Raw genomic sequence first — 65,793 nt, 5'->3', positions numbered from 1 at the left:
TCAGACAGTGGAAGGAGGATGTTGAGGCCCCTCTTTCTATGGACAAAGACCTGGCCCAAGAGATACAACTTAATGCTGAGACACATTGAGTAACCTGGATAATTTGAGTCAATTCAATTGCTGGGCACCTCCGTGCATGCCAGACATTGTGTGGCAGGGGACCGGTGAGCAGTGAGGCTTGGAGGAGACAAACCATGAAGGACCATGAAGGACAGGAGAGGCCATGCTGAGGATTAGCTTTACTTTATCCTCAGGGCACGAAGGAGTCAGGAAGAATTTTAAAAAGAGAAGTACATGACTAGATTTATGTTTTAAGAGCTAATCCCGACTGCTGGGCATAAAATCAATTGGAGGAAGAGAATAGGCTGTGATGGGACACAGAGGGAAGCTGATATAGAAGTGAAAGAGGAGCAACGAAGTGGCCTAGAGGAGGTTAATAGAGTTGCTACCACGAGAGAGGATTGACACACATGAGAGATACTTAGGAGGTGAGTTTGGCAGCACTTGGGAAGAATTGCATATGGCGGACCAGTTCACAGGCTATGCCCAGGCTGTGGCTGGGGGGTTGGTGGATGTTGGGGTCATTCACTGAGATAAGTAAACTGACCAAGTAGGTTCTCTCCTTCTCTGCGCCTTCCTTTCTTCTGTAGTTCCTTCCAACTTCATAGTCTAGATTTCTGCTTCCCAGAAAGAAAACTTCTCTGCAAGAAGGCGGAGGCCAGAAAGGGGGAAGGGAAGTTAACACTAACAGGCCCTGATGGAGGTCAGCCTCTGAGCATCTTGCCAGGTGGGTCTCGGTCAGAGCTGGGCAGAAACCACCCCTGAGAACCACCCTGTGTGCTCCCCAGGAGAAGCGAGGTCCACTCTTCCACACGCAGCCCAAGCCCCAGGGCCACTCAGCCCCCTTAGAAGTGACTGAAGGGAAGATGAAGACGCAACTGTTTGCAAGATGTATTTAGGTCAAACTCCTACAGGGAAGAATTGAGCAAAATAATAATTTAGAAAAAGGACAGAGGCCAAAACCACTATTCTCTTCTTATAGAGCCCATCCTAGGAATTCCACACATGCTAGATCTTAGAAGGTCTCCAGTCCTGGCTCCCACAGCTCCCAGCTGAAGCTGATCCATAAGGAGGAGCCGGAGCCGCACTACAGGGGGAGGACACGCAGAAGCTGGGTGCTCCATAGCCCTGGGCTGTCACCCCTCTCAGATGCAATCACTCCTAGATAGTGAAGGACCAGGTGCCAGCGTGTCACCATATACATGCATCAGGGACAGTGCCGTGAAGGGTAGGACCTTGGGCATCTTCCCTGAGACCTGGTGCCCGATTTGAGCATTTGATGGAGGTGGCATGTAGGGAGGACAGACAAACTGATTCTGTTCCATCCATGGCCAGCATGACCATAGTTGCCACTCTGGAGAAATTTTCTGAGATCCAGTGGCTCCTTTCTTCTTAAGGTGTCCAGAGCAAGTATAAATTTCTGTTAAAAATGCAAGCAGACAAAAAGGAAAAACCATTGATTTTTACTGTGAACCTCCATTCTGCTGGGGTGGTGGAAGCTCAACCTTCCAGTTTGGGGTTCTCACCCTCTCCTGGGGTGTATGGCTATGTCCCAGAGCACTTGGGTACTGCCAAGACTTTAGAGAAGGTCCCCAGTCACCACAGGTGTCCCTGAGGTATCTATCATCTGTGTGTCCACATCCTTTAATTCACATATGTCCCCACTGAAAAGACCCTTGTCTCTTCAGGGCCATCTGCCATCCTGACCACCTCTAAGTCAGGCCTAAGAACCCAGGAGTCATTCAGGTGCTTCAGTGTCCTGTAGGGGCGCTTACTGTGGCCCTGGCTACCTGGACCCATCATACAGATGTCCCCTCTGGACGCTCACCCAGGATGTGGGGTACAGCTACCTCTTGGGGACACACCAACACCCTGCTGTCTCCATTTTCCCTCTCTCACTCTTCACCTCCTCCCCCACCTCCCAACTAACTACCTGCAGGGAGAAAGCCCTCCCTCTATAAATAGTGCTGGTTTCCAAGGTGTCTAACACTAGCACCAGGTATTTTGCCTTCACCCTGTCACACTCCTCCTCTGAGGCCATGAGCCCAGGCCTCACTGTCTTCCAAGAGAAGGGAAGGGAGAAAAGAGGAAAACATTTGAAAAAAAATTAGTTATAATTTCCAAAACATTATTTTTTCACAGTCTTCTCCCTAATAAGTTTTGAGTCCCTGCAGAGAAGGGGAAAACAGGGCTCTGCCCAGACTGAGTCTCTCTGGTCAGTGGCTGTCCCACTCACACTGCCTGGCTCTTCAGTGAGACTTTCCTGGGACTTTTTGGGACAGAAAGAGGAGCCTGGACACTGGGCAGAATTCTGTCCTCCTTCCCCAGCTGGGTGCCTGCCCCTCCTCTCCTCCCTTGCTCCCTCCAGCCTTACTGAGGGTTCACATTCCTCCCCAAGTCAGTCTCTGCACTGGCCCCGCCCCCTGGCCATTTGCTGGATACTGGGGACCTTTGGTTTCAGCCACTCAGCTAGAGGTGCCCCCACTTGATGGCATGTGACACCTGCTGTCTCCAGGCAGAGGGTCGGTTCTTTTAGAAATTCCCAGTCTGGCATGGAGGGCTTAAAAATTATCCTCTATGCCCTTCTCTTTCTAGATATTTTCCTGGTGATCAGGAACTAATCTGGTCCACAGCCTCTAACACACTCCGTCCTGCTGATGGCCCTGGATCTGCTGGTGGCATTTACAGTGTTCTATAACCAGTGCACCTTCCAGGATTGCGCTTAGTAGGGGAGATAGAGGCGGAAACTGCCTCTTCAGTACCCAGTGATGAATGTGAAGCAGGCACACGCCATCATTGCACTTTGCACTGACCGCATGACGGTTTCCTTACTCCGACAGCACGGAATTTCCATGGGGAAACACATATGCTGACTCATCCACCCAGGATACTGTCTTGTAGCTGTGGGAGTGACCATTTCCTTCCACATCTTCCTTCCTCCCCTCCTCCTTTCCTGGGGAAAACTGCCCCTCCCGCATCCTATGTGCTCCCTAGAGAGCTGCCTTCCCAGGAACCCACGGCCACCCCCAATGCCCGGTGGCCGCCTGCTGGGGTGCACACATGCCCCAGGCTGGGCCAATCAGATCCTGTCTCCTTAGAATTTGACTTTGAGTGATGGCACAAGGAAGAGTAGGCAGGTGGAGCCAAGTCACCTGAAAGTAATATCCTAAAAGAGAAAGCCCACAGATTCCTGCCCCTGTGAGCTTTAGAGCCACCATTTCCATCCTTCCCAACGTCTGGGAATGTCAACTCATTCTGTTGTGAGTAGGACGCGAGTGTCTCCAGAGAGCATAGCAATTCAGCCACTTGGAGCCATCAACCTGTTCCAAGGCTACTTGGCTGGCTTAAACTAGCCCCTGACAGACCCTAGCAGCCTGTAGATGAGCTCAAGTGAATTTCCTCATTACTACGGTAAAGCCCCACCATGGGAGGAGCCAGAGCTTCATTACCATGACATGAGACCCATGTGCTAGCATGACCATGACGGACTAACCACGCATGCATAAGGGAGACTATGCCCCTACCCGACGACACATCTTTTTCTTTCTCTGCTACCCCATAAAAACCCCTGTGCCACTTTCCCTGGGGGGACACTGCTTTGGAGAAGTTCACCAGTGCTATCCTCACTCACTGCAAATGATTGGAACTCCTACTGCCTAAGACCTGCGTTCTGGTGGAGAGTCATGTGTTAGTCACCAGGCGAATGAGCCCTGATCTTTTGGGTAACCCTATGAGCGCCCAGTGTTTTCCAAATACATGCCACTTTTTGCTTAAGCCGGTCAGAGTCAGTCTCTGTGGCCTGTAACTAGGGGACCCTTGCTCGTATCCTCTGGTTTCCACCTATCGGGTGCCCTCTGGTTTCCAATTTCTCTGATGGCCAAGTAGCAGCAGGGTGAGTCACGGGTTGCCAAGAAATCCTCTAGGATACTGGCCTGTGGGTGTGTGGGAAACGACTGACACAGGCAGGCTGCAGGCTGGTGCTCAGGCCCTGGGGGAACAACTTACCTTCGGGGTGATGGAGTCTGTTAGTCCAGGGCTTCTCAAGCCTGGCATGTCTCTGCGTGCGAATCCATTCTGACTTTCCCAGTCTCCGCTCTGTCCAGCTTACTGTCTACTCAGAGGCCCGGTGTACCAGCGTGGGGCCCTTAAGTACAACTATACAGGAAGAGCTAGAATCCTGAAGACACCAAAGCTGGCTGCAAGACCTGCTTCTACTGAGAAGGAGCAGCTTGGAGCAGTAGTGAAATTTTGGCAACCTGTTTTCCAACTTTGGAATCTGCGTGATTATATTACAGTAGGGATTTTCAACCCTAGATACGCATTAAAATAATCTGGGATTTAAAAAGAAAGTTGATGCTATGTGTATGGGGCCAATGAAGTCAGAACCTCTGGGGGGTAAAGCAACATGCAGCCAGGACTGAGAATCGCTACGTTAGAGCTTCCCACCAATTGAACACGTGCGAGCTCTGATTCCATAGAATTTGCAGGAAAAGGCATGGGCTATGTCCTGGCCCCTGGGAGAAATTTGCTGGCTCCCATCTCTGACTTTCTCTTTTCAATGTGCTTGCTCTTGCTTGGGGTCCTCTGCTGCTGTCCTGAACCTTTGCTTCTGATTTCTGCCTTTTCTAAATGAAGCTCTGCTAAGGTGGTTTGGCTGACTTACTGGTCAGCTGGTTTCAGACCTTGGTTCCATATGTGGTTCCCCAGGTCATCTTCATCCCTTCCAGGTGTCTGTGCCAGGCTCCTAGGACCCCACGTGGATATTATTCCCTGAACCCTGCTTGTCCACCAGAAGAATTTGGAAATTTGAGACGTGGACAAGCTGAAGGGTTACCAGAAGCGGTGAGTTACGTAAGAGCAGAGGCAGAAGATTATAAACAGCAAATTGCCTATTATGACATTTCCTGCGAGGCAACCCTGGAGCAGAGTGTACGTTCTGTAAGATGGAACTCAAAGGAGAGTTTGTAGTACATTTAGTCCTGGAAGAGAAAAGCAAAGCTGGTATGGATCGAAGAGGCTGTGGACTGAGACTGCTGGGGTTCGAATCTCAGCTCCCGCATTTGCTATGACCCTTGGTGTAACCCATCAACGCCTGAACTTCCTAACCTGTACGATAAGGATGCCAATGCTAGGTTTATCGTGAGATGAAACGAGATAATGCGCACAAAGGCAGAGTACGTAGTTAGGTATTCAGTAAGGGTCAACTACTTAGTGGCTTTTGACTCACTCCTGAACTTGGCTTCTCTGCCATAGCGCAAGCCAGGTCTGTCTCCTCCCCCTTCAGACACCTCATTGTCATGTTAGTCCGGGCTTCCTTTTGGGCCACCTCCCACTGACTTTCCTGGGGGTCCCACCATGCGTTTCCTGAACCCCGGGAGCCAGTGCCACCCATTCCACTACGCTCTGCGCCAGAGCTGGCACCTCGCTTACTGTGGATGTCAAGGGGCGGGTTTATCAAGAGTTCCTTTTTTTTTTTTTAAGTAAAAGGCGAAAGATTTATTTGTTTTGAAGAGTATCAAGAGTTCCTGTGCAGAGTAACAGCAGAGCCGCACCTTCCTGGACCTCTCTCTTTAAAGCGCGGGTTATTAGATGTTTCTGAGTCTTAAGGAGACAAGCACAGAGGGTTGGAAGCATTTTTCCCCCAAGCTCTCACCTGAGCCCAGGAGGCCTTTGCCCCACCCATGAGGCTCAGCAGCCGCTCCCAGGACAAAGAGTGATACCCCTGTCCCTCCTTGACCGTGTCACTAACCACTAACGCAGCTCAGGGGCCGGGCTGGCCAGGCAGTTTTGCAATCGTTTCCATTCGGGCTCAACCAGTCACCAGGAATCAGCTTAGAAAACTGAAATTCCTCTATGTTCAGCCCAGAGCCTCGCCCTCACCCCCCCCCCTCATTTTCTGTTGGCTGGAACCCGGGTTTCGTTTCCAGAAAGTGCTCTAATGCCACACCCGGACAGGCTGCACTCTGATTCGTTTCCTTGGTGCCGAGGGGGATCTTTAACGTCTCTGCAGTTACCAAAACTTACCCACTTAGGCAACAGTTGCCACCACTGAGTGCACGTTGGTCCCCTGCGGGACAGCGCCGGAGTGGGGTCCCTTACGGACACGGGGAGTGGGACCCGGAGGCCCCTCCCGCACTCCCGGGCTGCCCCGGCAGGCCCCGCCCTCGGTGCCTTTTGCACTGGGTCGGATGGTGAGAAGTTAACTTTCCTCTCCCGGAGCAGCTTCACTTCATCTTTGGCGTTCCCTGTCCTGCTTCCCCGGGACCCCAGGGTCCATGAACTCTGCCGCCACCAGCCGCGCGCTCCCCGGCCGCTCGGTGAGTGCTGCGGGGAGACAGGGCGAGAAGGCGTGCGGGAGGCAGAGGGGGCGTGGGGGGTCCCAGCTGGGGTCCCGCTGCCCTGGTGGCCCCTTAGCGCCAAGGCAGCCCGCATGCTTTAGATCGGCGTCCAGATTCTCACACTGAGGAGGCAGCTCCCTCCCCACCTGTCCCCTCGGGTCACCAACACGACAGACGGAATGTGCCCTGAGCAGTCACCTAGGAATAGATGACAATGGAACGGAAGAGTTGGAAGGCTGGTTGTTCTGAGAGCTCCGGTGGGGAGACGATCCTGTTTGCTTCATCTTGACTCAGGAGTTGGTCTCTGCTGAATCAGGAAGGCAAATATTTGTCTTCCGGTTTCCCAGCATTGAGATTTCTCTTGCCAGAAGCCCTTTCTGAAAGGAAGCAAAGGGAGAGAGAGAGAGAGAGAGAGAGAGAGAGAGAGAGAGAAGTAGAGAGAGAGAAGTGACTTTGGCTAGACAACCAGCATGCTCTGGGTTTTTTTGAAGTTTATTTTGCTCCTCACAAGCCAATGAAACAGGCACTTCTGTTCCCATTTTACAGATGAGGAAACTGAGGCCCCCGGGGAAGTAAAGTCACAGTAACCCATCCGGAGGTCTCTCTAGCTAGACCTTCAGCCCTGGCCCCAGCACCCTCTCCAGCCTACTTTGGCCACATAAAAACAACAGGGGGTACTGAATGGCACCCTCTGTTCTTGCTACTACCCACTGCAGGGGTAAAAGGTCCCTTGCATTTAGGCCCAGCCCCGGTGTCTGGGGACTGAGGCTGCCCACGACCCGACTGGGCTCTCCGGGGGTTCCCTGGACCCGGGTTGCCCGCTCCAGCTCTGCCTGCTTCTGCTCAGCCTGCGGGCACCGTCCCAGCAGTTCCTCTGAGAGCGTGGGAGGGACCAGAGGGGAACTCACTCGCCTCACCTCCTCTCAGAATTCTTTCTGCCAATCCACGTCACAGCACCAGAAAACAACAACAACAAACAAACAAACAGAATTCTTTCTGCCACCACCGCTTAGAAACCAAAAAAAAAAAAAATCTTGGGAAATAAATTGAGACCCCGGAGTGTGATAGGTGTTCTGTCAGAGGTGGGGCAGCCACACCAGAGTGCCCTGGCCTGATCACCCCTGTGGAGCCCTCGCTCTTCCAAGTGGAAACAGCCACAGCAGCCTCAGCAGCAGTGGGTGGGGACGGAGAGGAGGAGGAGAATGCCCCAAATTGTGGGGAGCTGGTGCCCTGGTCCCCTTTGTCCTAAGGGACCCTCTAGCATGCTGCATTCTCTTCTCAGCTGGAAGCAGCCCACCCAAAAGCCCAAGCTGCAGTCACAGTTTACCTTTTGAATATTTTTTTTTTTTTTATGGAGGAAGGAGCCCCTAGAGTCACAGTGCTTAAAAAGTGCCCATGGGTGTCGTAATGCTGCCCTGATCTGGAAATGTTCTCTGAAGCTGGGCTGAAGTAAAGGATACTTAGGCGTGGAGGTGGGTGTTAGAGTGGTGACTTCAACATCTTTTCCAGAACTGTCTCTGTGAGAAGGCCAGAATACTCTCAGGGCTGTGCCAGAGTATAGACCCTGCCCTCTGTTGTCTGGCCAGGCCCAGGACTGCACTGGGCACATCACAAAGAGTGGCCTCATCTTCATATCGGTGGATGCTCATATTGGAGAGTGGATCTTCATATTGGAGATGATGCTGCCATGTTTTTCTCACCGATGACCAGGTGCACAAATGTCAGCCATAAGCATATGTTTAAAGCCCTTTGAAAACGTGGAAATAGGAAAGCTTATAGTAACTATAAGAGCTAACATATACTGGACAATGACCCTGTGCCAGGCACTGAATTGTGTGCTTCATGCTCCAATTTAATTTTCTCAACCATCGATGAGGTAGGTGCTATTGATGTTTCCTTTATATAGATTAGTAAGTTGAGATTTGGAAATATTAGGGATGTGTATATTGGAGGGAAAGTCTACAATTGAAAGTTAATTTTGGAGGCCAGGCGCAGTGGCTCACGCCTGTAATCCTAGCACTCTGGGAGGCCGAGGCGGGTGGATTGCTCAAGGTCAGGAGTTCCAGACCAGCCTGAGCAAGAGTGAGACCCCGTCTCTCCTAAAAATAGAAAGAAATTAATTGGCCAACTAAAAAATACATGGAAAAAATTAGCCGGGCATGGTGGCACATGCCTGTAGTCCCAGCTACTCAGGAGGCTGAGGCAGAAGGATCACTCGAGCCCAGGAGTTTGAGGTTGCTGTGATCTAGGCTGACGCCATGGCACTCACTCTAGCCTGGGCAACAGAGTGAGACTCTGTCTCAAAAAAAACCCACAAAAACACAAAGAAAGTTAATTTTGGTTAAACTGGGAGGAATGCAAGGGACCATTGACCCTAGAGCATTCTGTGTGCACTGCACTCATTTACATTATCCTGTTACATTCATTCACTCACCCATTTATTCAGACTACACCGAGCACACAGGCTGCTCTAGAAGCCAGGATGAGTAAGAAGAGTAAGGCACAATCCCTGCATCCTGGGAGCTGACAACCCAGCAGACAAGATGGATTAGGAAACTGTCCGTTATTATAAACATGCTGTGAGGAGGCCCTTGGCAGATGGAAATACAGGTCCGTGTGAGAAGCCTACCCATTTTCTGACTTTCGGGTTGGCCCCCATCTGCTCCCCAACAATGCTGCTTCTCTGCCAAGGCTCCGGGCAAGTCACCCACACCCTTCGCATGGCCCTAGACTTCGCCTGGAGGCCCTGCTGCAGATCATAACAGAGGAAATCACTGGTCTTTTGAGTCTGGACCTGAATCCCCAGCTGGCCAACAAATATCCCAACCCCCTGTCCCTTGCCTCTGGAAGGCTGTCCGTCTGTCCAGTTGAAATTAGGAAATCCACTTGATTCCTCTTGAAATGCCCAGCAGTGTCTTCTGTTCCCAGCAGGGGGCTGATGGCATGCTCAGCTCCCACGCTGATGGCCAAGACGAGAAGAAGGATGGGCAGCCCGAGAGTTCCAGCAGCAGCCTGACCTATGGCGTCTTGGATGTCCCTCCGTGGTATCTCTGCATCTTCTTGGGGATCCAGGTAATGCCTCCCAGCAAGCGCGGGTCCCCAGAGGCTCTGCCTCGAAAGCCACCTCAACACACAGCCAGGTCAGATTAGTCAACACCAACAACGTCAGCGGCTGCAGTGTCGTCTTCCATGGTGTTGCCCCTCCAGGGAACTCAAAGCTCCTCCAGTCTCTCCCCAGGGGATTGGGGATAGGGGCAGAGAATTAGAGGAGGGGCTTTCCCTCATGTTGAGCTGACTGGTCAAATCAAGGACACCGATGGGGCCATTGTTCTCTCAGGCTGGGTCGCTGGGCTGTTTAAAGGTCCAGTTCACTTGGGTGAGGCCAGGAAGGTACCGGCCACCTCTGTTTCCTCAGGGCAAGCCCTGGCAGCTCTGTAGCTGCTCTTCCTGATTCAGCTTCCACCAAAATGCCTGGCGTTCTGTACGGTCAAGAGATTTATTTGATAATGAGCAGGAGTCAGCCCTGTCTGGTATGTTTGGTTATCCAAACTTAATGTATCATGCTGGGCATGATATGAGATGGAAAATAAAACACTGGGTGGATTCTTGGCCTGGAGAATATTGTGGCCTGTATGGAACTAGCTGGTGGCAGGTAGAAGAAGCATTTATTAGAAGGACTGTCGGAACAATGGCAAGGGTCATCCAAGTGCCCCTACGATACACAGGCATTTCCTCTCTGAAAACCCTCCCATATCATCTTCCCCAAGGGGCAGCCAACCCCTAAGTGACCACAGTTTGTCTGTTGAACCTGCTGAGTTAAGCAAAGAACAACATGTGAGGGACTTTGTCTCTTAGTGAGAGTTCAAGGTCTCCCCTGCCCCCTACACCCATCCCAGCCCCCCTTACCCCACTGCCAAAGAGCAGAGCTGATCACATGGGCAGATTATTCCAGGACGTTCACTGAGGGGATTAACCATGAGTGGTTGAATGGTCCCTTTGAGACACTGCTCCACGTGGTCACAGGAGCTGCTACCGCCCCCTTAAAGAAGACCTGGCCATTCCTCTCTCTTGCTTTTCTGCAATTTTCACTCTTATGGCTGGAGAGACGTGGGGCTGTCCCTCCCAGGTGTACTGGCCCAAGTGTCTTCCAGCGGCCCAGGCCTGTGGGCAAGACTCTCTCTTGCTCTCTTTCTCTGGCATGGGGATGGGGTGTGATCCTCTGTCCTACTGGGATATACATTTTGAGATTCAGCTTTGCCTGGGGGTGGGCAGGGGTTGGAAAAGCAAGCCTGTGCAGTGCATGGATACTTTTTTTAGGTTTAATTTTCTTAAGAAAAATCACCCTTTCCAGTGTTTAATTTTGCTCACACTGGGATTTGGGATCAAAGTCCCAACTAGATAAGGGCATAATTTGCCTTGCTTTGCTTGCTCAATGTTGTGGGCAGAGGCAGGATCAGGTATTCTGGGTCTTGTGGCCGAATTCCATCATAATGGCCCCTAATGGTGATTCTTCTCTGAGCAACCCCTTATGGCCAGCAAGTTTTTTGTTTTCTTTTCTTTTTTTTTTTTTTTTTTTTGAGATAGAGTCTCGCTTTGTTGCCCAGGCTAGAGTGAGTGCCATGGCATCAGCCTAGCTCACAGCAACCTCAAACTCCTGGGCTCGAGTGATCCTTCTGCCTCAGCCTCCCGGGTAGCTGGGACTACAGGCATGCGCCACCATGCCCGGCTAATTTTTTTATATATATATCAGTTGGCCAATTAATTTCTTTCTATTTATAGTAGAGACGGGGTCTCGCTCTTGCTCAGGCTGGTTTTGAACTCCTGACCTTGAGCAATCCGCCCGCCTCGGCCTCCCAAGAGCTAGGATTACAGGCGTGAGCCACAGCGCCCGGCCAAGTTTTTTGTTTTCTTTCTTCTTTCTTTCCCTTCCTCCTAGCCTCCCTCTCCCAACAACCCCCCACCAAATTCTTTCATTTTTTTATTGTCTTTGTGGACCGAGCAGCTAACTTTTGTGAAACAAGGCAAAGTAAGCCTGCCTGTCCCGGCTTGATTTACGCCATATTTGTACAGGATCAGGTGGAGAAACTGTACGGTAGCCGGCAACGGCGCATTTGCCGCTCCTGATGGTGATGTTAGAATCAGAGTGATTCTATCCGCACCAGAAACTCGAGGCCCTGTGGAAACGCTGGCAGAGGCATGACCCGAGGTGTCAGAGAACAGGTTGGATTGGAGCAAAGGAGAGAAGCAGGTGGCTTCACGCATCTTTGTTCTCAGAATGTTTGGCTCAGTGGCCAGATTTGCATGAGGACTGGAGCCACATACTGGCCAGTGGGGTTAGCTCAGACAAAACTGGCCACAGCCCATGAATATCCTCCAGACCCGGCCAGCCTTTCAGCTCTGGGGCTAGAGTGTGTGATATGGTAGCCCATTCCTGTATTCATTACTTGCTCCTGTATTGATTGATCAATCAATCTATCTGTGATCTATATCGAATTTATCCCCTTTGTAGCCAAGGCTGCCTGCCAGGATTCAGCCCTGCCCTGAACTCGGGGTCTAATTCTTTCCTGTCCAGGGAAACTCAAACAGCTTTTGGCCAATCGCTCCAAGCTGGTGCTCAGGCCTTCCTTGTCAGTGGTCCGCTCTCAGAGAGTGCCTCGTTTGATGACAAGCCTCCTGCCTTGTTCTTTCTCTTAAAGCTCCACCTTGGGTCCTGTTATACCTTCCTGTGCTTGTGTCCCTAGCTTGGTTTCTTCCCCAGAACATCAGTTTCCGGCACCAGGGCCCCCCCCCCTCGAGATCAGGCTTTCTGTCTGGGTCCCTACTTGTCACTGCCAGGCCTTCCTAGTCCCCCTGCCTGCCTGGGTCTCTGCCTGGGTCTCTGTCGCTCATGGTCAGGTGCTTCCGAGGGCAGAGACAGAACTCTCGCCCCTGCCGGTGGGATGTGCCCTGCTAAGGTTGGGTTCACTCTCGGTTGTGCAGCCGCAGTGTCACACCCGGCCACTCTTGCTCTCTGCCCACAGCACTTCCTCACCGCCCTGGGGGGAATCGTGGCGGTGCCGCTGATCCTGGCCAAGGACCTATGCCTGCAAAACGACCCCCTGACCCAGAGCTACCTCATCAGCACCATCTTCTTCGTCTCTGGCATATGCACTCTCCTGCAAGTGTGTTTAGGGGTCAGGTAGGTAAAACTTCTCCCCGTGGGTTCTGACTGTCACCTGCCAGGGTGTCAGCAGGGCTTGCTTGGCTGGCAGCGGGAGAGATGGTTAGGAAGCTGGGGTGGCGTGATCGAGAGAGCACAGGGACAGGAGTCAGAGCCTGGGTTCAAGTGCCAGCTCCATTACTTATTATCTACGTGAGCTAGGATTCTTGATGGAAAGTGGCGCAAATCCAGATTAGCTTAAGCAAAAATGTATTCTTTATTAATTTATAAGATCAAACCAAGAGAAAGGTAGGACTGTGTCCATGCCTCGGGAGCATGATGAACCAGGGCTCCAGCGCTTCTGGGACTCTCTCCAGCTCTGCTCTCCACTCAGCCTGCCCCTGATATTCACGACCCTTGGCAAGAGTGCAAATAGAGACCCACCTGCTCCACCTCTAAACATTGGAAAGTGATAGACCAACCTGACAAACTCTGACATGAAACATATCCTCATCATCCTACCCAGAAGGCCAAGTGTGACTTTAGAATTCCCTGCCCCCCCCCCAGTTCTGCTCTGGAATGCGGCACCCCTGGGGAAGGCCAGCCCCAGCCTGCAGCCTCCTCCCTTCGCTCCTCACTTTAAGCTTTGCTCCCAATCACAAATGGTCTCACACGAGTGGATGTGGACACCCCAGCCTGCACATCCAAGTTCCATTTCCCACCCCTATGGCAATGTACTCCCCACACAGCTGCCCCACGCTGCTGGCCCGTTGCCATCCTTCAGGCCTGGGGTGTGCACACGCCTGCTCATTGTCTGCCCTCAGCAGGGTGGATCTGCACAAGATGCCCAAGTAGGCTCTGGAAGAAACTCAGGGCCATTTGGGCAGAGAATTTTAAAGACTCAAAGGGGAGGGGGACATACACTTCAGGTGAACACATCCCCTTGGCCCTGCAGACCCCTCCCCGAGGAGCCAGAGTGGACCCTCTAAGGCACAGGGCTAAGCACAGGGGGCTCTCTTCTCCTGGTTGTAGGGCGGGACCGTCTCTTCATTACTTGGCCAGTGTAGACAGGCTTCCAGCACGTGTGTATTAGTCAATGTTCTCCAGAGAAGGAGATTTATTTTTAATTTTTAATTTGAGCCTGGTAGAGCTACAGATTTCCCCCTCCATTCCCAGAGTTTGTGTTCTAGTAGTTTTGGGAGCTTGCTGGGTATGTTTTATTTTATTTATTTATTTATTTTATTTTAGCATATTATGGGGATACAAGTGTTAAGGTTACATATATTGCCCATGCCCCCCTCCCCCCTCAAGTAAGAGCTTCAAGCGTGTCCATCCCCCAAACGCTGTACATGTAAGAGGAGATTTATCATAGGACTCACATGGTTATGGAGGCCAAGAAGTCCCATGATCTGCTGCCTGCAAGTTGGAGAAGCAGGAGAGCTGGTGGTGTAATTCAGATTGAGTCCAAAGGCCTGAATATAAGGTGGGGTGGGGGCTGGGAGGCCAATGGTATAAGTCCCTGTTGAGTCCAAAGGCCTGAGAATCAGGAGCACCAATGTCTGAGGGCAGGAGAAGATGGACATCCCAGCTCAGGGAGAGAGAGACAATGAGAAAATTTGCCCTTCCTCTGCCTTTTTGTTCTATTTGAGTCCTCAGTGGATTGGATAATGCCCACCAGTGATCTTCTTTCCTCAGTCCACTAATTCAGACGATAATCTCTTCCAGAGACACCCTCACAGATAGATACACTATGTAATGTTTTACCAGCTATCTGGGCATCCCTTAGCCCAGTCACGTTGACACATAAAATCAACCGTTGCAATATGACTACAGGCAGGGTGAAGGTTTACCAGCCAAAAGCAAGTGAGTGCTGTCTTGGCTAGGCACTCATTGTAAAATTCCAGGGAAGAGCTCTGATTGGCCCAGCTTAAACCAAGTGTCAAATATGGCAACTCCCATTCAGGAAAATTTCCCAGTGAAACAGAGAAGATGAGTTCTGCTCTGGTAGAAAAGACCCAGACATTCACTGGTTCAGACATTCACTGAATCAGATACACGGTTTGGGACCTGTAAAAATAAAGCTAATGAGTATATGTGCCCCTGATCCCTTACAGTGTGTCACTGAGATAATAAATGGGTGTAATTAGTGGAATCACTTTTTTTTTTCAACCATCAAGTCCTTTGTGTTCATATGTGGGCTGCTAAATTAGCCTGAGTAAAATGGAGTCCTAAAAATACTCTGTCCTGGGCACAATTGTGAAGCCTGGGAAATGTGTCTTTAGAGTCCTTCCCTTCCTCATTTCCATACAACCTCTCTTTTCTCATTCTCTCCACCCTTTCTACTTGCCCCATGTTGATGCCCTAGAACCCCACACAGTGGCTTCTTTGGGTTACCACTTTCTCAAGAAATTCCTCTCTGTGGGTTTTCTGGACCTTTCCCATTCACCTCACTCACCCCAAACCTGTTAGTCCAGTTCCTCTTTCCGATGTGATTTTAAGAAGTCCAAAGCCTTATGTATCATTCATTCCCACCCCCCCCACACCCCCCCCCCCCCCCCCCCCCCCCGTCTCTGGAAACTGGAAGGATTTATTTATTACTCCAATGTTGTAAATTTTCAATTATGTCTCGTGGCCTGAGTTTATTTTCATCCATTGGACTTTGTACTCAATAGGCTCTTTCAATATGCAAATACTTGTCCTTCAGTTTTCTTTGAGTTTCTTTCTGAAACTTTTATTATTCCCATGTTGGCCTCCCTGGACTAGTCCTCTAATTTTCTTATCCTTTCTTTCCTATTTACATCTCTTTGTGTTCTTGCTCTTTTAGGGGGATGAAACTATATCAATTTTATCTTCTAACTCTTCTACTGAGTTTCTTTCTGCTATAATACTTTAAGAGTTCTTTTTGTTTTCTGAATATTCATTTTTATGCATCCTGTTCCTGTCTTCTGAATGCAAAATCTTCTTTTCTTCTCTTATATTTCAAAGATACAAGTGAGAGTGGGTATTTTTTTTATTTTTAAAGTTATCACCTCCTTGCAGGAGAAGTTACTTTCATCTGTCTCTTTATTTGGGTCACCATCGTCCATATTCCCTTGATTGTCTGGTGAACCTTGTATACCTTGCTCGTGGTGCCTAAACATGTGACTGGAAGTCCTGAGCCTGAGAGTGAGTCTTGTTCACCTTGGGCTTCGCTGTGGCATGGTACCCAGCAGTGCCCACAACCCCACTGCACAAGTCACAATCCGCATTGTCTTCCTCAAATGGTACCATGATCTAGCCGGGGAGGCCCACGTTTCAGCGTCTTTATGCTTTTCCTCTCAAACTGCTGCATTTTCAGGAAAGGCTCTTCCAGTCTACTGCCTGGAAAGTAAAGGCCTGGCTGAAATATTCTGGAAGCTGAATGGGAAAGTGAGCTGAGATTTTCGTGTTCAGCATGCATACGTTAAACGAATTACCCCAGCATCCACTATGGTGTCCCCTCTTCCAACTGCCTGGTTTCTTGCAGCCCAGAGACCCTGTGTTTTGCCTTTTCTGGGGAATAAACTCCTAGTCTTCTGCCAAGATGGGGGAAGCACCTGGCTGGTGCTTAAAAAGGACTTCAAACCTGTTTTAGGTCCACATTTCTCCCTACATTGAGAACTAATTCCCAAGACTGTGCGTTTTTCAGAATATTGCCTTTTACCTCTTGCTAGCAGAGGATTCTGCTTCTCCAGGGCTGTGGAATCAGTTACCACTCTCCATCTGCTTTTCAGCTTCCAAAATTTTGTTGCAATTATCCTGCCTCATTCTCTTTATCCTTGTGATTTATGCTTCTAAAATATATTTCAGTGTCAATTTAATGGAGTTTTAAGAGGGGGCAAATGTACAACCTGGCATTTTTATCCAGAAATCAATGTTTTCCTTATTGTATTAGGAAATCAAGGTCTATAAAGAATATTAAAACTTTGTCTTTATTAATTGCTATAAACATTTTTAATGTGTCTTTAATTTTGAGTAAGGTATTTTTGTCATACCAAAGGTTTTATATCTCTATGGTAAAATTGATCACTTTTGGCCTTTCAAACTTAGTCTGTTTTTAGGCTTAGAAATTCTTTCTATATCTAATAGATAACATAAATATTACCTTATTAAAAAGTACTATGTTACTTAGATCTTTTAATTTAACCCTTGAGTTCACCTGGAATTTATTTAGGTGTATGTTGTGAAGAGAGGTTTTAAATTTATTTATATTTCTCTCCAAAAGACAATTTCCTCAACATCATCTCTTGAATAAATACTCATTTCTCATTGAGAATCATGCCCCTCCCCACTGCCTACCCCAGTCCATGGAAAATTTGTCTTCCATGAAACTGGTCCCTGGTGCCAAAAAAGTTGGGGACTGCTATTGTAGAAAATTCTTTCCCTAAGTCTTCACAGCAGGGAAAGCTGTGGGAAACACTTCTTGTCGTGGGAGTTCGTACAGACCTGAGGTTGGCTGACCTCTTGTTCCGGCTGCTGTTTCTCAGTCTACACTAAAAAGTCCTTGAGTTAGTTTGTAGTTCTTCTTTGGACAGTGTGGTTTTGTAAAGACCACTCACTTCCTTCGCTGTGAACAGTTTCAAGCACTTGGCACTTTATGCTCTCCACCCATTTATACTTCTCGTAACGTGACTAAAAATTTCACAATTCAGGGATTCCCTGTAGGTTCCCCTTTCCTTCTTGTCTTATGAGCCGAGACTGTTGTCTGGCAAAGAATGTTGACGGCTGTGGATCCTGGGCGGCCTGCGTCAGCACCCTCTGAGTGCTTGTTACCATGTTCTGTTCCGGGCCCTAGACCTACTGCAACAGCAGAACCTCTCAGCGGTCTGGAAATGTTAACCACTTCGGTACCAGCATCAGCTATAGTCGACAGCCACAGATGAACGTGCACAGTCGAGTGTCGACTTTAGCCGACAGCCGTGATACGGCTTTTCTAATTTTTCACTTATCAAAATAAAATTGTGAACATCTAAAAATAACATAATGAAAACATATATGTGTATGTTACCTATTCTGATTTACATTACACGTAAAGCTGCCTGTAAAGTAAAACAAGCTTTCAGTGCTTTCAAGCTTTCCTCATCGCACAAGAGCAAAACGGATTCGTTGTCAACGCACAGCACGAACTATCGTGCGGACTGTGAGTGCCGGCTGTGGGCGAGGTTTCAGGCCGGTGAGTGCCGTACCGAAGTGGCTAACAGAATCCCTGGTGATTCTTATGCACGTGAATGTTAGGGAGTCTGAGTCTCTTGAGTCTCTCTCTAAAGAGAGACTAGAATAGGAGGGGAAGGTGGGTGAGTCAGGTGATGGCCTCCTGTTTCTCATGGCAGCGTAGCCATGGACTTGGGGAGATAATTGATGAGGTCACCCACCCAGTTCTGGTTTGGAGGGTAAAGCATGTGGCAGGTAGTCAAGAATATACTCCTCAGTCATTCTCATCCCTGATGTAATTAGTAGCAATTATGCCTGAACCTTGGGTTTTGCTTTGGAGAGCTGCAGCACATCTATGCATTCCCCAGGGGTTCTAATGAAATTTGGAGGAGGCATACCTATCTGACATGTTTAATCAGTCTCCAAGTTACCCTGAGAGCACCCCCACTCTCCCCTGTCATTTATCAGGCCTTGCCAACCTCTTTGAGACACGCACATCCAACCAGGGAAGTCCAGTGGGTTTCACTTTGCATCTTCTCAGAGGCCGTCCAGACCTAAGTGGGCCTATGTGCGTTAGATTTCCTCATCCCTCATCCCTCTAGAGTGGGGAGGAGGAAGGGGAAATGGTTGGTGTCAAAGTGGTGGAGAGGAAAACCCCAGGTTGACTCCATGATTCACTTTAAGTGAGGTGGGGCTGCGGCCTGAACCCTGGGGCCCCACTTCTAGTCTCCCTGGGGCCAGCCTGGGACCCCAGCTCTTCCTCCTTCCTGTGTGGTAATAACAGTAAGGGTGGTGCATGTATGGGCACTGCATGGCCTGCAAAACATGCAATTCTCATAACACCGTTTGAGGCAGGTATGATTATTAGGCTTATTGTACAGAGGAGGAAGCTCAGTAACTTCCTTAGTTAGGAAGTTTCAGTAGGGAGATTCAGTAACTCACCTGTTTTCCATTAAAGCTTGTTTGTTCAACATCTTAGTCTGCTCAGGCTGCCGTAACAAAATACAACAGTTGGCTTAAACAGAAATTTATCACTCCTAGTCCTGGAGGCCGGAAGCCCAAATCAGAGTGCTGGCATTGTTGGGGGCTCCAGTGAGGGCTCGCTTCTGGTTTGCAGGCAGCTGCCTTCTTGCTGTGTCCTCACATGGCGGGGGTAGGGAGAGGGAGTGAGAGTCTCTTCTTAGAAGGGCTCCAATCCCATGATGGGGGCCTCACCCTCATGACCTCATCTAAACCTAATCAGCCCCCAAAGGCCCCATCTCCAAATACCGTCTTCTTGGTGGTTGGAGCTTCAACATAGGAATTGTGTGTATGTGCGTGTGTGTGTGTTTTAGGGGTACACAAGCATGTGGTCCATAGAAATAAGTGACTGGTGCTTCTCACAGAGGTAAGCAGTTTTGGTGTGTTGGTAAATGGAGGAAGTGTAGCAGATATTCCAGTCTGGGAGCAACTCAGGATGCCTGTCTTTTAAGAGGACGATTTCTTGTAGGTCAGGGAAACCTTGGATCTTCTGTAATTGGAAGGCCTGAATGTAGTCAGTCTTCTGTAGGCACAACTTCCACCCTCGATGCTGTGGCATCACTGGCTGAACCCTGAAATCGGAGGTCCTAGCAGCCTTTACTCTAAAGCCCCAAGGTTGCCTGCTCTGAGTGGGCAGTGAGAGTCATTTGTGGTTCTTGCCCTCAAAGAGATGAGAGTCTCAAAAGTAGAATCAGATATATGAATAAATAATTACCAAACAGTGTAGGAGGTGTGATAATACTGTTAAAGTCTAAGTGATGTGGCAGCAAGAGAAAGGGGTACTTAACTTTGCCTAGGAAGTCAGGGAGGCCATGACACTTGAAAAATGCTAGAGAACCAGTTGGAGGTGGGGGCTGGGGTGGGGGAAAAGCCATTGAAGACAGAGGGACACTCGTATGTACTGAGCATCTACTATGTTTCTGGCATGATGGATGCCATGGTGAATAGAGTCGGACAAGGTCCCTTTGACGTCTCATGTCAAACATCCCGTCCTCATCCCCATCGTCCTAAGCTGGGGCGGTCCTCTCTGTTCATGCTTGCAAAGCCCCGTCTAACTTTCTCAGCCCTTAATCAGAGTTTGCAGTGACACACTTGTCCTCCTTCACTGGAGAGGAAGCTTCTGTCTGCAGAGACTGTCTCTTTGCTCTTCCCTCATGCCTGAAATGTAGTGTGCACCTCCCAGATGGTGGGGCAGGCTGATGTGCATGACAGAAAGGGTGGGACTTCTTGCCCAGTTGTCCCCAGCTCACCAAATCCATGTCACTCCCTCTCTCTTGCAAAGGAGTACATAAGAGCTCAGAGAGAAGGGTGAAAACGTGACTTCTCAATACTTCCAGAAAGTTAGATCTTCTCATTGCATGGGCCAAAATAGATCACAAAATGTCCCATCTTATTATTAGCATAAATTTTTTAAATAGTTTGTCCTTACAGCAAACACACTGTTGCAATTTGACCTGTGACTCACACTTTCTGATCAGGCAGTCTGCCACTTCCTGCTGATCCCCGTCTGACACTTCCCCGAAGTCAGTTTCCTCAAACACAAAGAACTCGGTGTCGCCCCACCCCACCTTGAAGGAATCTTGAGATCATGATATGAAAGCACCATGCAGCTTTAAAATACTGTACAGACTTATCCCCAAGGACACATTTCTGTGGCTTTGCCAGGCCAAAAACAGTCTTCTCAGACTCAAGATACATTCCCGAGGCTCTGGGTCTTGACATTTGGCCTCTCCCAAGAGACCATGCAAAGCATTGTTGTAAAGGAAAATGGTGTTTTCTCTTCTTCAGGTGCAAGCATAACGATGGATGGTACAGGGCACAGGGAAGAGCAGGGCGCATGCGGAGAGTCTGCCCATGTTTTCCATGGGATGTCATAGGGGTGATAGTGGAGATTTGCACCCAGATCCTAGTGCATCTGCGCCCAGACCAGCCCTTCTGTGGTGGTTGCACCAGGCTGGGTGTAACAAGGTGGGGTAGGGGAGCAGGTGGAAGGATCAGATAGCAAATAAAATTGGGGGAACTGAGTGTAGAGTGGAAGGTCCTTGCTGTATCATAACATATTCGTAAGCCCCTTAAATCCTATTTGGAGCAAGATGAATCATGAATAAATAGCTAAAGTTAATATACAGCCCTTGTCCCAGTTGTGGGACATTACCAAAGCATTTCTTCCAAATCAAGTCTAACAAAACAAAAACAATATGAAGAACAGGAGAGAGAGAGTGTGTGAGAGAGCGCTGAAGTAGACCCAACGGCAATACTAGAAAGATAATCTTCAAAAATGGTTGGTAGATCAAACAAAAGCAACTCCATCCCAATTAACACCTGTTGTGACACCACATGGAGAGAGCCAGGCATCAAACGTTGACCCTCACATACTAGCATTAGCCCTTAAAGCAGATAGACACTGTCTGCTCTGAGGGCCAGGACGGAAGAGATCACGATGGCTAAAGAGGAGGAAAGCTAATGCTGTAAAACGCTGAGGGGCTGAGTGGGAGCGACAGACCAAGGGTGCTGGTGTGGAGACGCAGCCTGAGACCATGCGAGCTATGCAAGAGAAAACCAGGAGCGTGAAAACAAAGCCTAGAGAACCGACCTGCAAGAGATGGGAAATGCCAAACAACAGTAAAAAAAAGATCCATGTTGTAATAGCAGCTATTTAGATAGAACATTCAAGAAAATGTCGTATGGGAACTACCGTCTCAGGAAGTACCCACACACCCCAGGGAAGAATAACATAATGAAAATTACTGCTCTTTACTGAGATCTTATATGCCCTAGACATGGGGTTAAGCATTTACATGTATTTCATCTTTATAGCAACTTTCTGGGGGAGCACTAGTATATTTTATCAAAGAGGACACTGAGGCTTTTGGCGGTTGGGCAACATGCCTAGGTCACACAGATGCTAAGAGGGAGATGCAGATTGAAACCCACCTTCAGTCTATATCATGCTCTTCCTCAGCATCACAGGGCAGTGAGAAACCCACATATGAGTGAGGAGAGTCCAGCATGCGGCGTGATTCTGACACCAGGGAACTCTATGACCTTGGGCCCCATGTCCTTTATCTAGAAAATGATAAGGCCAAGCTAGGTAAGTTTCAAAGTGCTCTTCCAGGCCAGGCGCATGGCTCACGCCTGTAATCCTAGCTCTCTGGGAGGCCAAGACAGAGGGATTGCTTAAGGTCAGGAGTTCAAAACCAGCCTGAGCAAGAGTAAGACCCCATCTCTACTATAAATAGAAAGAAATTAATTGGACAACTAAAAATATATAGAAAAAATTAGCTGGGCATGGTGGCGAATGACTATAGTCCCAGCTACTCAGGAGGCTGAGTCAGGACAATTGCTTGAGCCCAGGAGTTTGAGGTTGCTGTGAGCTAGGCTGATGCCATGGCACTGTAGCCCAGGCAACAGAGTGAGACTGTCTAAAAAAAAAAAAAGTGCTTTTCACGGCCAAAAATGCTGTGAGTTTTTCTACTCAACAGTCAAGAGACATTTAAGTTAGAAGGCATGCAGAGAATAACAGTGAATCATACCTATGGGAAAATTTTAAAAATAGGGGTTGCCATCATGGTAGCAGGTGAAATCAATTATGAAATAAAAAAGAGCACTGAGATATGATCAAGGTCACCATAGAAGGTAAAGCTATAGAAGAAAGGAAGCCTGGTAGTGAAACTGAGTGCACATATCCCAAACTTGTAACAGAAAAGTGCATAAAAGAAAAACTAGCAGAAATGTAAGACAGAGAAATCTATCTATGTATGTATCTATCAAGAATTATAGTTAAAGACTATGTCAAGACTTTGAAAATGTGGCTGTTTAAGAAACAAAAGGGTACAGATAAGATGTTATTGGGAAAGAAATGAGAATGCCTAACAAAATGGGGTGGAGAGGGGGGAGGAATGAATAGAAAATGAAATTGGAAAGTCTGAGTACAGAATAATGAAGGAAGAATTTATTGATATAATATGTGATCCTAAAGATAGGATATGTTAATACATTGAAGCAAATAAATGGAAAGAAACCCATCTTGCTCTTGAACATAAAAGATATTTAGCAATTACAAAAAGGCAGAAAGCCCATATATCACATTATCCCAACCGCATATAATAATCTTCAAAGAAAATAACATAGATGAGTTAGAAAAATGCTCAACTATTTGAAAATTTTGGAATACTCCCTTATATAATTTCTGGGTTGGGAACAAACATACAATAACAGAAAATATTTTTTTAATGAAAATAAAGCTCACTATCCTAAGTAAAGAATTGTTGTAAATCAATTTGACAGTATCCGAATTCTGTGTAATGAGTAGATAGTTTAAGGAAAAACAGACATAAAATCACAGGAATGAATGCACATCATTCATGACCTAATGAAATGCAAATTAACACTTGTTACGGTTTCATTACATGCCTATAAAACTAGGAAAAAAGTCAAAATGATAAAACCCAACATTGGCAGGTTTTTAGTGGCACCAGATTCAGCGCTGGAGGGATGGAAATGGAAAATAATGAATCCCTGCCCTTGTGGAGCCCAGTAATAAAGGGATGGCTAAGACGAGGGAGGCACACTGACAGGGTGGATGGTTTGCCTTTCATCCCAAGCCCTTTCGGGCCAGTGGCAGGCCAGTGCTAGAGGACCTCGCGGGTAACTGCATCCTTTCTCCTCCGGCCAGGCTGCCCATTCTCCAGGGGGCGACATTTGCTTTTTTGGCACCCACTCTGGCTATGCTCTCCCTTCCGGACTGGAAGTGCCCTGAGTGGACGTTCAATGCCAGCCAGGTGAACACCAGCTCCCCAGAATTCACTGAGGAATGGCAGAAGAGGATCCGAGAGGTAACGGGGTAGGGGGTAGGTGGGAGGAGGAGAGGGGTACACAACGGGGCTCCTGGGTAGATTCCTTTGTTCAACATTCATTATCCAACTCCCTGCCAGGCAAGATCCTGGGCTTTAAGATCCTGCTACACACCAGACAGACAAGGACGCTGCCCACCTGGAGCTGATGCTCTAGTGTGTGCATGTGGTGGGTGGGGTAGAGTGGGAGGGAGAGAGAGAAATACCCCAACAAGTAAATGGAAATAGCAAATTTCAGGGAGTTGGAAGTGCAACGAAGAAAATAAAACAGGGTGAGGGAGTGAGCTGCTGGGGTGGAAAGGATGGAGAGAGAAATGGGTGTTCTTGGAAACACACTCGCATATTTCAAGGAGGAAGAGCTCAAGCATTTCTCCAGCCAGTCCCGGGAGGTGGAGAGGGCAGGGGGTAGTACTCCTGTTTTATATTAATTCATCAAACGTCATTAGTTGAACACCTGGTAAGTGCCAAGCATCTATTGTGCTAAGTGCTGGAACTACAAAGAGGAGAGAACACATCAGGGTGTTGGTGATGATGATGATGATGAAGATGATGGTGATGATGGTAGTAGGAACAGATCATGGTTACTAAGCACTTAGAGTTTTCCAGGCACCCTGCTACAAGTTTTTCATAGATGCACAAGCACCATATTGACAAATGTCCATAGCAAGCTCAGGTTAGTGGGAAAACCAACATGCAGGACCAGAGCTCAGCGCCATTCTGTTGGGGGGTGCTGCCTGCTTAGTCTGTCCACTTTGGACCATTGTGCCCCTGTGCTCATCTGCCATGAAGCCTGACCCTTGCTGAATTCAATTGTATCATTAGGGAGAGGAGCTGGTGGCCTTGAAGCAGGCTGTGAACTTTGGCAGTGTCCCGGTTGGCTTTCCTAAATGGTGGAGAAGGAAGTCAGCACACTCAGGATTCTTGGCAGAGAGATCAGCCACATCCTCAGGGCCAGCAGACCCCATAGCTTCCAGACTCCAACATCCTCACCCGAAGTGGGTGGGTGGAGGGGTGGCTCGTGGGTTGGGTGCAGTTGTAGGTGGTATTGTATGAGAGAGCGAGGATCACTTGAGATCTTTAGGGAGCTCAACCATCTACTTCCCAGATCAACCTGAAACACTGAGGCCTGCAGCATCTGTGTGTGGGCTGGCCCCGAGCTATGCCAGGGACCAGCTGCTCTGGAGCAAAGGTAGCATCACACAGCACAACGTTGTGATGATGGGCTCCATCACGCAGTAGCTGACTCAACCATGAATACAGCCCTCATTTATTACCTTTGCACCAACTCCCCCAGGATCACTGGAACTGAACAAAGGACGTTCCTGAACTGAGGGCCATGGACCTGGATCAGGGTGGGCTCCCTAGATACCTCTGGGAGTCAAGCGAACAAGCCTTAGACCAGCCAGGGCCCATCCTGCAACCACCCTGACCCACGTTCAGTGCCCCCATAGCCTCATTGCTGCAACAATTGTTACTCCTTGTATGTGAAATACGAAGGAGGGAGATGGAAGATGGAGGGAACGATAATGAGATTCCTATTCCTGCTTATATTTGACCAGTGAGAAGGAACAGAATCTGCAAAACATCTCAGTGTGTAATAATACTACTCTATGCTTGATAATATTAATATTGCTCTAGTTTTATTTTCCCCCCCTGCCTCCAAAGTTTGAACTGATACCTTTTAAAATGAATTTTTAAGTCTAATAGGCATACAGAGATGAACACTGTAAATTTCCACAAGCTGAACTTACCCATGTAACCCGGCTCAAGAAACAGGACATTACAAGACCCCAGACACCCCCTCAAGCCTCCTTCCATTCACCTCACGCACAAGAGTAACCACTCACTATCTTGACTTCTAACACCACAGATTAGTTTTGCCTATTCGTGAACTTTGCATGTGGAACCACGCAGTACATGCTCAATTGTCTCTGACTTGCAATCAACATCACATTTGCAAGATTCTTCCATATTGTTACGTGTAGTGGTAGATTATTCATTCTCTTTGCTGAATAATATTCCATTATATAAATATACAGCAATTTATTTATCTATTCTGTGTTATCCAAACTTTTATTTATTTATTTTTGAGACAGAGTTTCACTCTGCTGCCCAGGCTAGAGTGCCATGGCGTCAGCCCAGCTCACAGCACCCTCAACCTCCTGGGCTCAAGAGATCTTCCTGCCTCAACCTCTCGAGTAACTGGGACTACAGGCATGCGCCACCATGCCTGGCTAATTTTTTTTCCATATATTTTTAGTTGGCCAATTAATTTCTTTCTATTTATAGTAGAGACAGGGTCTCGTTCTTGCTGAGGCTGGTTTCGAACTCCTGACCTCGAGCAATCCTCCCGTCTTGGCCTCCCAGAGTGCTAGGATTACAGGCATGAGCTACCGTGCCTGGCCCAAACTTTGATTTTAAGGGTGATATTCAGTTATTTGCTGTTGTAGATAGTGCTGCTCTGAACATTTGTGTACTTGTCTTGAGGTGAACACACGTATGTACTTCCACTGAATATACACCTAGCAGTGGGATAGCGGGGGCACAGGGTGTGCATGTGTCCACCTTTGGTAAGCACCACCAAATACGTTGTCCAAGTGCAGTTTCCAGTTTATACTCCCACCGGCAGTGTAGGTGAGTTCCAGTTATTTTACATCCCCACCAACATTTTCTGTGTTTTTCATTTTAGCCATCCTGGTAGTAAACTTGTATCATTTTTTATGATGCCATTGAGTGAGTTAGAGGTAACTGTAACTGTTCCTCCTCAACTGTAGTTCTACTTGACCTCCTTGGGTCATTTTTCCCTTATGCTTACCACATTAACTGGTGACTGAAGTTCAATATCCTGATGTAGACTTCATTAGGTATCATCATTTCCACGATTTTCATTTCGTTGAGTATCCTGTAACCGATCTGTGAACTCATAATTAGACCATGAACCATCACAGTCTCACACAAAAGTTCAAGCAACAGACTATGTCCTAAAGTGCCAGCATCACGTTAGAAATTGGCTGCAGTCACAGTGCTCTCTCTCTCCTCATTCAATGCGGTCAATTATACTCTGGCTCCAGTTTTATTAAGACAGCAGCTTTAGGTGTGTTCCAGTTTGGTAGCATCAACTCTGATGCCAGCACCTTTCATCCCAGACTGAAGATAGATCTAGAAATATTGCTAAGAAATTATTATTTTATTACCAACTTATTTTAAATGTGAAGGGCAAAAGTAGCATCATTTGGTACAGGAATTTGTCTGCAGGAATTTGTCTGGAGCTGCAGGCTCCAGCTCTTTCTTTTTCCCGCTGGGAGCCCTTGGCCCATTCATTCCCTTGCTCCTGCCAGAGGAGGGGTGTTTGAGCCCTTCTCTGCTGTCCTCCAAGTAGTGGGCAACAAAAGCAACACTGTGAAACCTCTTCACGTGTCCTTCCCCAAGGTACTTTCAAATGACTCAATACATGTATTGTAACTGGGTCCTCTCCACTGGGTAGGATGTATCTTGAAAATCCCGGACTTTCCAATCAGCCCATATATACCTTCAGAGTTCCAACAAGTGAAATTAGGTAGATTTATATTATTCCTACCTTAGGGAAGGCAATCAAATCCCTAGTCTTGGAAAAATAGGGTTTCCTTACCTCCTCATTTCTCAACCTATCCCATGGATAATGCTTGCTCTTGTGCCCCTCCTACTCTAGAAAGCCAGCCCTTTATGCTTTTGTCACCAGCACTTTAAGCACATATTCCACTTTTTAAAAAAATTTTTACTGTTTGGGGAGAAAACGATATGAAATATGAAAAGATCATTTGATATTGTATTTGCTGGTCCACTCTTGCCTGGGTCATGTTGTGACAAGTGATCCACGAGGTGCCGACATGGAAGTTGCTATTTGTTTTGGTGGGCAGTCTGGGTTGCCAGTCTTTTTACAGTAATCTGGGCCAGATCTTCAGTTGTTGAACAGGCAAAGCTCAAACCAGAAACACTATCAATACCAGTTTTGAAAAATCTTTAAATTTCCCATGCTCTGTGGTGTGTCCAGCATAGGCAGCCTGGCAGCTCTGTGATGGGCTGTATCCCCTCAAAGTATATTCTCCCACCCAAGGTAGGTACATGAGCCTGCTGCTGTTGGCAATCTGGACCATCCCGCGAAACACAAGTGGCTTCAGATGGAGTTGGGGATTATGCTGTTTATGAGCCCACATGGACATGGCTTGTGGCCCAAGGTGTCATCCCATGGACTATAGTGACTACATTCAAATCATACTTCCCTCCCTTTTTCAAGACTAAGGAACATCCAACATGAGCAACCAATATCTGAGATTCGACTATAAAGTCCTGTCCCACAAAAGGGGGGAAATTTAAATAGAGCTTTCTGTGATTCACTTGCCAGATTAAACAGTTAGTCCATTGACCAATGCCCAAGAATCTCTGTAATTCTACAGGGGATGATGGCGGGCAGTATTCACAGGCACAGTCCCCACATCACACATGGCTCGGTCCAGTGGACTGACTTAGACTTGCCATACTTCTTGTCATCGCGGTCCTTCTGTTGGCTGGCAGAACGTCACACGCTTCCATGCCCAACTCTCTCAGTTAGTTGAGTAGCACCTCCAGTGAGACGCCAACCAGTGCTTCTGAATTCAAAGATTCACACAATGGGACCCAAGTCTCTCGCTGGTGTGCAATTGTCCTGTAACATTTTGTCTACTCTGGAGGACAGGGACTAACTTGCTCGTGGATCCTACAAACCCCTCCTGGGTAGTTGTCTTTCCTTTTCCTGACCATAACTATTTCCCTTTCATTGGCAAATTTTGTTGACCAGGCCATTCCTCATTCGAATGTCTTTCGGACATCACTCAAGACATAATTGGGATCTCTGATCTTAGGGTTATTTGGAGCCAGTCAGTAGTGGTCTAATCCCAAACAGTGCCCAGTAGTGGACTTCTTAGTAATGTTCTTTCAAAGGGAGAGTGATCGAGCAGCTACGTCAGGCCACACCTGCACCCAGAGCCCCGTGGCAGGGCTGAACACCTGTCTTCTGCAGGGCCAGTCCTCGCTCAGTGTAGACTCCTCTGCCTGTGCTTCCGCTAGCTCCGGAGCCCTGTGCCTGTGACGCTGCAGTAGGCCGGCCCGAGCCCTAACTTGTCCATTTCAGCCAGAAACTTCTGCCACTCTTCTTCACTTTGAAAAACAGCCTTTTTCATGTGCCTGTACTCTCACATGCAGTCCAAAAGTGTGCCTGATGCGGGTGGAACTTAATAATATCATCAAATCTCCGTGCTTCCTTTTTATCTCGGGAGGGACTCAAAGTTAAGAAGGTGTTTTACTCTTTAAAGAACCGTTCCACGCAGCTCCAGACCAAGACATTCCCAAGGCTTTCCCTTGTTAAGCTGTCAGGCTGTGAAGTTTCGCTGCGTTGATTGGCCAGTCTCAGGAGGGCACGTCTTACCCACCTTTTCCAAATCAGAATAGACTTCTTCTTCAGTGCAGCCCGTTCCTGTTATCTCACCAACAGAATGAATCGCAGCGCCCCTGTGGTTTGTGGGTTTGTGGGGCTGTTTTGTGTTTTTCTGCTGTTCCCCAGGGAGCCTTTATGCTTCGCTTTGGTAAATTCAAATTAAAACCAAGCATCTGCTATGCTAGAAGCCAGGGGCAGGGTTTCCCTACATTCAGCGCTGCTGAGAACCACAATTCCTTTATGCAGGTCTGTTTCCTTCATACTGTCCAAGAAGAAAGATCCAGCAAATTAATTTGTCTTTACTTCAATCCGAGCACTGCTGCTGCTCAGCCCTTTCCTGCGTTCTAATACAGCGTCTGCCTCCGGCACTGCCAGGGCGCGGCTCGCAAACCCTCACCGCGTTCAGAAGCAGTTGCCTTGTGCTTTGAGAACAGTGGGCAACCATAAAGGAGAGGAGTGTCCCTGTGGGGCCTGAACAGTATTGGTGGACATTTAGGGATATGGGTCCTGCTGTGCCTGCACTGAGCCTGGATCCCAGGTGACAGAGGCATTCATGTTTTCTTCAATGTATTTACTGCTTATTTTTGTGCTTATGATACATAGAGTCCTCTAAAGCAGGAGCCTGCAAAGTATGCTTTTTGGACCAAATCCAGCTGGCAGCCTCTTTTTTTTACTGCCTGTGAATTAAGAAGGGTTTTTTATATTTTTTTAAAGTTTTTTTTAAAAATTGCATTAGAAACCCAATGTGGCTTACAAAATCTCAAATATTTACTCTCTGCCCTTTTATAGAAAGTTTGCCCACCCCTGCTCTGAAACCCAAGGTGCAGGGCAGGGGCTCCTCTTGCCGGTGTCTGAGGGTGTCACAGCCGCTATTTTCCTCCACATTGTCCCCAAGTGTCAACACAGCGAGCCCCAAACCCACAGTCTTATCCGTGCTACTTTAGCTCCCTCTGCTGGTCCAGTGTTTTCCACCAGGGCTGTAGACAAGAGAAAGTTCTTACAAGTTTCAATGTCATTTTATAATTTAATAATTGATTGATTGTTAGTTTAATTCACCGAGCCAGCCTGTTGGGATAGAAAGCAGATTCACCATGTTTCACTGAGATCCATTTATCCACACATATCTCCAGGCTTGAACCCACGGCCAGCAGACCAACTGCACATCACAGCGCTAGTCACAGATGAAAGTGACATGAATATGGAAACGATAGAAATGTTATCACTGACTAGGACACAAGAAGTAATGGAGAAGTATAAGTGAACTGTTTTTGAGGAAATGGTGGTAACAGAAAAAGTAGGGAAAACTGTGGGAAGAGATGGTAAGTTCAGTTTTCAACACATTAGACCAATTTAAATGTCACCTTCCAATATCCCAGTAGTTTGAGCTAACATAGAACCCACTCATATTACCAACACATAAAAATTCTGGATGAACTATGGTTTTTGAATGTGTGCTCGAGCTCAAAACCAAAGGAAAATTCCACTCTCTAGAAACAAAGATGGGAATTATAGCCAGAATCAGTTTAGATGGTGGGTTAAAGAGTTAGACTCAGATGTAGGACCAAAGGCTAGGAGCTTGGGTTTTAATGGTCAAAGGGATCATGAAAGAGCACCCCCTTCGGTGAATAGGGACCTATGATAATCCCACCGTCCCAGGGAATTAACAAGGAAAGTTTTTGTTCTGCCCAGGGGGTCTGTGGGAAGTGCTGGAACATGGACTCACATGAGAAATAAAGACTCCAACTCTGCAACATGTGTGAGTGTAGTGGAAAGACTCTCAAGCTCAGACATTAAAGTAGAAATTGGTCCTGTCGATGAAATGCCTGTGGTTCTCGGCCAAAGAAAATATAAAATTATTCATTAGTGATATTTCCACATTCTAAGGCACACAAGACTCCCACAGGAAAAAAATAATTCCCCTAAAGGTGAGCTCACAGACATAAATTTTATCATTTCACACAAGGAAATAATGTATTATAAGAGATAATAAGCAGAAATAAGAACTAATAGAACAATTTAAATGAGGATATTAAATCAGTACTTAAAAAATAATTGAAGAGAGGCCGGCGCAGTGGCTTACGCTTGCAATTCTACCATTTTGGGAGGTGGAGATGGGAGGATTGCTTGAGGCCAGGAGTTCAAGACTATCCTGAGCAAGAGAAAGACCCTGTTTCTACAAAAAATAGAAAAATTGGCTGGGCATGGTGGCACATGCTTGTAGTCCCGGCTACTCTGGAGGCTGAGACAGGATTGCATGAGCCCAGGAGTTTGAGACTGCAGTGAGCTATGATGATGTCACTGCACTGTAGCCCGTGTAACAGAGTGAAACTCTGTCTCAAAGAAAATAAAAAATAAAACAAAAAGTTACAGAGAGTAAGAAGCAATTAGAAACTATAATCCAGAAGATAAAATGAAATAAGAATAAGGAAATTCGAAAATAGAACCAAATAAAACTTTAATAATTAAAAAAGTCATTGCAATTTAAAAATGCATTTAATGAGTTAAACAGCATTTAGGCAGAGCTGAAGGGAGACTAATAAACTGAAAGATTATCTAAGGAAATAGTCCTGAATTCGGCACTGAGAAATAAAAATATGGGAAATGTGAAATAGAGGATAGGAAATGTGAAACAAAAGTTAAGAAATGTGAAGCTAGGCTGGGCATAGTGGTTCATGCCTATAATCCCAGCACTTTGGTAGGCCAGCGTGGGAGGATTGCTTGAGCCCAGGAGTTTAAGATCAGGCTGAGAAACATAGAGAGACCCTGTCTCTACAAAAAATGAAAAAATTAACTGGGCCAGGTGACATATTCTTGTAGTCCCAGCTACTTGGGAGGCTGAGGCAGGAGGATTGCTTCAGCCCAGGGTTTGAGGAAACAGTAAGCTATAATCACACCATTGTGCTCCAGTCCGGAACTGTTAAGTATTCATATTAAAAAGCTAAGAATGACTTCTAAAAGAATAAAATAGAAGGTATAACATCCAAATTCATAAAGAAAAAAGGGGAAATAAAGCAAACTCAGTCCAGTAGATCGGAAGTTGGCAATCCACAGCCCAAGAGCCAAATCTGGCCTGTCATCTCCTTTTGAACAGACAGCCCACAAGCTAAGACTGCTTTTACATTTTCAATGGCTAAAAGAAAATCAAAAGAAGAATAATATTTCATGACATGTCAAAATTAGGTGAAATGCAAATTTCAGTGTCTATAAATAAAGTTTTATTGGAACACAGTTACACTCATTTGTTCACATCTTGTCTGGAAAAGTTGCGACAGAGCCCATATGGCCAAGAGGCCTAAAATAGTCACTGTCTGGTCCTTTACAGAAAAAGTTTGCTGACCCCTGCAGCAGAATGTAAGAAAACAGAAAAATACAGCAGCAGGATGTCGAATACACTACTGAGCGTGCTAGTGTTATAAGTCACCATCATCGTCATCATCATCATCATGATGGCCAATAAGTAACTGTGAAGCCCATCTCCTGAAAAGCTTCATGTAAAGTGAAAATGTCCAACAGGCAGTTGGAAAAACACACTGGAGGGAGGAGTGAGATTGGAGCTCTCCTTCCTTCAGGTCCTCTGGGGTCCAGCCTTGAGCCTGCACTGCCACCTAGCGGTGACCAGATTTAGCAGTGGCCTGGGCAGGCTCAGGCCCACAGTCCTGCTTCAGGCTTTGAGGCGCCTAAGCACCTCTTTCTTGCACACCAGTTGCAGGGCGCCATCATGGTGGCTTCCTGCGTCCAGATGCTAGTGGGCTTCTCAGGCCTCATTGGCTTTCTCATGCGCTTCATCGGCCCCTTGACCATTGCCCCGACCATCTCCCTGGTGGCCCTGCCTCTCTTCGACCCCGTGAGCAATGACGCCGGGATCCATTGGGGGATTTCTGCCATGTAAGTACTCCCTGGGGATGGAGTGCCCTCTGGTTCTCTTTGGTGGACGATCGCCCAAGTGACAATAATAGGAGTCCTGCATATTGGCAAACTCTTGTGGTTTCCCTCCCAAAATGCTGGGATTACAGACATGAGCCACTGCACCTGGCCTACACTGACCTTTTGGGGGGACTTGGGGATGGTGCTGGACACGCTCATTCACTCTGTCCCTTGTGGTCCGAGGGGAGGTGTGAGGACCGTCGGTCCTGCAGAATGACCTGGAAGATGAGACGGGTCCCTGACTCTGGCCTCACTGGCTCTAACTGCTGGATCTAACCAGCTGCCTGCAACTTACTTCCCTCAGACAGCCCCCCACCACCCATGTTTTCAGAGATGGCAGGACTCTGCCTGTGCTGCAGAGAGGGACCCAGAAGGGGACCCTGCCAGCAAGGCCACTGGTCCCAGAGACACATGGCAGCTCAGCTTCCTGAACCACCTGCTAAGCCTCATGTGACACTCTGTTAGGACGTGCCCCAGCTCACCAGCTTGGGCGTGGTTGTTTGTTTCTGTTTTAGGACCATCTTCCTCATCGTGCTGTTTTCTCAGTACCTGAAAAACATCACGGTGCCCGTGCCGGCTTACGGAGGACAGAAGTGCCACACCTCCAAGTTCCGCCTCTTTCAGGCCTTCCCTGTAAGCAGCAGCCGCCAACCTCTTCCATCCTTAGTTGACTCACCTGGGGAGCACAGGGCAGCCTCTCTGCGCCCAGGTGGCCCCAGATCACACGCTCTTCCATCTGCCTCTTCTCGGCCTTCCTTAACCTATGGGGCAAGGATGCCGGGAGGAGGCCGCAGAGTGAGGAGTGCCCCCGGCTGTGGGTGGAATTGGGGTCACCCCTCGACTTCTCCTTAAGGAGCACAGAGCCCACCGAGGCCGCTGCTCTGGGCACCGGCGTGGCACAGCCTTCTCGTGTTCCTGGCCTGTCCTCACAGCAGGGTACTGGAGAGACAGCCAAGTGCACCTCTAATTACATAGAACAGAGGGCCTGAGGCTGCCTGGTCTCAGCTGAGTCTCTCAGCTGGGGGTCTCTCTCGGTGGCTCTCTGGCAGTCCAGACACCCCTGATGATGATGGTACCTCCCTTTTCAGAGCCTTCCCGGTTAGACTCACACCACCCTGTCAAGTGGGTGTAGCTGTCGACAACACAGATATGTTTCCAGGTTTAATTTGATTGTAAACTGCATGTCTCAAATAAGGCACTTCCACTTAATGATCTCATTGATCCTCCAACAACCCTGCAAGCCAGTGACTCTAAAATTCAGTGAGCGTAAGAATCACCTGGGGACTTTGCCAAAAATACAGGCTTTTGGGGTCCCACCACCAGAGATTTAAAAGTTATGTATCTGAGGGCATCATTTAAGAAACCCCGAAAGGTTTCAGGCTCTGCTGAGCAGTGATGGTAAGTCCATTGTACAGATGAGAAAACTGAGGCTCAGAGAGTTTGCTCCAAGTTCACGTGGTCGACAAACAGTGGCAAGAGCCATGTCATCATCCTTCTGGCCCAGGCTGTGCCCAATTTATAGGACATTTCTGTCCCGATTTGACAAAGTCTCCCCATAGCTTATGTTCTAGCCTGTCCCTATAGTGTGCTCATTTATTCGTTGACACACTGGATTCCTGTTGTCTCTGGAAGGGTCAGTTGCACAAGACTCGCTCATTTCAAGGCTTTCCTGAGCGCCCTACTTTGCCCACACCTGGGGTGGGTTGGGGGAAGCAGGTGCGTGGTGGGCGGGGCCAGGCACCTGTGACTCTGACTCCCCGCAGGTGCTGCTGCCCCTCTGCATCTCCTGGTTCATCTGCTTCATGCTCACGGTCACCAACACCCTCCCCACGGACCCCTCAGCCTACGGGTACCTGGCCCGCACCGACACCAAAGGCAGCGTCCTGAGCCGGGCCCCTTGGTTTCGCTTCCCTTACCCAGGTGATGAGAAGACCCCGCCCCTTTTGCTTGGGACACAAGTTTGCCGGAACTGTCCAGGAACCCAGGGCTCTGGATGGAGAGTTGAACAGGGATGGGGGAGGGATCTTCTCCAGGGGACTGTCAAGGAGAGGAGGGACGGGCCTCAGGGAGCCTGTGTCAGACTCCTAAGACAGGAAGGAGACCCCGGGGGTCCTAGGAATCCCCTGGGAGTGGGAGCCCAAAGGGCCGGGCTCCCAGGCCTAGCTCAGAGCTGGCTACATCCCTCATCCTGCACAATGCTCAGGACCCAACCTCCCAGCCAGACCTTTGGGTCTCCTCCTAGATCCGGTGGATCTCACACAGGGGAGGCCTGGGGAGACCTTTTCCGTGGCTCTTGGCTCAGGCTGTATGGGTAGCTAGGTTGCAGGCAGGGACTGTGGACCTAGGGCTTCCCTGACTAAGACTCTCAGCTTCCAAAAACCTCAAGGCCCTGCTAGGAAGAGACCTGTTGGTGGCTCTTTTTGTGCACAGTGACCTCAAGTCCTGGGCATCAGATCCACCCCCAGGGAGGAGCTGTGAGGCAGGAATCCAAGCCAGAGCCTCCGGGCAGTTGTGAGGGTTGAAAGACACTTTGCCCAGTCTTTTAAGCTTTCCCCCGACCCCTCTGGCAAAGAAAGTATTTGGGCTTCAGCAGCTTCTCAGTTTCTGAATTAACGCTCCCTCTGTCTTGCGTTTGCAGGACAGTGGGGCGTCCCCACTGTCAGCGTGGCGGGGGTCTTCGGGATCATCGCGGGGGTCATCTCCTCCATGCTGGAGTCGGTGGGTGATTACTACGCCTGTGCCCGGCTGGTGGGGGCCCCGCCCCCTCCAAAGCACGCCATCAACAGGGGCATCGGCATCGAGGGCCTCGGCTGCCTGCTGGCAGGGGCCTGGGGGTCCGGGAACGGCACCACCTCCTTCAGCGAGAACATCGGGGCTCTGGGCATCACCAAGGTAAGGCTGCTGCGGGCGGCTCCTGGGGCAGGCTGGGTGCCTGGATCTGCCACCCCGTGCATTGGTTTCCTGTCACCGCTGTAACAAATTATCACAAACTTAGTGGCTCCAAACAACCTGAATGTATTATTTTACCAATCTGGAGGTCAGAAGTTGGACAGGATCTCACAGGGCTAAAATCAGGTGTTGACAGAGCTGCATCCCTTCCCTGAGGCTCTAGGGAAATCCATTTTCTCACCTTTTCAGGCATCTAGATGCTGCCTCATTCCTGGGCTCTTGGTCCCTGCTTCCATCTGCAGAGCCAGCGAGACTGCATCTCTCCCACCATTCTCCCATGGTCGTATGTCCCCTCCCACGGCCAGGAGAGGTTCTCTGCTTGTAAGGCTTCATGGAGTTAAACTGGACCCACTGGGATAACCTAGGATTCTCTCCCTATCTCCAGGCCCTTAGTCACTTCTGCAGAGTCCCTTTTGCCATGCAAGGTGACATATTCACAGGTTCAGGGATTAGGGCCTGGGCCTTTGAGGGGCCAGGATTCTGCCTTCCACACCTGGCCTTCTTCGGTTATGGAGGTTCCACAGGTGGAGATTCTACTGGCCTTGGCAGATGCCACTGGGTTTCTGAGCACTGAAGAAAGTCCTCACTTCCTGCAGTTCAGGTGGGAGGTCTGTCACCTCTAGCCCAGCCCCGTGTGGGAGATCCAAACCTGAATATTCAGCTGCACCCTGGCCAGCCCCACCTGGTGTCCGAGGGCACCTCACACTCAGCGGCCCCCATGAATCTCAGCATGTGCCCCATCCTGGCTTCTCCTCCTGCAGTCCTTGTCTTAGTCCACACAGTCCTCCATAGCTCTCACTGTCCCACGCCCTCACCATTGGGTATTCTGTTTTCTCAATACCCACACCTCCTTTCCTGTCCCCTTTCCACCATTCTCAGGGCCATAGCTTTATGGCACTTTCTAAGGTGACTTAGAAAAATTAGTGTTTAATAATATTGTTTTCCACATGCTTCGCTGTGTCTTTGCAGTGGTTCCAGCATGAGTCCTGTGAGCTTTGAAAAAATACAAATCCTCCCCACGCACACACTCCACCTTGCATTTCCGTGCAGCTCCCCTGCCGGTTCTGAAGTGCAGCCTGGTGGCATTGCATCTTCCTAACACCAGCTCTGCCCAACTCTGTGCCCTGCATCGCCTCTAACACACAGCAGAGCTAAAATCTGTGAGCAAATAGCTGAGCTGGCACCTCTCCCTACATCCAGTCCTGGGGCCTGTGACACTGTGAACTCTTTGAGATGTGCCTGAGGTTTCAAAGCCTTTAGTGCAGGTGTGGGGAACATTTTCCTATAGGAGGGCCACTAACTCACACCAAAGCATAGCAAGGAGAGGACTACGTAAGTATAAGACAGCAAATATTTCCTTTCCTGCTATAGGGGAGAAATCTCATGCAGAACATTGTATTTCAATAAACAGAACAAACATTTCTTTGATGTATCATTTATAAAGTAAGGCCCTTTAGAGGAGAGGGAAGGAGCAGGAAAGAAAGATACATAGACACAAAGCAACCTACAAATCAAGTAGGAGACTAAAGACTAGCCCTGAAAGAGACACAGTGCAAAGACCACTTGCTTTTGTGGACTCACACTTCCCCCTTGTGGCCTTGGAGCTATTGCTTCGTGTTGCAGCTCTGCAATGATGAGCTCTGGCCTCTTCTTGGCTCTCCCCATGTGTAGGGGGAAATCAGGCTGAAGGCCAGAGACTTCCTGTCACTCCTCTATGATGTCATGGCTTCCTGCCCAGATGTCAATCCTGTAACCAAAACAGGCCCTGGGCTGCATGATAAGTGCTTGTGGTAACAGGACTGGGGCAATGACTGCCATCTTTCTGAGACTATGGGCATAGCCAGAGGACATTGGTTGAACCTGACAAATCAAGCTATTGTGTTTGTAATCTTGCCTTTGTTCCCATGGTTAATTGTTAGGGTTGTAAACAAAACAAAACATTCTTTTGATGTGGTAAGAATTTCTAATGAAGGCAGTAAATAAATAAGCCCTTAGACTGAGGAAAAATAGGCAAAGGCAGAATCTGCTACTTATTGATACATTAATGAACATTAGTTAACATTAGAGTATCTTTTAAAAAAATTTAATTATGGTAAAAGGCAGAGAATATAAAATGTAGCATCATAACCATTTTAAACTGTATAGTTCAGTAGTGTTCACATTGTTGTACAACAGATCTCCAGACTTTTTAATCTTGCAAAACTGAAACTACATTAGAGTATCTTTTAAGGGCTGTGAGTAGACACAAATAGATGAAGGACAGATTCAAGAACTATCTAAATCATCCATTGACAATAGACTCAAGACATGATATTGACAAGAACATTTGCAGTCCTGCCCTAACTTCTGAGAATGATACAGAATGCACCAAAGTCAGGGGGCATAATTTTTAAGACTTATTATTTTTTTTTTTTTAGAGCAGTTTTAGGTTCACAGCATAATTGAAAGGAAGGTAAAGAGATTTCCCATACATAATAACCCCCCCAGCCCCTGCCCCATTATTAATATTACCCACCAGGGTAATACATTTGTTACAGTCGCTGAACCTACAGTGACACATAATTGTCACCCCCAGGGCACAGTTTATATTAGGGCTCGCTTTGAGTGTTGTATATTCTGTAGGTTTAGGCAATGTGTATACATCTATAGGTTAGACATGTATAATGATATGTATTCACCGTAACAGCATCACACAGAGTATTTTTATTATCCTAAAATTTAGAGGTCTTTCTTTTCCTCACTGGTGGTAGTTGTCACCCAAACTCCAGCTATGAGCTACGTACTTCCTTCCTTGAAATTCCAAAGCTCCTAGCTACTCAAAAAACTCCATGTAAACCAAGTAATGACCATTAGTAGTGACTCCAATCAGATCATACTTTTTTAGTCAATTCTGAAACTGCAGAGCAATTGATCCTCTATAGAAATAGACTAGGAGGGAAGCTTGCTTTTCAGATTCTGGATAGAACCAAGTAACTCTGTATAATACCAGGAGAAGGGGCCTCATCCCAGTTTCGTATACTAAGTGAACCCCCATATAGAAGAAGGAGGAATCATAGTTTATAATATTTCATGATTGCTTGTTGAGAAAAATCTATCATTGTCCTAAATGAGAAAATGTATCGATTAATACAATGAAATGACTTTTATAGAGGGAGCTTTTTAAAATACAAATCTCATCACGTCACCACCCTGTTTAAAAAAGCCCCCTACTGAGAGTTTCTCTTGTCTTCGGATTTTTTATTTTTAATGCACATGACACAAAATTTACCATCTTAACCATTTCTAGGTGTACAGCCCAGTAGTGTTAAGTACATTCACACTATGTGCAACCATCACCTCCATCCAGCTCCTGAAATCTTTTCATCTTGCAAAACCAAACCTCTGAATACATTAAACAAGAACTTCCCATTCCCCACTCCCCCAGGCCCCTGGCAGCCACCATTCTGCCTTCTGTCTCTATCAATTTGACTACCCTAGGGACCTCCTGTAAGTAGAACCATATAGTATTTATCTTTTTATGAACTGGTTCATTTCATTTAGCATAATGTCTTCCAGGTTCATCCATATTGTAGCAAGTGTCAGGATTTCCTTCCCTTTTAAAAGGCTGAATAATATTCCGTCGTGCGAATATGCCACGTTTTGCTCATGCTTTGCCTTTGGATTTTATTCTAATTCCTTTCCATAGTTGCAAGGCCCTGCGGATGTCTTGTCTCCTACCTCTCTCCCAGTGTGCCCTAGTCACACTGATTTTCCTTTTGCTCTGAAACCACCCAGGCTCCTCCCACCACAGAGTCTGCATTTGCTGTTTCCCCTCTAGAATGCTCTTCCACCATTTCCTATGCGTGACTCCTTCTCTTCCCTTGGGTCTCAGCTGAACTCTCAGCTCCTGGACGGGCCTTCCCTGACCACCCTCCATCCCAGCTACCTCCTACTCTGTTCTTTTGTGATTGTCTTCAGAGCAGATGTTGCTATCAGAAATTATCTTCTTTTTTCATTAGCTTACCTGTTTGGTATCTGTCTCCTCCTACTAACATTGTAGGCTCCATTTACAAAACAATCAACATGGAAATTGAAATGGATGTAGTGTAAATTCCACCTGTCTGTGAACTCGCAACCCTGTTTGCAAAACCCAGGGGACTGATCACCAGGCTGGGCCCAGGAGACCTGGGTCTTACTCAGGCATGGCTGCCATGTGGCCTTCGGCCCCATGTTCCCCCAAGTTTTCTCTTCTGTAAAATAAAAGGTTTGAACAAGGCTCTAGGTTTCCTTCCTGCCCCGGCCTTCTATGATACATTAAACATGCAGGTATCAAATGCTGTATGCCCACACCAGCACTGTGGGTGAGGAGTGGCTGTCGGAAGTGAAATGAGATTCCTGTCTTCGGGGAGCTTGTGATCTGGTAGGGGAACAGAAACACGTGATCTGAGTGGACAACAGCACAAGCCACACGCAAAGACATGGCATCATGCAGTAGAACTTTACACCTCTGCCCCTTGCAAAACACTTTGTATTGAGTGCTTATTATGTGCTCATGATGCTTAATGCTTACTGTTGTACGAAGCACTTCACCTACGTTATCTGATTTCATCTTATGTAGTAGGTGCTATTAATCCCGTGTGGTAAGTGCGCAGGCTGACTAGAGGCAGAGCGGGGTTGGCTCTCACCCCCCATTTGTAAGAACAGGGCCCCTGTGCTTCCCCGGGAAGACTCCTTGCCTCGCTGCCCAGGTTTCTTAGGAGAGGAGCATTTGGGCCAAGATTTGAAGACAGGTCTGAGAGCCCCAGAATGGAGAGGTGAGCACAGAGGTCACCCCCTGTTCTTTCCCAAGCCCCATTTGGGGACAGAAGGGGCTGTTGCAGGCTTCCCGGTGCTGCGCCTGCAGGTCCACCCCAATGATGTTCCAGCTGTGGGGAGTGGGGCAGAGGCCTCTGGGCGCTGACAAGCTGGTCCCCCTCTGTCCCCGCCTCCTGGCACGGCAGGTGGGGAGCAGGATGGTGATTGTCGCCGCGGGCTGCGTGCTGCTCCTGATGGGCATGTTTGGGAAGATTGGGGCTGCGTTTGCCACCATCCCAACCCCCGTGATTGGAGGCATGTTCCTGGTCATGTTTGGGGTCATCACCGCCGTGGGGATCTCCAATCTGCAGGTGAGGGGGGCGAGGCACTCTTAGAGAGGCAGCTGCATTGCTTCTCTTGAGAGGAGCCATGGGAATGGGAGGGATGGGATGGGGCTGGGGCAAGGGAGGAGGAGAAGAGAATGAATCCTTGGTCCCAGAAACCACATTGGCTCTGAACTGAAGAAAGAAATGGCCAGAAGCATCCAAACCTCAGAAACAGCGACTGCGTGGATGCCACCAGCAGTAAAGGTGCTGATGGCCCCATGCCCACCCCGGGGCCTTTCTCCTGCAGTACGTGGACATGAACTCGTCCCGGAACCTCTTTGTCTTTGGCTTCTCCATGTACTGTGGGCTCGCCGTTCCCAACTGGGTGAAGAAGAACCCCAAGATGCTCCAGACAGGTGATTGTTCTCTGCCCTCCAGACTGGCACTGCACCAGGGACAGAGCCAGTGGGGCCCCTGGTCCTTTCTAGCTTGTCACATTTGTCTCTACCCTAGGGATTCTCCAGCTGGACCAGGTCATCCAGGTGCTGCTCACCACGGGCATGTTTGTCGGTGGACTTCTGGGCTTTGTCCTGGACAACACCATCCCAGGTAGGGCTCGCCGCGCCCTGTGAGCTGTCACTGTGGGCAGACAGCATCTGGGCCACCCAGAGAGCTCCTGGGCCCCTGTGGCTGTGTTGGGCCCAGCGCCTGGGTGGAATATAAGGCCCATGTTAGTTTTCTAGGGCTGCCATAACAAAGCACCACAGTCTGAGTGGCTTAAACAACAGACATCTATCTTACACAGTTGTGCAGGCTGGAAGTCCAAGATGAAGATGTGGGCAGGGCTGGTTTCTCCTGAGGCCTCTCTCCTTGGCTTATAGACGGCCACCTTCACACTGTGTCCTCACTTCGTCTTTCCTCTGTGTGCAGTGCCCACATCCCTGGTGTCTCTCAATGTGTCCCAATCTACTCTTCTGATAGACACACCGGTAAAACTGGGTTAGGGGCCCCCTATTTCTCATTATAACGTAATCACCCCTTTAAAGACCCCAGTTCTAAATACAGTCACATTCTGTCATACTGGGGGTTACGGTTTCAACAGGAATTTGGGGGGGGGGAGAGAGGAGACACAGTTCAGCCCATAACAGGACCCCAAAGTGGGAAATACACCAGAAGCAAAAGAAAAAAGACTCAGTCCTGGCTCTCTTACAACCTACAATGTAACTGGAGAGGGAGACCACACAAATATTTATTCATTCATTCACATTTAGGAAAAAAAAACGTTGAGACTTATTTTCTGTATACCAGGCGCTATGTGCTGAGACTACAAAGAAAAGTAAGACATGCCCCAGCCTTCTAGAAATCTGTGGGCTGATGGGGGAGAGGCAAGATGACAGACAGTGACAACACAGGGCAGAGAGTGCTGTGAGGAGCAATGAGCCTGTGAGTGCTGGGGAGGCTGAGGCGAGGGGCATGGAGGCTCCACTCGCGGATGGCTTCTTGCAGGAGCCATCTAAGGCCATCTCCTCTTCTCCTCTGGATCCTTCACAGCCTCGTAAGGCCCTCTATGCTAGCACCTGCTCCGTGGTATTCTGTTTTCCACATTGTTTCTCTCCACAAAGTGTGAAATGCATCTTCATTCCAGAAGCATGAAACGTGCACAGGCCTGCTCCCTGGAGTTGAGGAAAACTCTGGGGTTCCTGTTTGGTTGTACCCCTGTGCTGCGCATGGTGTCAGCCACACAGTAGGAGCTCAGAGAATGCCTGGCAAACTGAGCTGAGGCGAGGTGTGATTCTGGAGATGGGTTTGGAGGAGAAGGAGGAGGAGGTAGAGGGGGGAGAGGAGGAAGAGGAGGAAGGAGCCAGGAGAAGCTCTTCAAATGCTGACCACCTCCCTGGCATCTCCCTGGAGCTGCAGGTGGGAAGCAAGGTGGTGCCTGTCCCCGCAGGCTGCGTGCTGCTGCAGATGGACACATTTGGGAAGATCTGGAGTAGGAGGAGGAGGAGGAGGGTTGGGGAAGAGGAGGGTGCAGAGCACGGGGCTCCGAGAGGAGTCCTCGTGCGTGCCTGCAGGGGGCGCCAGAGGCCTGCTGCATCCCCTCGGCGCGCCTTAGTGCCCAGTCTTGACCTCTCCCTTTCCCCATCAGGAAGTAAGGAGGAGCGCGGCCTCGTGGTGTGGAATCAAATCCAGGATGCGTCCGAGGAGACCCTGAAGGCCTCGGAGGTGTACTCCCTCCCGTGGGGGGTCGGCACCAAGATCTGCACGTCGCCCTTCTTCCAGCGCCTGCCGTTCTGGCCCCGGCGGGGCCCCGGCGGGGCGGCCCGGAGCCCGCTCCCCGTCTGCGCGCCGGCGGCCTCGGAGACCCGGATGTGAGGGCCTCCCTCTCCGCACACCTGCCCGCGCCTCCCCCGCACCTGCGGCAGCGAGAGTGGCCGCTGTCCACACTCCCCTGCTTTCCCGCGCGCTCTTGGCAGCATGCTGATGTGTTGGGGGGAGAGGCCTGCGCCAGGGCAGGGCTGGAGATGGGGCTGTGTGCGGGGAGGGGACGGAATGGTTCTCCTCTTCTCCCAGGGGGCAGGTGGCCCTGTGGCCTCGCTGTCCCCGCCCTCTCAGGGCCTGACCCCATGGCCGGGCGGGAGCGCCCCCTCTTCAGGCATCTCCTCTGGGTTCCTGGCGCTCCAATCCCCTCCAGGCCAGGAAGGGCCGGGGGCCAAAGTCCAGGTGTGGCCGGGCTGGACTTAGCCTGCGCAGACCCCGGTCTCTGTCTGCCAGAGTGGACTGCAGGCTGCAGGGAAGTTAGCTGGATCTGCTACCTTGGGCTTCTCCAGAAACTTCCACTGTTTCCCTAGGGGATTCAGTCTTATGCCTTCACCTTTTTTTTTTTTCTTTTTGCTTAAGTTTGCGAGATCTGAATGCCTTCACCTTTTGCTGAGCACTGGGTCCTACTAGCAAGAAATAACATCCATGCCCTCTCTCAACACCTCCTTCCCCATCAAGAATGCTATCCTTGGTTGGCCAAAGCCCCTCCTCTGGAAGGAAGGGGAGACAGTTTGCTGGGGTGCGGAGAAGGGGAACATCTGACATTGTTCTAGAGGCTGTTTCCAGCATGGGCTCTCCTGCCCACCACCCCCACCATTCTCCCGTCTGTGCTTGGCATCGGGTGGGTGGAGTTGGCTCCTGTAGCCTACTTTACAAGGCTTGGTGATTTCGTGTCTCCCATCACGCTGGGCAGGAAGGGTGTGTTCTTGTGTGTTAGAAGTGGAGGTGGTGTGGGGGTTCCACCAAGTACAATGTCACTAATGTGGGTAAAAAATCTATGCATGCTGGCTCTGTGTGCAGACAGGTAGAGACAGGTGTGCGTGGGGAGGCAGGGGTGAGCAGGGTGCAGACGTGGTAGTCTCGGCCTTGTTTCCTTCCCTCCCGGGGCTACTAGCCTTTCATGCTACAGGTTTCTTTTAATATCCAAGTAACCCTGGAAGTGGGAGGGGTCACCAGGAGGGCAGGAGGGGCCTGAGGCCTGGCTTTGGGATATAGACAGGAGTACTTCTCCAGGTGGAAAAATAAAATTGATGGGATTTCTTAAGGGAGAAGTCCTGAGACTGAGCCAGAGGTGGGAATGCAGGTGAAATCCATTAGACCCCGGATTCCCTCCAGTTACTCTGTGTGGTGGAAGCACAAGCCCATGGGGAAAGATTGGCAGGGAAGGAGATGGCCTCCAGTGCATGCAGTTACAAACTCACACAAGTGGGGGATGTATAATTCCAACCCTCTTTATCGGGTGATGGGTTCAGAGTGGTCAATCTCGAAGGCCGTTCCTGGGGTGTATTGAACCAATGCCCCGATGCCTCCAAAGCTGCCTGTAAAGGACCTCGGGGAGAAGAACAGACTCCACCCCATCTCCTGGGACAATTCCAGTTGCTGTCCCTCAAAATACAGTGGCTCCAGGGAGGAAGGAGGATTGCCACATAACATGAGGAACGTCAGTCTTGAAGGGGGTGAAGAGGTGAAGGTGGGGGGGTGTGGAGTGTGATATAGCTGAATTCTGTCATATAATGGACCATGGAGATCACGATACTCCTGAGAACAGCCCCGAATGATGCCCCATGATGGAATCTGCTAGGCCAGTCCTGGAGTACTATAGGAGTAGGACTCCTATAGTACCCTGCGTGCTTCAGGAATATAACAGATAATATCCCAAAAGGTGATCCAGCATGAAAATGCCTGTAAAAGCTTCTGACTCATATAAGAATGCTAAAGGGAAGTGAAGATCTTGCAGGTCCAGCCCTGACCTTGTACACCTGGTGTACAGCCTTCTACAGTGACTGCAAAGGCAAAAGAAAAAGACAGCCTTCCCCGCTGGCTCTACCAAAAACTTCCTATGGAGGACTGTGGTAGCTCAGGGTATCCCATGTAAAGAAGTTTTTAAAGTTAATCTAGAACAAGCTTCCCATTTCAAGATCTTTAACTTAGTTATATCTGCAAAGTCTCTTTGCCATATAAAGGTGACATTCATAGGTTTTGATGATTAGGATATGGATATCTTTGGGAAACATTATTCAACCTACTACAGTCCCTGGTTAAAAATTCTATACAGTAGTCCCCCTTTGTCCTCAGTTTCTCCTTCTCTGATTTCAGTTACCTGCAGTCAACTGAGGTCTGAAAATATTAAATGGAAAATGCCAGAAATAAACAATTCATAAGTTTTAAATTGCATGTTGTTCTGAGTAGCCTGATGAAATCTTGCTCTGTCCTGCCTGGGACCCGACTCATCCTTGGTCTACTGTAGCACGCTGTAGATGAAACTTGCCTGGTAGTCATTAGTGGCCTTCTTGGTGATCAGACTAACTGTCGTGGTATCTCAGTTCTTGTGTTCAAGTAACTCTTATTTTACTTAAAATATTAATATAATTGTTCTATCTTATTAATCTCTTACTGTGCCTAATTTATAAATTAAACTTTTTCTTTAGGTCTGTATCTGTGTAGGAAAAAACAGTATATATAGGGTTCGGTCCTATCTTTGATTTTCAGACATCCACTGGGCATCTTGGAATGCATTTTCTGCAGATAAGGGGATCTACTGTATTGGTTACAGTCTTGGTCTGTTTGGGCTGCTATAACCAAATACACTAAACTGAATAACTTATAAACAACAGAAATGTATTTCTCATAGTTCTGGAGTCCACGATCAAGGCACTGGCAAATTAGTGTCTGGTGAGGGTCTACTTCCTCATAGATGGCCAACTTCTCACTGTAACCTCACATGGCACAAGGAGAAAAGGATCTCTCTGGGACCTCTTTTATTTGGGCACTAATTCCATTCATGAAGACTCTGCCCATGACCTATTCATCTTCCAAAGACCCCACCTCCTAATACCATCACCTTGGAGGTTAGGATTTTAAAATATGAATTTTGGGTAGACACAAACATTCAGATCATAGCATTCACTTTATAGTATGGCAATAGTTCCTTAAGAAAATCAGCCATAGGCTGGGCTCAATGGCTCATGCCTGTCATTCCTAGGACTTTGGGAGGCCAAAGTGGGAGGATCGCTTGAGCCCAGGAGTTCGAGACCAGCCTGGGCAACATAGCAAGACCCTATCTCTACAAAAAATTTAAAAAATAAAACAAACCTTTAGATCTTCTATACTTTGGGAAATGGATGTGCCTTTAAAATCCACTTTATTGACTATAAATTTTCTCCCCAAGAAGCTGAGACCATTCCCACTGATAGTACCATTTCCTGGTTATCTGTTGGCTTCCATACTTCTCAATACTCTACCCAGAGTCTACACTGTCCTTGCTTTCAAAGAACATACCTTCCTTGCATATATCCTTAGTTGGTGAAAAGTTGTGTGTTTTTTTTTTCACCATTTGGTGACAAAGATTCAAAGTCAACGCTGCTCTTTTGAAAAAGTTTTTTATTCCTAATATAAATACTTTTTATTGATTTTATAATGTATCCAATCTGTTCTTAGAAGGTAGTTTGCAGTCCTACCCCACAGAAAAATTGACAATTATTTTTATGTAATCTCTGATGAGCTATATTCCTCTAAACATTTTTGTTTTTGCTGTATAGTTAGATAATATACGTGTGTGAAATGTAACCTTTGCAAAACTCTACTGGAAGCTGATTAACAAACAAAAATTAATACTTTACTTCAGGATAGTGAGGAATGGGGCAGAACTTTAATTCCAGATCCTACTGGACCTTTCTACTCTGCTTTTGCTTTGTACCTCACACCATCAGATTTTCTACCCTATGTGCCTTTTTGCTGTTGGCATCTATAGGCCCTTCTTCCCTGAGGATGTTACTGTCCGTCTCTCCAGCAATCCTGTCTTAACAGTTGCTGACTTCATAGCCACAGAGCTATGGCTCCCACACCCTGGGCTCCCAGTTCCTTGAGCTCCACGGTAATTGGTAGTTGGCTTATCTCAGTTGCTCATTCTGTGGTCCTATCTCTGTTTAGGCTTTGGGATTACCAATAGCTGTGTCTCCTACCATCCTCAATTTCAAGCAGTTCTCTGACCACCACCTCCTATTTTTCCAACTCAGCACTTCTAGTCTCCCAAGTCCAGTAACCTTTTAACCTGCCAGGATCTGAATCTACCATCCTCCCACCTCCCTCTTCTCTCTTCCCTCCTTAGCCAGTCTCCATTCTATGGTCAGTCGCAATAATCACCTTCTTGCATTCTTAACACCTCTGTCTGCTCTCTGTCACACTCTCTTGGCAAAAACCTTAACATGGATGAGAAACAATTCTTCACTTACTCTCCCTGCACCTGTGTGGCTGAACATCGCTGGAGAAACCACACAACCGAGCTGACTGGTTTTAGATTCATGACCATGGACGTCATGCGGGTGGCCCTCAAGGCTGCCTGGCAGGCAGGCCACCTTTCCTAAGCCCACTGTGTTAGGGACCGACCTTCCACAGCCCCACCGGACAGAAAAGCAGAGACATTGAGGATGCAATCACACAAGAGGTTTATTTTCTGGCTAGCCAGGGTCCAAGCCCCAGAGAACCAACGCAGTAGCCACTCTCGCAGGCAAGGACCCCGACCGGAACTACGGCATGCCTTTTATCCCCATGGTGCACAAGCTGCGCACAAGCTGACTACGCATGGATCACGCGTTGACCTTTAAAATGATTGGTTGCCCACTATTGCCTTTTGAAATAATTGGCGGGTTGGTTGCCCTCTATTGCCTGATGGGCCAGTCGCCCGTGCTTCAATGACCTCATCCCATAATTCCCCATACAGCGGTGTAGCAAGCAAGCAATGACCAGAAGCAAAGGTTTGTGGTTAGCTCATTGCCCCACCCAAGTAATTCCTCTGCCCTTCCTCTGCCCTACACACTGCACACTCTCTTCTGTCTTCTAAAACCCCTTCCACCTCCGTCCTGATCCTGCTTCTCAGCTGCTTATTTCACTGAGAAATCTGTAGACAAGCAATCAGAAGAGGACTTGTACCAACAGCCTCACCTCTCCACTTCCAACTTCTGTGCTTGTGTTCAGCTTCCCCTCCTGTTAGGGGAATGAGCCCTGGTTCCTCCCTAAAGCTGGCTCCTCCACGTGCTCCAGAGGCTGCCCCCCGAATCCCACTCAAGGATTTCAATGCAGGTCTCCCCTCTTGCATCATCAAATTTTCTTTCTTTTAATAATTTATGCCACCATATAGACCTGCTGCTATTTCTACTGTCTTAAAAAAAAAAGTCTGATATTTGTATGTGGCAGAGTGGCTTAAAGTAATAGGTGTAAGGCTGGTAGCAGGCCCCTCTCTCCTCCCTAGATCAAAAAAGAAAAGGCTCAGGAGACCAGACCCTCCAAGGACAAACTGCCAGGCCCCGCTGAGAACAACCACACCCAGATGTCCACCCAGATAAGAAAGCTTTGGCTCTTGGATTCCTCAAATACCACCAGCCCCTCCTATTTCTCAATGACCACCAAAGGTCACAATAGAAAAAACACCAGCTTTTCCCACCCAAAGTCTCTGGTTCACCCTAAACAGTATAAAGGCCCACACCCCCTTCAAACGGGTGTGACTTCTTGGGCCCCCCTCTCTTGTGACCCGTGAACCTCATCTGGGAGCACACAATAAAGCCACGTTGTTTAGCCCCACTCTCTCTCTCTGTCTGTTTCTTTTGCTGCCAGAAAACTTTACAATAGGGTCCAGCCTATATAAAATGCTATAATAAATATGCCACAGACCCGGGACCTGGGCTCAGCTGCTCTAGAAGAACTGAATGACACTCACACCAGTCAAGAGCAGGCCCGTCCTCCCTCCCGCCCCTTCTCTGCCCTGGTAGCTCTTCAAATCCTGTCCAATTCTGCCCTTTATTTCTTTTCCTTTGGTTGACACCTCCAGCACTTCAGAACGCTTGCCATGTTCTCCCCAGTTTTCCCAGTGTGTCTACCTATGCTTTATTCCCGAAATATGCTGTCACCAGGGAGCCACAGCGGGATGCACAGCAGGAGAGGACCCCTGGGTCCCTGAGCTGGATAAGCCTCCCCGGCTTCCCCGAGCTGTCCCTTTTCTGTAAGAACTCGTGGTTTCAGAGCTTCAGGGACAAGGCAGTTTTGTGAGAAGCTTATGTAGAAGGGACAGATTTCTGACATTTGCATGAAAGCACAAGGGCTTGTTTTGTTCAGAGTCCATGTTGGAGAAGTGCCCCTGCCCCCAGTAGCCGGTGGACAAGAGCTAATTGAGGAGACAGTTACGGGGCACTTGGCCCGATGTCATCAGCGTGATGTGGAACTGGGTCACTCAAGCTAGAGCCAGGCTCAGCCCAGGCATCGCTCCGCCCACACAATCGCAGTCTGTGCTCTTTACATGTTGATCTGTCGCAGCCCGCCCGAGGGCTCCAGCTTCCCTCCTCCAGGCCGTGCTTGTCTCTTCTGCCTCCACCTCCACCTCCGTGGTCCCCGCACCCCAGCGGGCTAGAGGTGGTGCGAGTGGCCTAGAGGCGGTGCGAGTTGCCACACGGTGCAAGACTGGCTTCATGTTTCCATGTCCTGGTTCTGAAGAATTAGGCAGACTGGAGCTTTCTGTGTCTTTCTCCTTAAAACAACAGAAATGCTCCCCACTCACTAACTTGTTGGGGGGGAGATAGTTGGAGGTGAGGGGATCCGTGGTTCTTTTCTGTTAATTGGTTTTGGGCTTCAGCCAAATTTGTTGTTTCTTCATCTGCTAAATGGAGGGAATGCTGGCTGCCCGGCCGCCCTGGGGAGCTGTTATAGCAACAGTGTAAAAGTCCCCCAATGTATGCGTCAAGTTGGCCAAGCTACAGTGGCCCTTATCTCATCAAACACTTATTTGTGGGGGTGCTCTGGTTAACATCTACCATCCCTCAACCTCACAGTAAGGAGGTTGCCCTTGATAGTGTGGGTGGGGCGCACTCAACTAGTTGAAGGCCATAGCAGCGAACTGAGGTTTTCGAAAGGAGACTTTTCTTTTTTCTTTTCTTTTCTTTTCTTTTCTTTTCTTTTCTTTTCTTTTCTTTTCTTTTCTTTTCTCTTCTCTTCTCTTCTCTTCTCTTCTCTTCTCTTCTCTTCTCTTCTCTTCTCTTCTTTTCTTTTCTTTTCTTTTCCCTCCCTCTCTCTCTTTCTTTCTTTCTTTCTTTCTTTTTTGAGACAGAGTCTCACTCTGTTGCCCAGGCATCAGCCTAGCTCACAGCAACCTCAAACTCTGGGGCTCAAGCAATCCTTCTGCCTCAGCCTCCTGAGTAGCTGGGACTACAAGCATGTGCTAATTTTTTCTATATATTTTTAGTAGGCTGATTAATTTCTTTCTATTTTTAGTAGACACAGGGTCTTGCTCTTGCTCAGGCTGGTCTCCAACTCCTGACCTCAAGCGATCTTCCTGCCTCGGCCTCCCAGAGTGCTAGGATTAAAGGCGTGAGCCACCATGCTCAGCTGGGAGGAGAAATTCTGCCTCGAGACTGCGGCATCGACTCCTGCCTGAGTTTCCAGCCTGCCCATCTGCCCCACAAATGTCAGATGTGCAGTCCTCACAATTGTGGGAACCAAGTCCTTAAAATAAATCTCGATGTCTCTGTCTCTATCCCGCCACGCTGGGGATAGGGTCTCTGCAGAACCCTGCGGGACACAGCACTGCCTGAGGGGGAGGCATGGGGCAAGATAGGGGAGGCTACCCGCCTGGTGGGAGAGCTCCTGGGGGGGGGCAGCGGAACAGAACCTGTGAGGGTGATTTATGCAATAAACCTACCCCAGCTTGTGCCTATATCCATCAAGCCCTGCTAGAGTGGGGAGGGGGGCAGAGGGCTACTGAGGCTGGGGCCTGGAGGTGGGGGCATCACTCCGACACAAGGCTGTGAGGAGCAGGGACACCTCCACATCCTGCTGAGGTCCACTCTGCCCTGCGGCCCCTGGCACATACTGTGCCAGGAACAAAGTCGCAGCCTTGGACTAAATGGCACCGGGGTGGGGCTTGGCACAAAGGGCTGCTAGAGCTGGCTCATACTGCTTGAGGGCCTACTGTCTGCAGGCCTGTCTGTAAAGCCTCATTTCTTCTTTCCCACTCAGCTGGGTTTGTGGCTGACCTGGGGCCTGCGGTTCCTCTTTCCTTTCTTTCCAACATGAGTTCAGGCTACCCTTGCCCGGCAGCCTGCACAGCCTCCACCTGCCCCCTGGGTCTGGGCATACGTAAGCTGTGAAGTGCTGGGTAAAGCTCCGATCCCCTGCTGTTCCTGGGGGGAGTCCTCAAGGATCAGCTGGTGCATCGCAGGACAGCACGGTGAGAGCTGGGGCTTTGGATCAGACAGCACCGGGTTTGGATCCTAAAACGTAACCTGCATGTCAGGGGAGAGGTTGTTCTTATGACTTGTACACTATACAGTGCCCGGCAAACCCATTCCCTCTGCACACCAGCGTATTCAGGGTTCTCCAGAGAAACAGAGCCAACAGGGTGTGTGTGTGTGTGTGGACACAGAAAGAGAAGGAGATGCGTAAGGAATGGGCCCCTGCGACTGTGGAAGTGCAAGTCTGGAATGTGCAGGGGGGGCCGGCAGGCTGGCGAGAGCTGCAGTTTGAGTCAGAGGCCGGCCGCTGGCAGAATCCCTCTTCTTCCGGGGAGGTTGGACTTTTTCTTTTAAGGCCTTCACCTGATTGGAAGCATCATCTGCTGTACTCAAGGTCTACTGATTTAAATGGTAATTTCATCTAAAAATACCTTCACAGGAACGTCTAGAATAATGTTTGACCCTATTTCTGGGTGCCGTGGCCAAGCCAGATTGACACATAGGACTCAGCCCCACACTTGCCAGCGTGCTAGCCCAGGGGTACTTATGCAACCTTTGCCCAGAAGCCTCACGAGAAATGCTTGGGACTTTGGGATCTCACTGTGGCTCCCGGGCAGGTGTCTCTATTACCAGGAACAGCAGATGTGTCTGGTTCCACCCAGCTGTCCTGTAGCACAGGGTGGACGTCAGCACTCTCTTGGGATCCTAGAGCAGGCAGCTGTAGAACTCTGTAGAACCCACCAGGGCAATGCCCTGTGCCCCGGACGTGCTGAAAGTGCCTGGTGTTATGCCACCTCCAGAGACAGATCCTGCCTGTCCTCCTCCTGAGTGGCCTGTGACCTGCGCCGCAGCTCACCTGGTACACCCATAGTAGGAGCACAGTGGATGCACGCCCTGGAGCAGGCCAGTCCCGTATACCAAACACCCCCAAAGACTGACACGGGGCCACGTTTCTCTTATGCTTTATAATAATCAGAAACTAAAACCATCACAATGCTTCTGGGAAAGCCCATTCCAAATAGTCCCAGAGACCACGGCAGGTACAATCTAAGCTACTAACATTCAAAATTGAGAACCGCCCATCCTCACTCATCTCTTCCCCTCTCAGCCTTTCTGCATTATAAATCTTCATCGTCAAAGGTCTCCATGCACCTCAACATGAGCATCTCATCGTCAATGGGAAGGGCTGCTTCCTGCAAAACACAGGGGGAAGGGGTTTCCTTTCACCCAAGGGCTTTAGGCCCCAGGCAGATAGGAAGGCCCCCGAATCTGGGGCATGCCTGCCTCCTCCAGTCTCTACCCCACATCTCTTCAGCTGCACTTTCATCTCCAGCTTTGGCCAGGAAGTAAGGACACAGTTAGTCCCATTTCCAACTCACTCGACCCAACACTCTGTGACTCTAGAAATGATATAGTAGGACTAGCTTCTTTCCTATCCTGAGAATTTCCAGGATCCCATAAGAAAAACAAGGGAAATCTTAAAGCTTTACTCAAGTGCCCAATAGAAGATGGTGAACGACACCATCGTGCACCCACCAATGGAACACCATGCAGCTGTTTTTTTTTTTTTAATAAAAGGAGATAGCTCCCTATCTGTGGGATATATTTTTTAAAAAGTGCAAAGTGCAAAGCAATGTGTCTAGTAGGCTACTATTTGTATTTGAAAAAATACGTAAATATCTGTAGAACATCCTTGGATGAGTGCACAAGAGACCGATCGTGGCAGTTGGTCTGCGGGAGGGTACCAGGTAGCAAGCCAGGGACACTGGTAGGAGAGACTAAGTTTCCATTGTATATCTTTTGATGAGTTTTGAGTTTTATGACATATACATGGGGTACCTATTAGGAGATAATTTTTTAAAAAGTAGCACTGTGTTTGCTTGGCAAGGGTTTCTCATTCCCTTTAAAATGACCCCAGCCAACCTCTTAGGAGTCTCCATTACTTCTCCCCCTAAAAGTATGTTCCTGGGTTTTTGCTCTTCCTGTCTGTCCCCACCCCATGTGTTATCCCTGCAGATCAGGGTTGATCCCAGCGGGCCACAGGCAGCATCCCTAACCCCAGTCAACCTTCTAACGAACGTGGGACCTGGTCCCAAGGGTGACATCCAGGTCAGGGGACGACCTCTGCACACCAGGCCTTTCCTGCTTCTCCAGGCTTTCCCGATGGGGTGGGGAAAGGGAGTCAGAGAGTGTCAGGTCAGGTGGTGCCCAGGACGATCACATGGGTGCCTTGTTCAGGGAGGAGACAATGGCAAAGGTAGAGACAAGAATGAAATTTCCTGTACGATGGTAAAATCTGGGGTGGGGGATGAAATTTCCCTCTTTACAATAGAGTCTATCAAAGCCCAAGGCCTCCTGCCCCGGAGCCACCTGGACAGCTTGCTCAAAATACGGATTCCTGGGCCTGCGCTCACGACACTCTATGGAAAGCTTGAGGCACCAGGACCCTGGATTTCTAATAGGCGCCAAGGCGGTTCTCGGGGGCCCTGCTCTATACGGACACTCTAATCTCTGCTGCTTCTCTCTTTTCTGCCGTGTGTGGAGAAAGGAAGGAGGGAATACATGCTGTTCTTATAATCTTCTCAAAGTCTCGGAAAAGTAGACGAATTTAACCACGTCCAAAATAAAGTGGGGACAGCTTCTCTAAAGAACGGTCGCCCAAAGATTGGCTAGAGTCGGGGACAAGCTGCAGGGAAGGGCTCTTCAGTCCAAGGGGGGATTCAACGTGGTCCCGGCAGGGGAAAATGAAGAATAGTGAGAAAAGGGTCAAGTTATGCCTCAGCCTACCGAACAGGTGTCTTAATTACTTTTAGACAAACATTTGCTATTATTATAGCTTGCCTTTAAAAATAAATGGTTGTGTATTTTAGGCCGGGCGCTGTGGCTCACGCCTGTAATCCTAGCTCTTGGGAGGCCGAGGCGGGCGGATTGCTCAAGGTCAGGAGTTCAAAACCAGCCTGAGCAAGAGCGAGACCCCGTCTCTACTATAAATAGAAAGAAATTAATTGGCCAACTGATATATATATAAAAAATTAGCCAGGCATGGTGGCGCATGCCTGTAGTCCCAGCTACCCGGGAGGCTGAGGCAGAAGGATCACTCGAGCCCAGGAGTTTGAGGTTGCTGTGAGGTAGGCTGACACCACGGCACTCACTCTAGCCTGGGCAACAAAGCGAGACTCTGTCTCCAAAAAAATAAAAAAATAAAAAAAATAAAAAAAAAAATAAATGGTTGTGTATTTTGCTATATTAGTAGAGAAAGGGCCTGAAAGGGCCTGTCTCCTTGGTGGCTCAGGCATAAGCCACGCCCCCGTGAAAGCTTCCAGGAGTGGACCCCCTAACCAAGGACCCCACTACTCACGCCGCCATCAGTGACACAGTCAGCTTTCTGGAAGCAGAAATTAATATCCTTCAAAAGCTAACAGTAAATATTACCCTGGGGTCTCAGAAGATGATGGAACAGCCCAGCCTTTTGCAAAGATGTCATCACCGGTTCACACAACATTTACAAATAAAAGCCTGCTAAGAGCGGCCCCTGGGGTCAGGTCCCAGCTTCAAAGGGCTCCCAGTCCAGGTCTGCCCTGGAGGACATCCCTCTGTCTCTTTCCTCAGTTTCCCCAGATGTCTTCTATTCTACAGGATGCATCAGGCTGCACTTGACTATCCACAGAGTAGGCCAGGGAGAATGAAAGGATGTCTCTGCCAGTGGCCCCCATGGTGTGATTGGGGTGAGGTCCCGAGGGGGCCCCCTCAAGAGCCCTTTTTGCCATCCTAAGGGGAGGTGGGCAGAGGTCTCACCGCACTCTGCTCTGGCCTACCTGTTTTAACTGAGCGTTAACACAACAAAGTCCTTTAAAAAACTCGATGATCTGCATATAGAGCTGAAAGTTTTCCTCTGGATTTTCTGCGTTGCAGCTGGCAAACATTGAACTGACAACAGAAAGAAGGAAGAGACAGCAAGTGTTCAGGATCCTAATCTTTCACTCTGCATCCCATCCCCGCTAGAATATCTGGATTACAGTGTGAACTAAGCACTTTAAAATTCTCGAACAGCACGGATCTCTTCTTGAAAGGTTTGCATTGCCTCTGCTCAAACGTCATGTCCGCGTCCCTCTGGAAAAATCGAGATTATGGTGAGACTGGCTCTTGTTCCCTAATTTAGTATTCTCAGCCGTGGCCTCTGGAAAAAGGGAGCAAGATTTCCTCTACCCCTCGGAGTCAACCTCCCCCAACAATCCCCTGCATTTCTGGGCCACTCAGGACAGACACTGCACATTTTGAGTTCAATCCCCTAAGATGCCCCTGCTCAGTGAGCCTAACTGGACTCAAGCCCTGGTGCAGAAAGCAGGCCTGTTTTCTCCCTGGGACAAGGGGAAATTCCCCGTGTGACTGGGGCCTTAGGGCACAGCGGCTGTGAGCTGTGCAGGACAGCCAGCGTTTTGACCTCACTTCCTTCTGGGAGGAGGTCCCACAGTCAGCTTAGGAACCCTCTGGCAGCAACCCCTGCCTCTTCTAGGGAAAGGAGAAAAGACCATTTTTAATAGGTTGTTTTTTTGTTCTTCGAGCAGGGTAAGCAGTTCTAAATACTGCTTGGCAAGTACACTTTGGCAGCTTCTCGACAAAGTTGTCTTTGCAGCCCAAGCCTAGCTCAGAAATAGGAATGTCTGCTTCCAGCCAGTTTCGGCAAAATGAAACCCTGCACAGAGTTTTGGAGAGGACAAAGCAATCCCATGTCTTCCCCAAGTGTGTCTAGGCCTGGGTGGGGCAGGAGGAAGGGAGGAACAAACGCTGATGCCTGGTTTGACTGAAGCTCTGCCAAGGGCTGTGGCCCCAAGGCAGCTCGGCAACCGGGAGCCCAGGTGACCATCCAGAGGGCAATGGAGATATTCGCTGGGCTCACAAGGACATATGTCACCCTCATTCCCAATGCAGAAAAACTAAATGTCCAGGCTTCTTTTAGCTGTGACACGAGCACAGGTATCAGAAGGACCTGTCCCTTCAGGCATAAGACCACAGCTTTTCAAGCAAAGCAGCAAGGGAATTTGAGTCCTAAACTAGCTCTCGCTCAGAAAATGCCCCTTAGGGTCAGAGTCAGTCAAGCTGCTTCTTGTTTTAAAATTTTCCAGATACTATTCTGTGTCTTCTCACTTCATAGGACCGGCCATCCCTTCTTCCCTCCTGCCAATCCACTGCCATCAGCACCGTGAACCGCAGCCTCCCCCTCTGCACAGCTCAGAGACCCGCCCAGGCCCAGGGCACAGGCCAGCTTCCATGTTGGCCCGGTTCTCCATGCCTCAGAGCTCCTGCCCACTTCTCCAAGATCGACTGCTGTGACCCACCCACAGGCTGCCCGACTCTGGGTGCTACAGACTGAATGTTTGTGTCCCCTGAAAACTCTTCTGCTGAAACCCCCACGGTGATGGTATTAGGAAGTGAGGCCTTTGGGAGGTGATTAGGTCATGAGGGTGGAGCCCCCATGCATGGGATTAGTGCCCTTATAAAAGAGAGATTCCTCGTCCCTTCCACCATGTGAGGTTATATCCAGAATATGCCATCTGAGAGGAAGCAGGCCCCTGGGAGACACTGTATCTGCTGGCACCTTCCCAGTCTTTAGAACCAGGAGAGAGAAATTTCTGTTGTTTATAAGCCACCCAGTCTATGATATGTAGTATCAGAATGGACTGAGAGCAGCCCTAGCAGGGATGAGCAGGACTAAGACACACTGAGAAAGCGGCCAGAAGCCTTTCCACACACTGGAGCTGATAATCTGGTGTGTCCCAGCCCTGCCCCGGGATGGAAGAATTATTATTGTCTTTTTTTAATTAAAAATTTTTTATATAGATTTAGGGGGTACAAGTTTTGTTACATGGATATATCGGGTAACGGTGGAGTCTGGACTTTTTGTGTAACCCTCACCTGATTAGCGTATGTAGTGCCCATTAGGTCATTTCTCATCCCACACCCCTTCCCACACACGTCCCACTCTCCCCCTCCCCCGTCCTTCCGAGTCTCCTGTGTCTATTACTCCTCTCTCTCTGTCACGTGCACTCATTATTTAGCTCCCACCTATGAGTGACAACATGTGGTATTTGGCTTTCTGTCTCTGAGTTATCTCACTTAAGACAATGGCCTTCAGTTAGGACAGAAGAAGTTTCTGCTCTAAGGATGCCCCAGACGATGACATGCCCAGGACAATCCTAGGACCGGCCCACTTCCAATCACAGAAAAAAGTGGATCGCCAAGAACATCCACTGCATCGTGCGGCTCTCCACCTGGGAGATGTGGAGGAGACTGGACACCCCCGCAGGGGCGCACACACACTCACACATGACAGTCACATACTGCTCACACCCTCTTCCTCACCTGGAGCTGGATGTACTTGGAGCCTCACTTTTGTCCAGGAAACTTGCCACATCGAAGGCATCTTCAAAAAGGATCTGAAAGAAAGCCAGAACTGCATGAGTCAGAAATAACTTAACAGTCTGACATCTGCACTCGGCTCCTGGGGAGAGCGGAGTGGAAGGCAGAGGGCACGTGTGCCCGAGCCCAGGGCCTCTGCTCAGTGATCTTCCCAGGATCTGAATTACTAAGCTCTGGATTTCCCAGGACAAACTGCCAACCCCGGAGGTGGCTGAGAGGGACAGGAAGCTCTGGGGACTGTGTCTCTTCTTGCTAAAGCAGGTGAGAGCTCAGGCAAGATGTAACAGACCAGAGCCTCAGTTTACAGTTGGGAAACGCTCTGGGTTAGGCTTCAGGGGGGCCGATTCCCTGCCAGTCACTAGCTGTGTGACATGGGATGAGCGATTTCATCTCTCGAATTCTCCTTTATAAAACAGGAATCACAGCAGTGCCTACTCATAGGGCTGCAGCAAGAGTTAAGAAAATACATGTGAACCACTTAGCACATAATAATGACTAAATATGTTAGCTGTTGTTGAACATTATCTGCTCTAGAAAGGAAATGCACATTCATTGTATAAATTCTGGGAAATAGAAACAGATAAAGCAAGTAACAATCACTGAGAAACAATGAGATATCCATTGTTGACACATTGATCCATTTCCCCCTCCAGTCACTTTCCCAGGCATACTTTATCATATATTTCCAAATTTGGAATCTTGCTATTTAGACAGTTTTTCATTCTGCTTTTCCCTCATTTGTTAAAGAATATTAAATATGCTACAGAAACATGATTTACACTTAGGATTGCCAGGTATAGCAAATACAAGTTAACTTTGAATTTCAGATAAAGAATGAATAATTTTTTAACATAAGAATGTTCCAAACATTGCCTGGGACATTTTTGTATTAAAAATTCAACTGGGACAGCGGTGTAGCAAGCAAGCAATGACCAGAAGCAAAGGTTTGCGGTTAGCTCATTGCCCCACCCAAGTAAATTCACGACAATTGGAAGAATTCCTCTGCCCTTCCTCTGTCCTACAAATTCCTCTGCCCTACACCAGCACACCTATAATCCTAGCTCTCTGGGAGGCTGAGGCGGGAGGATTGCTGGAGGTCACGAGTTCAAACCAGCCCGAGCAAGAGCAAGACCCCATCTCTACTATAAATAGAAAGAAATTAATTGGCCCATTAATATATATAGAAAGAAAAATTAACCGGGCATGGTGGTGCATGCCTGTAGTCCCAGCTACTTTGGAGGCTGAGGCAGGAGGATTGCTTGAGCCCAGGAGGTTGAGGTTGCCATGAGCTAGGCTGAGGCCATGGCACTCACTCTAGCCTGGGCAACAAAGTGAGACTCTCTCTCAAAAATTAAATGAATGCATGCATGCATGCATGAATGAATGAATGAACGAACGAAGGAAAAAATAAATAAATAAATAAATAAAAAAAAAAAAAAAAAAAAAAATTCAACTGGGCATGCTTTACTTTATCTGATGTCCCATTTATATTGGCGGTTGTTGCAAGGAGAGGCGAGGGAGTTCTCTGGCCCTGTGTTGGTGGGCACTGGCAGGTACTGGCAGGGTGTCACCTCACCCCTCCCTGGGACACACTGCCCTTCCCCAGAGAGCTGCTGTCTGCCCTTTTCGTCTTCTTTCAATTTGTTTCCCCAGAATTGAACAACCCCTTGGGACTCTGGTCCTCCTCCTAGTTTTCTGGACATTTTCTGGTGTCCTACTTGGTATCTCTTTGGTCATTTCAAAGATAACCAGGAAAGGGGCCAAGGAAAGGCCTGTGCTCACGTGTCCATCGGCCCAGAAGCCCATCAGCTGCACATTCCTCCCCAGCAGGCCTGAGACAGGGACCCAGGACCTAAATTCCTGTCCTCAATCCATCAGCCTACCAAAGTTGTAGGTCATACATTGTCCTCACACCTGCAAACCCCTCTCACAAGCCAGCCTGGGAGGGGAACCCTAGGCCCGGCTCTGTGGCCCTTCTGGAGTGGCCACTACACTTACTGGGCCTTGCCTCTTAGAACTGAAACAGAATTGTCTGGTGCCTTCCGGGCACACCCGACCCCGAGTCCAGGTGCTGGCCTCTACCGCAACTGCTCCACAGTAGAACCTCTCCAGGTGGGCCAGGAGCTGCAGCGGGTTCACCACAGCGGATTCAGAGGCCACAGCAGGAGTACCTGTGGCTTTGTCCCTGCCTGAGGCATGAGCACTCTCTGTTCCGCTTCCCTTATCACCCAGCCCTGGCTTGGCCCAAACGTGGGCACGGCGGTGCAGGCGGAGCCCTGCTCCTGAGCACAGCTGAGGGAATCTGCTGCCAGCTTCCCTTAACACCAGAACAGCAGCCCACAGCCCTCCCCGAGAAAAGTCCAGACAAGCTGTTTCCAGGATGCGGGGACATTAGCTTATGCGTGCTTTCTCTTTGGATCTGCTCCTTTGAGAAAGTGTTCACGCTGGCAGATGCTCACACGGTCGGAATTTGATGGAGTTGCTCAGGCATTTGGTATATACAGTCATGCGCGGTCTAATGACGACACATTCTGAGAAATGTGTCCTTAGGTGATTTTGTCATTGTGTGAATGTCATAGAGTGTACTTACACAAACCTAGATGGTATGCATATTTTTATTTATTTCTATTTTTTCATATGGAAATGAAATATCCCAGTTCCATTACTGAACATCAATCATTTCCCCTATTTGATCTGCAATGCCAACGTCAAGTGCCATGTGTCAGGTTTCTATGTAGGCCCATTATAATCTCGTGGGACCACCCTTGTATATGTGATAAATCACTGACTAAAACATTGCTATGCAGCGCATGACTGTATTTTCCTTTTGTCTTCTTTGTGTGAGACTCCAAGGCTAGGCACTCTGGGGCTATAAAGACACCTGGCCTGGCCACCCTTTCACACATGCCTTCTCTATGAGGGCTTTGGCTACCAGTTGTCTGGCTGTGCCTGAGCCATTATGGTGGACCCAACATTAGAGGAGAAACAGATCAGAAACCACAGTCTGGTGGACTGATGACTGCATAGGGGAGGGGCTAAGGCAGTAGCTGATTGACCACGTCTGCACTGAGAGTTCCCGCCAATTACACCCACGTGCATCGGCCACCTGGGGTGCTTTTTAAAAACGCAGATCCTGAGACCCCACCCTCAGGGACTCTGATTCCCCGGGTCTAGGGTAGGAGCCAGGCACGTGCCTTTTCACTGAACTCCATCCACAGGTGATTCAGTTGAGAAGCATCAGGGGAGATAATAGAGAGGTGACCATCAACAGGTAACTAAAGGGCAGAGTGATTTTAGAAGAATATGGGATGAAAGAGATACAATCCCTGAAGCAGAAACTGGGTGTCCTGCGCAAGTCACACTGCTTGCTAGGCCTATAAACTGGAAGGACAGGACTGGGTGACATCTCTGTTGTTCTCCAAGCTTGGGCCTGATAGTTGTGGAACTTTCCAGAAGGATGGGGGCATTTCAGGGTGTACCTCTCCCCAGGGGCAGAGGCAGTCAGAAGCTCTCTGGCTCTGAGACTGCACAGAGAGACACCGGGAGACTAGCATGGCCATCTCCTCAAAGCGACCACCCACCGAGGGGCCTTTGCGAAGCCAGGGCAAGGAGGTGTCATTTACTAGGCTGCTACATGTCCCGCAAAGCACAAGGGGTGACGATAGCAAAGAATGGCCTGCCCTGGCGCTAGAGGAGCGAGGGCAGCCTTGGCCTGCGTAGCAGCAGCAGCAATCTTCAGCGGCTCCCCTAATTCCGCAAGAGCAGCGGTGGGCCCACTTTTATCTCACTGCAGGGCGACTGCTAATGCCACCCGATGTTCTGCCTTGCAGACCACGGCCGTCCTAACCAGTGCGCTCAAATGCGGAGCAATGTACTATACAGACCCTGTCGTCCTCGCCTTCTCTTCACCGAGAGGTCGTGGTACCCTTGGGGGAAGAAAACTGACCGCCTTGCAGGGACTGGACCTGATTGGTCCAAAGGTGAGCCTCTCTCAACTGCCGGTCATTGGTTCAGTAAGCTGGCAATCTGGCCAGTTCTGGCCAATGAGAGGGAAGGAGGGGTGGTGGAAGTTTCTGGAAAAGTTCTTCCTTGGCCCTTAAGAAAGAGGTTTCATAGGAGATCGTGTTTTATGCTATGTCAAGGTGGAAGAGGGGTGGCTCTATTGCTCCAGCTGCCCTTCCACAGCCACAGGGGCGGGGAGTAGGGAGTGGGCAGGTGGGAAGGATGGGCAGAGGGAAGGGAGGACCCCAGCCCTGCCCTGGACCTCCCTGCTGTTGAGCGCTACATTGCTTCATGGTTAATACCCGAGTCACTGGCTTCCAAAAGAATGCGACAGGGACAGCCTCGTAGGCCTTCCCTTCCCTGATACCCACGAAAAGGCCAGGAAACCAACAGGAGAAAAAGAAGTGCCGTCCCGCGGTCACCGAGATGATGTTGAGAAAGTCAGAAACCTGCGTGAGCCGGCACCCAGACGCTAACCGCACAGCCCTGGCCCCGGCCGGCGGGGCACTGCTCACCTCCTCGGGCGTGGAGACCAGCGAGCAGCTGGCGCCCTGGCTGTCCACGCCGCTGTCCTTCACGCTGCCCTCGGGGCGGGCCGGCTCCTGCGCGGCGCCCGCCTGCATCTGCGCCCAGGCCTGCAGCAGGCTGGCCTTCCTCTCCTCCGACAGGTTCTGCCACAGGTGGGAGATGGCCGCGGACACGATGGGCAGCGTCACCTCCTGCGAGGAGACGATACCGTTGCCGGTCAGAAGGTCCATCGTCTGCTTGTAAAAGTTGAGATACCTGGAACAGAAGCGGCGCCAACTCTCAGGCCTGAGGCTCGTGGCTGAAGCCGTCCCTCATTCCCAGCCTAGGCCACGGCCACCAGGGGCTCAGCCTTGCTGATCTGCACGCCCCTGACCCTTAGAGAGCAGAGCGGTCTTGGGAGGCGTGGAGGACACAGATCGGGGCTTTTGAGGCCCCTCCCCGAGTCCTGCCAGTGCCTGGTGACGTGAAGCTCCCTGCCCTTAGAGGAGAGGAGAGGTGTGGCCGGCTCATGTCTCATCCAATGGGAAAATTCCTTAAAGTTCTGAGCCCGTGAATGCGCAGGCATGCTATGACTCCTGCTTTAGACTTAATGAAAAATTAAATTTGGGGGCTGCAAGTTGTGCCTTCGGCTGTGGAGTGAGCTTCCTCCTGGGGGGCCAACACCTCTGGAAGCCACCATGGCGGCTGAGGGGGCCCGAGTCTGTGGAGGAGGCAGTGCCGGGGGTGTCTGAGCCTGCCCTGCCCCGTGTGTCTCTCTGTGAGCCCAGCCAGAGTTGTGGAGGGTGGTGTGGGCGTGTTGGGGGAGGTGAGGGGGAGATTCATCCCTCATAATCACCATCAACCCCGCAGGCACCCCAAATAAACATCCAGTTTAAGTAAAAACAGTGTAGGTGCTGTACAAATGTAGCTTTGAGATTGTATCTCTAGCACCTCCACCAATCTCATCCCCAAGCCCTTCCTGTAGGAAAATTCTGGAGCTTCCATTCAGGGCCTGGTCTGAGTCATGCCTCCAGGCTGCAGCACACCCCAGCTGGAACCTCTGTCCCCTTCCCCACAGAAGGGAGTTCCCCACCCAGTTGTTCACACCGTTCAAATTCCATGAGGTCTGGTGACAAAGTGCCTGGAGAGTGTAAGAGCTCTACTTTTTTCTCCTCTTCCTCCTCTTCCTCTTCCTCTTCCTCTTCTTCTTCCTCTTCCTCCTCCACCTCCACCACCCCCTCCTCCTCCTCCTCCTCCTCTTGGTCTTCCTCTTCCTCCTCCTCCTCTTCCTCCTCCTGGGCATCCTTCCCCACAGCCTCAGTTGGGCACCAGGAGGAGGAGCCGTTCAGAGGAAACCCATTTGAGAACAGGCTGAGGCGGAGAAAACAGAAACAATGTCTGATACCGCTCATGAACATGGGCGCAGAAACTCAATGCAATTTTAGCAATTCTATAAAATCCAACTATATATATCTTAAAAAAGTTTATACATTGTGACCAAGTAGGCTTTATCCTAGAAATGCAAGGGCTGGTTCAACATTTGAAAATTAATCAGCGTAATTCACCGTATCAACAGACTAAAGAAGAAAAACTGTATGATCTCAATACATGCAGAAAAAACAACTGACAAAATCAGTACTCATTGATGATAAAAACTCACAGCAAATTAAGAATGGAAACTTTCTTAACCTGATAAAGGATATCTACAAAAACTCTCATAGCTGTTACAACATCATACTTAATTGTAAAAGACTGTTTCCCCCTAAAATCAGGAATAAGATAAGGATGTGTACCCTTACCACTTTTATTCAAAATCATACTAGAGCTTTTAGCCATTCCAATAAAGTCAGCAAAAGAAATAAAAGATGTACAGATTGGAATGGAAAAAGTAAATGTGTCTTCATTTGTAGACCATGTAATTATCTACGTAGAAAATCTCAAAGAATCTACAAACGTGACTAGGACTAAGAAGGGAATTTAGCAAGGTTGAAGATACAAGGTCAATATATAAAAATCAATAGTATTTCTGTATATTAGCAATGAACAATTGAAAATGGAAATTTTAAAAAGTATCATTAAAATAGCACCAAAAACTATGAAATACTTAGGTTTGCACCAAAAGCTCAATCTATTTTAAAAAAGAATAAGGCCGGGCGTGGTGGCTCACGCCTGTAATCCTAGCTCTCTGGGAGGCCGAGGCAGACGGATTGCTCGAGGGTCAGGGGTTCAAAACCAGCCTGAGCAAGAGCGAGACCCGTCTCTACTATAAATAGAAAGAAATTAATTGGCCAACTAATATATATAGAAGCAATTGGCCGGGCATGGTGGCACATGCCTGTAGTCCCAGCTACTTGGGAGGCTGAGGCAGGAGGATCACTTGAGCCCAGGAGTTTGAGGTTGCTGTGAGCTAGGCTGACGCCACGGCACTCACTCTAGCCTGGGCAACAAAGCAAGACTCTGCCTCAAAAATAAATAAATAAATAAATAGAAATAAAAAAAGAATAAATTGGACTCATTATAATTAAAAAATTCTGCTCTTCAAAAGACACTTTTTTTTTTTTTTTTTTTTTTTTGAGACAGAGTCTCGCTTTGTTGCCCAGGCTAGAGTGAGTGCCGTGGCGTCAGCCTAGCTCACAGCAACCTCAAACTCCTGGCTCAAGCAATCCTCCTGCCTCAGCCTCCCAAGTAGCTGGGACTACAGGCATTCGCCACCATGCCCGGCTAATTTTTTGTATATATTAGTTGGCCAATTAATTTCTTTCTATTTATAGTAGAGACGGGGTCTCGCTCTTGCTCAGGCTGATTTCGAACTCCTGACCTCGAGCAATCCGCCCGCCTCGGCCTCCCAGAGAGCTAGGATTACAGCAAAAGACACTTTTAAGAGAACGAGAGAATATGACACAATTTGGAAAGTTAGTAATCCTGGGTATGTTATGTATACACACATATATTACACACATATATAATTGGATTATATATTATTGCTAACATTGTGTTTAACAATTGATTATACCTATAGGAATAATCCTCAAGGTATCATGTTGAATTAAAAAAGCAAGCTTACCAGAAAAAATCATAGGAAAATTCTTTTTTTTTTTTTTTTTTTTTTTTTT

At 48.8% G+C, this 65,793-nt stretch overlaps 2 protein-coding genes across 6 annotated transcripts in view; one reads left to right on the top strand and one right to left on the bottom strand.

The window, feature by feature from the left end:
* Window positions 1-6,099: 6,099 nt before the first annotated feature.
* Window positions 6,100-45,708, top strand: LOC105860197 (solute carrier family 23 member 1-like). Of its 5 annotated transcripts, XM_076006634.1 has the most exons (14): window positions 6,101-6,377; window positions 7,908-8,274; window positions 8,845-9,008; window positions 9,330-9,470; window positions 12,419-12,576; window positions 23,402-23,561; window positions 32,732-32,913; window positions 33,468-33,585; window positions 34,716-34,872; window positions 35,591-35,844; window positions 40,881-41,045; window positions 41,308-41,416; window positions 41,514-41,609; window positions 43,147-45,708. In XM_076006634.1, the coding sequence occupies exons 3-14, from the start codon at window positions 8,997-8,999 to the stop codon at window positions 43,371-43,373; spliced, it is 1,779 nt and encodes a 592-aa protein (XP_075862749.1). In that variant the 5' UTR covers window positions 6,101-6,377; window positions 7,908-8,274; window positions 8,845-8,996; the 3' UTR covers window positions 43,374-45,708. The 5 variants fall into 5 exon arrangements, with proteins under 5 accessions (XP_012600204.2, XP_075862749.1, XP_075862751.1 ...); XM_076006636.1 differs by lacking the exon at window positions 8,845-9,008 and having other exon boundaries at window positions 6,102-6,377; window positions 7,908-8,108; XM_076006635.1 differs by lacking the exon at window positions 8,845-9,008 and having other exon boundaries at window positions 6,102-6,377.
* Window positions 45,709-52,700: 6,992 nt separating this feature from the next.
* STRA8 (stimulated by retinoic acid 8) overlaps window positions 52,701-65,793 on the bottom strand; it is an 18,155-nt gene continuing 5,062 nt past the window's right edge. The window contains exons 4-8 of the mRNA XM_020289963.2: window positions 63,788-64,051; window positions 62,689-62,956; window positions 58,115-58,188; window positions 55,570-55,681; window positions 52,701-52,947 (exon numbers count right to left, since the gene is read on the bottom strand). Of these exons, the coding sequence (XP_020145552.2) occupies window positions 52,873-52,947; window positions 55,570-55,681; window positions 58,115-58,188; window positions 62,689-62,956; window positions 63,788-64,051 (793 nt within the window). The 3' untranslated portion in view covers window positions 52,701-52,872. The remainder of the gene's footprint in view (window positions 52,948-55,569; window positions 55,682-58,114; window positions 58,189-62,688; window positions 62,957-63,787; window positions 64,052-65,793) is intronic.

This window comes from Microcebus murinus, chromosome 9, assembly GCF_040939455.1.
Source record: "Microcebus murinus isolate Inina chromosome 9, M.murinus_Inina_mat1.0, whole genome shotgun sequence".
NCBI lineage: Eukaryota > Metazoa > Chordata > Mammalia > Primates > Cheirogaleidae > Microcebus > Microcebus murinus.
Note: the sequence above shows the minus strand (reverse complement) of the source record. Positions and strands in the feature narration are given on the sequence as shown.

Bases quoted from the DNA above. Each gene is read 5' to 3' on its own strand.
- LOC105860197 (XM_012744750.3), top strand. From the start codon at position 6,336: ATGAACTCTGCCGCCACCAGCCGCGCGCTCCCCGGCCGCTCG. The intron at 23,562-32,731 runs GTAACGGGGTAG...CTTGCACACCAG, and splicing joins GGCAGAAGAGGATCCGAGAG to TTGCAGGGCGCCATCATGGT. The intron at 41,046-41,307 runs GTGAGGGGGGCG...TTTCTCCTGCAG, and splicing joins TGGGGATCTCCAATCTGCAG to TACGTGGACATGAACTCGTC.